The sequence below is a fragment of the Centropristis striata genome, chromosome 6 (assembly GCF_030273125.1).
Source record: "Centropristis striata isolate RG_2023a ecotype Rhode Island chromosome 6, C.striata_1.0, whole genome shotgun sequence".
In the NCBI taxonomy this organism is placed as follows: Eukaryota; Metazoa; Chordata; class Actinopteri; order Perciformes; family Serranidae; genus Centropristis; species Centropristis striata.
Window position 1 is genome coordinate 26,263,311 of NC_081522.1, and position 71,933 is coordinate 26,335,243.

A 71,933-nucleotide genomic window follows, 5' to 3' on the forward strand; every position below is an offset into this window, starting at 1 on the left:
ACTCATTTTCAAAGTTAGTGTTACATGCCAGAGGACTGTTTGACTGTCATTATCTAAAGACTTAATTAGCATCGATGGCATTACCCTGGCCTCCAATACCACCATAAGGAATCTTGGAGTTATCTTTAATCAGGATCTGTCATTTAACTCCCATATAAAACAAACTTCAAGGACTGCATTTTTTCACCTACATAATATTACAAAAATTAGACACATCCTGTCTCAAAAGGATGCAGAAAAATGAGTTCATGCTTTTGTTACTTCAAGGTTAGATTACTGTAATTCCTTACTGTCAGGCTGCTCCAATAAATCCCTTAAAACTCTTCAGTTAGTCCAAAATGCTGCGGCTCGTGTACTAACAAGAACCAAGAAAAGAGATCATATTTCTCCTGTTCTAGCTTCGCTGCACTGGCTCCCTGTAAAATCCAGAATTGAGTTTAAAATCCTTCTTCTTACTTACAAAGCTCTAAATGGTCAGGCGCCATCATATCTTAAAGACCTCATAATGCCATATTACCCTTCTAGAGCACAACGCTCCCAAAATTCTATATTACTTGTGGTTCCTAAAGTCCTTAAAACTAGATTGGGAGCCAGAGCCTTCAGTTATCAAGCTCCTCTCTTGTGGAATCATCTCCCAGTCTCAGTTCGGGAGGCAGACACCCTCTCTTTATTCAAGAGTAAACTTAAAACTTTCCTCTTTGACAAAGCCTATAGTTAGGGCTGGCCGAGGCCTGCCTTGGACCAGCCCCTAGTTATGCTGCTATAGGCCCAATGTGTCGGGGGACACGATACACCGGGGCCCTCTTTCTCTCTCTCTGATGTCCCAATAATACATGACACAAGCTTTTATTTTCCCAGAGTACTCGCACTTGTCTCTGCTCTCTCTTCACAGGGTGTGGAGCTGTGGTCCTGCTCCATCACTCCTGCTGGTCTCACTGCTGTGGATCTGGTTTGGCCCCAGACGAGAATGCTCCTCTCCTGGTCCACTCACCATCACTGCTGCTGTGCCCTCCCAGAACTCCTGCTCCTCTATATATCTCTCTCTCTCCCTCTCTCTCCCTAGACAATTTTTTATTACTTTCTTCAAAGTCAGAAGTTTACATACACTAACATTATTATGCCTTGAAACTATTTGGGAAAGCCCAGATGATGCTGTCATGTCTTTGGAAGCTTCTGATAGGTTTATTGACAACATTTGAGTTAATTCGAGACACACCTGTGGATGTATTTTAAGGCACACCTGAAACACACTGCTTCTTTGTGTAACATCATGGGAAAGTCAAAAGAAATCAACCAAGATATCAGGAAGAGAATTGTGGACTAGCACAAGTCTGATTCATCCTTGGGTGCAATAATCTGGCTTTTTTATGTTTCTTTTAGAGTAATGGCTTCTTCCTGGCAGAGTGGCCTTTCAGCCCATGTCTCAGGACTCATTTCACTTTGGATAATGACACACTCTTACCAGCTTCAGCCAGCATCTTCATAAGGTCTTTTGCTTTTGAGAAAAAAAGCATATGTGTCTTTTTATATAGTGTATGTAAACTTCTGGTTTCAACTGTATGTTTACCATGTTTGGACTTTGTTGAACATCCTTGCAATCTACAAAAATAGCTGGCCATGTGCCAGAGAGGCCATATAAGCCGGATCCCTGCTGGGTAACTTCTCTCTTTCTTCAATTGACCACAAACGCAACTCAGAGTTGCAGGACTAGTAGCAGGACGAAATTGCATCCGGATGAGGAAGAAGAAAAAATCCACAGTATAACAATATTGCTCGGGGTAACAGTTGGCTATGGCCTTGGCAACATTTTCTCAACTGTGTACGTGACACTTGAATATTTACACACTTAACACGCATTTAGCTTACAAACCACATTTTAAAACATTTTTAAACACCTCCCCTGTGGCATGTCATAAGTCTGTTCATGTTGTGAAGTGTATTGAGTATGTGCTTATGTTGCTGAGGTTTTTGTTTTTTCCTCCTTTCCTCTCCTTACGTTGTGCTGTATTTCTTTTCTTTCATCTCTGTCTCCCTGTCCTGTCCACCTCTGTCATATTGTATGTGTGTTTTAAGTATACGTTTGGACGGGTTGATGGCTAATTTCGTTGTCCTAGTACTTGTTACTCTGTGCAATGACAATAAAGGAAAATCTGACTCTGATCCAGCCCAGCTCCCTCAAGGAGACCCAGTGACGCCTAGTACCGCTGGCCGCACGCTGCTGCTCAGTGCTGCCACCCAGTGTCCAATTTACGCAACAGCATACCACTGTGTGCTTCTTTGTAATTTCTTGTTCTTAACCCTCTACTGCACACATTCTGGTGATGCATGATAAAAAATACTCCACATCATTTTTGAGTTAATTTGGGGACATTTTATTGAAAAAAAAAAAAAAATTATATTTGGACACCCCCCTTTCCAAAATATTTTTCTGTTGCCTGAGGGCAACGTTGTGCGTTAACGGTACACAATCGCAGAGAATATAACTCATTTACATATCACGAGGCAATGCTTAGAAAGCAGTAGAACACACTGTTTTTAAAAAAAATAAACATCGATTTCATAAAAAGAACACTTCTGATACACATAACATTGTGTAAATATCATCAATATCATGTACGCCTATAGACTGAAAGAGGCTAAACTGAAAACAGAAACTTCATGAACCGTGAGTATAGTAAGGCAGATGACATTGCACTCTCTTCTCATCAATTTCTTCACCCTTCTACACTTTCTTCACATACCTCTGTTTCTTCACCTTCTCTTCTCCTCATACATGAATGGCCAGTGGGAGGTTTGCCTGAGCAGATTTCATCCAATGTGAAATTTTAAAAGACAGTTACTCTGTGTAGTAAAGCAGAGGTGCACGTCACATTTCTTGCACATGACCTTTGGTGTTCCTGGACACCCAGGGACCCTGCACCTTCCCTTCTTCTCAGACATCACTGGCCAGTGGGATGTTTTGTCTAAGCCTATGTCTTGGTTGGGGATAGGAGCCGTGGGTCCCTGCTTTTTCTTCTTTGCCTCGAGCTGCTGAGAAACTCCACCACTGGGTCGTCCTCTCTTCCTTCCATCTTTTTGGTACTTGCACAGACTATGTGCAACCTGTGACTTGAAGGCATAAAGCCGCATGTGGTCACGTTTTGTCCTTCCATTGTTGGTACAATCCCTCCTGTACATGAGCCAACATGTCACCACCAGCATGTCTATGAAGTGAAAGACAAGACGGTGGTACCACTTTTTTGATCTGATGTTTGTGCGGTACAAGGATATCAGAGAGTCCAACAAATCAACGCCTCCCATGTATTGATTATATGTAGACACAACTGCAGGGCATGGGACCTTGATGACTTGTTTCTGCTTATCCCATCTGTCAACCTCGGATACAGGGTGGGCACCTATGTAGCTGCTCAGGAGGGTGACTGACCTGTTGTCACGCCATTTGACTGCATGCAGCTCAGTACTTCCAACACAAGCAGTTTTTTCTTGGAAGGATCCACGCCCTGATTTTTTCAGGTCATCATCTTTGACCATAGAACTGCCAGGCAAACGATTCAAGCGCACCGTACCCACACAGTGAATGCCTTGCTGGGCCAACACAAGCATCAATGGGACAGATGTAAACCAGTTGTCAAAGAACAATTTGAAATTTCTGTTCTTTGGAATTGGTGCTGCCAGGCATAGTACCACATTTCCACTTTTTCTTATATCTGGAAGCTCAGGTGGATGGACAGCTTTTCCCACATAAACCTCAAGATTGTGTGGAATTCCATCTGATCCAGCAAGGATCAGTATTTTGTACCCCCATTTCTTTGTTTTTTTGGGTAGGTACTGCTTTAGTCCACTTTTGCCTTTAAAGGGAACCATTTGTTCATCCACACACAAGGTCTCCAGCATTGGATTATCTTTCAGCTTAGGTATGATATGATCCAGGAGAGGCCTGATCTTGTAGAGCTCATCATAGTTTTCCATGTCTTGTGTGGGTTGACGGCTATTGTCATTGAAATGCAGACATGTTTTGATGGCCTCCCACCGTGCAAGAGGCATTACATCAGCAACATGTGCAATACGGCTACTGTGGCTCCAAAACATACGGGTGGCTGGGAGACCAAACAGTGACATGTGCAGCACTGTACCAAAGAACTGTTCAAGTTCTTCAACTGTGAGGTTAAGGGGCTTGGTAGGATTGTCCTGGACACTGTACAGGTTTGTCTCATTGACAATGTGCTCAAGGATCTCATCAGAAAAAAAACATTTGAAATAGTGGTAAGGAGAGTTAATATCACCAGGTGGAGGAGTAATGTCTGTCCATTCAGGATGTTCTGGTGGAGTAGCTGAATGAAATGTTCTCCATCAAGGTTTTTGGAAGTAATTTTGATGAGGCTCTTCATCATTCGGGTCTTTCTCTTCTTCTTCCTCTTCCTCTTCATCCTCGCTTACTCCATCTTGAAAGGTTATAGAGATATTAAAGGTAATATTGAATCAATTTCTTAATAATTTAATAACACAATATGAAGACTACAGTTTGATATCTGACTCCTTTTTTGTTTTGTGCCTACTGTATAAACCAATATAAAGCTATTATTTGAACCTCATCTCAACTAACACAGTTCCCTTCCACAATGTAAAAATGAGACCAATAATAAACAGAAACAATATTTTATGCCCTATTTATTCACTTCTGCTCAAACCTTGCTGTGGAGTCCAGTCCTCATGACTGTAACCATATCATTTCTTGTTCTTAATTAGAAAGAATAAAAGTAGTAGTAGTAAGAGTATCACATATTCAAAGTATAATTATCTCTTTTCTGCTATATTTATAATTTATAAATTAATGATTAACAAACAATTTTGTATCGCAAAAACTAAAGATGAAAATAATCATTAACATTTTGAATAATGAGTCATCATTTAAATTTCCATTTATTATCGATAGGTATTTTGAAGTGGGACTGAAACACGGTCAGTTTCTGTGGTTTCTGCATCAAAACTGAGCTTTCCACATTTTCTTTTTGCTTACTCAGCATAACGCATCAATAATGTACAAATGCATTCCCTGTTCCTTTGATCTTTGCTTGTTCCTGGTGGATGACCATCATCATGACCCAAAGCCATGACCCTTTAATTTAGATTTGATATTCCTTTATTAATCCCACAATGGGGAAAATTTTCAGTGTAACAGCAGCAAAAAGTGTACAGCAAAAAATAGAAGTATTAATAAAATAACAAGCAATATTAACAAGAAATATAAAAAGTATTAACACTCTGCACAATATTGACAGGTCTGGTGGTGGCACCGAAGCACTACACTGCCCTACAAAGTCTAACTGCAGTAACTATGCAAAAGGTCAAACTAAGAAAAACTGCTTTAAATTTTTTTAACGTGTTTTAACTGGCCAGCCAAATGTGTTATAGGTAGGTAAGTCATATGACACATATTTCTACATGTATTGATGATGCAATTTTTATGCTCGAAAATAATGATTTTTTTTTTTTAACCTTTGACCCCAAAATCATAGTTACTGCACTCTGGTTTTGCTGTAAAAGGTTCTAATAGTAATGCAAACAGAGTGCAGTAACTATAATGTTGTTGACTTCTTTCAGCTTTTTAAATTTTGTTTTCAGTGAAAAAAACATTTTCAAATTGATTTTGTTATCAGTGTATTTAAAAGTGTTTCACAACTCTATTCAAAGATGTTCGTATTTTAGACTTAATAATATAAATAAATGTTATATTTTAGTCCTAATATCATTTATCTCACTTTTTTACTTCATCACTATCTAGATAATAATTTCCCTTTCAAATAAAATTATAATTTATATCATTTTTATGTTTAAATTAGTACATATATCCAAATCAGACTGTGGTAAATGCATTGGTTTTGAGTTGAATTTTGTGGTTTTTATATAATTCTTTCTCTGAAATAAAGCTAAATTAAAATCTAAAATTTTGTCACAAGATAAAATAGACATCAAGGAGTTCATATTTAGTTATGACCAGGGGTGCACATAACTGGTGCGCAGGTGCGCATGCGCACCCAGAATGCAATGATGCGCACCACATCGAGCGCATTGAAGCGCCTGTGCGCACCAACAGCTGGGGTAGCCGGGTGTACGAAAGGGCTGGAGACTGCCGTGGCTCTGTGCGCGCTGAGTGAGTGACAGGGGGCGGGGCCGAGTGCGTGCGTCGGACGAGTGCGCACACAGACTGTGTGCACGCGTCGGCGGCGTGCATACTCTGTCTAATCAGATGCCGGCAGGCTATCCTCTATCCAATCAGACGATCCGCTATCAGCGCAATCAACAACGGTGTTAGCATCGGTTTTCTGACCGCCACACAGCAAACCCAAAATCATACAGTGCTTTACCACACCCCTCAGTAACACTGGGAGAGGCAAATTTGTTTACTGATATTCCTGTCTTATTCGCAGCTGTCTACTGCTCTTCAAAATGTCAAAGAAGCAAGCCCCGCTAAGCAACTATTTTAGTGTTGCACCACCACCTCCAAAAAGGCGCGGGACGGAACCGCCACCTGAGCCGCACAAAAAGAGATTGTTTTCGGAGAAATGGCTGCAGGAGGTATGGTGGCTCCAAAGTGATGATGAGCGCACCGTGATGTGGTGCAAAATATGCCGCGAACATCCTGATCTGGCTGATAAAAGCAGCGCTTATTATATAGGCACAAAGAATTACAGTCATCCATCATTCGACAAGCATGAGAAAAGCAAGGAGCACGTTAATATTGTGCAAACTATTGATAATAGGAGCAGCCAGCATCAGAGTCGCCCCCTTGACGGGTGGCAGGACAAAATAAATGAAGAACAGCGTAAAGCACTGTCGAATCTATTTTTGTTGGCTTTTCACAAAGCCAAACATGCACGTCCTCTGAGCTCTTATGAAGAGGACATTCCCCTGTTAGAAAGGCTTGGCGTTAATGTCGGGACTGCATATCACTCACGTGAGGGGGGGACCCGAATAATGGAGACGATTGCTACGACAATCAGTTCACAACTTCATGAAAAATTAAAAGCGGCTGAATTTTGGGGTCTGCTCTTTGACGGTTCAGAGGACATAAACAAAACAGAGCAGGAAATCGTGTACATCGTGTCTGTGTCGAGCGACGGAGAGTGCAGCTCTGATTTTCTTGGATTAATTAATCTGGGGGCGCAGCGATCAGCACAGGACATTGTGGATGGACTTGTGCAACTTTTCCATGCGTGTGGATTAACGGATGAGTGGAAGACCAAGTTGGTCTCGGTGTGCACAGACGGAGCAGCTGTCAACGTGGGGAAATACAACGGCGTCATTCCTAAACTACGACAGAGAGTCGTCATCGGAGATGCCCTGGTGCACGTACTGTGCACCGCCCACACGCTGGAGAACTGCGCAAAGGCAGCTGATCGCCTGGTGCCATACTGTGAGTCTTTTAATCGTTCTGTTGTCAGGCTGCTTAGCTTTTATTTACAGAAGGGGGGTGCAAAGAAATCGGAACAACTAAAGAAACTGTGTGATGAGAATGGCATTGCCTTTGTGAAATTGGGAAAGTTTCACAACATTAGATGGTCTGCATGGAGACAGGAGACTCTGTTGAAAATATGGAGACTGTTACCTGCCATCAAAATTCAGCTGTCCACAAGTGATGACAATGACCTGAAACATGTGTGCACAGAGCGATTTCACTGTTTCCTTGCCCACATGCTTGACACTGGGAAAGTCTTGCAGACCCTCTCTCTTAAGTTTCAGCAAGAAAGGCTGACTATTGGTGAATGCAAAGATGAGCTCATGGTAGCAGTTGGACAGCTGACACTTCTAGTTGAGAGTGATGACCAGCAGTACAGGAAAGAGACTGTTGCAAATGTGGATGCTGACAGGGACAGAAATGATGTACTGAGGGGTCTAATTAAGGAATTTGAATCTAGATATGAATCCCTCAAATCATGTGATCAATTTTTAATATTTGATCCTTCTACTTGGCCTCAGGAAATAAAAGACCTCCACAGTTTTGGCAACACCACACTGAGTGGCATCCTCCAGAATTATGAGGGCAGCATGTGTGTTGACAGAGACTCCACTCTGAGGGAGTGGATGAGGTTAAAGCAGTCAGCCAAACGTTTAGCATCCTCCTCTGTGTATGACTTGGTCAAAATAGTGAAGTCAAGCAACCCAGAAACTTACTCCAACATCTGGAAAGTAATTCTGCTGTCCCTTGCACTGCCCTTGAGCAGTGCTGCATGTGAGAGAGGATTTTCTCACCTCAATATGATAAAAAACAAGTACAGATCCTGCCTGTCAGACTCTCGCCTCTCATCCCTGATGCACATCCACATGTCCAAGCTGACATCAGAGACTTTTGACCCAAAGCCTGCTGTGGACCTGTGGATGAAAACAAGTGATCGCAGGCTCAGCCAGGGAGGGAGGAGTAGGCCTACATCCTCTTCTTCTACCAAGACTGCCATGGACATGGTGGTTGAAAGTGACAGTGATGAAAGCAGTGAAAGTAGTGATGAGGACGATGTCCAGCTTGCATAGCTATGTTAATTTCAAGGAAACTGAGCTCAAAGAGCACTGAACAGTTCATTTCAGTGTTTCAATGTTGATTATTAATGAATAAATGTTTTTGCAAAAATGTATTCGACCTTTATCCCTTTTTTATCATTCCTGCGGGGCGGGTCCGCGTCTCGGGTGCTCAATGAGCACCAAGTAACATCTCCAGGTGCTCCCCTGAGTACTAGAGCAAAAAAGTTATGTGCACCCCTGGTTATGACTCAATTTCAGTTAGGCCTTGTAGGGCAGTACAGCTCACCGTGGTTTTCCAACTCTCATCCAGCTGAAGCAGGTCATCACCAACTAATGTGTATGACATTGTGTACCAAACCTAAGCATACCTTGATACCAGATAACATTATGGATATTATTATATGGACATTATTATGTGCTGGAACTGACTGCATGGGGATATGAATGTCCTGGTTTAGCTTTTTCCCTGATTAAAAGGTGTGGGCTCGTCCGGGATTTGAACCCGGGACCTCTCGCACCCTAAGCGAGAATCATACCCCTAGACCAACGAGCCAATGTGAACAACTGCACACAGCAACAGATGTGGTCCTGCACAAGAGACCTGGAAAATTAGTTCTTTAGACTGGTGATGTGGCAACTTGGGATTCCTCAGTTTATCTTGTCCAACAGCGCCCTCTGGTGGTCACAGTTATACATACACTTACTGTGCATGACATTAAGACTGCAGCAGCCAGATCCACTGCAGCTTTCTGAACTGTCTAGTGTAGAAAATGAACAAACGATTGATCTGTTAATTTAAATTGGCTGGACAGGTTAATGGAGCCAGAATGAGAAACACACCAGAATTTAGCACTGACCCTGATCTAATGAACATAGTTGTTACTTGATTGTGTCCATAAGTCCTTACAGAGAGGTGTTCATAAGTCAAAATATTAAAGACACCTCTCAGTAATTAAAGACAATTCCACAACAGCTCATCATATATTTGGAAGATTATTTTTTAAACATTTTATTACATTTCAAGGTATTCTGTTTTGGGGTTTTTAGAAATAGTGTAGAGACTGGGGATGGCAACATCTGGAAGAGATAGAAGTATGTTTATTTTTAAGGCAAATATTTTTGCCAATTAACAATAAAGGTAAGTCAGTCCATCTTTTACAGTCTCCTTGGTCTTGTTCAGTAGTTGAGTGAGAATGTATTTTGCATTTCACTTGGAATTTTAAGACCAAGGTAGGTGATATGATCATTGAAACATCATACCTGGAGGTCAGATAGTAGCGCTGGCATTATGGGGCATGATTATGCTTTTATCTGTATTAACCTTATTAACCTTATTAAGAGCTATGTGTAATGGTCTCTCTGGTTCGTAAGTTGGAAGCCCAGAGAAATCACACCGGAGAAAAAGTCTGGTCTCAATTGTTGGGAAATAGATTGATGAAACCTTTAAAATTAAATTATCTGACTCCAACACAAAATCCTCACCTATTTCTCTGCGCCGATCATTTGATGGGGAATGATGAGCAGGAGACGTCCAAGTTCTCAGTTAACTTCACTTTATTACAATACATCAAGAAATGTGCAGTTACAGAGTCTCTGGGTTCAAACAACACGTCCCTGACATGACATTAGGCTGGTCAGTTCATGAAGTCTGGACCAGTCTACTTTCCCTGAACCCTTTTTACATCCTAACAGAGGTTTAATAAGAATGTAGGTAGAACTCTCCAGAAGTTGTCTCCTTTCAATCCGTTGATTTGTTAGTTTATTGTATACGTGGACACGTCATGTCACCAAGCAGAGAAGACAGTTAACTTTCTGCTCAGTACATCATATCTGTGACCTGAAGTATTAACAAAAGTTTCAAACAAACTCCTGCCTTGATAGGACTTGCAGAGTGTTAGAAATAATCTGTTATTCTGTCTCTGTTTTCTGTCTCTGTGCATGGGGATCACTATCTGATTGACTAGGTCACTATCTATGCGTGTGTAATTCACTAACTGTGTGTGTGCCCTCTCTCTATGCATTTATAGATTAATCATGTAAGATGCTTTGATACAATGATCATGTTCTAAAATTGTTTTAAAACTATGATTACTCTATATACATTTATTTTATCTGCCTAAACTTTCTGTATCCTATTTAGAGTAAGTTTATATAATCACAAAAATATATATATTTTATGTTTTATATTTTATATGGACATTGTAAAATCTCTGTCTCCACTAATATCTCTGCATGTCATAACAAGGCCGGAGGTCATGTTGAATGTTTTGGTAACAGGTCAGGTCACAGATATGGTGTGGTGAGCAGAAGAGATAACTGTCTTCTCTGCTTGGTGACATGACGTGTCCACAATATTGATTAAAACTGACGAATCAACGGTTCGAGAGGGACGCACCTTCTGTAGAGTTCTACCCACATTCTCAGTAAACATTGTTAGGCTATAAAAAAGGGTTCAGGGAAAATAGAGGGGGTCCAGACCTCATGAACTGATCCGCCTGTATTGTAATAAAATTATGTTAAACTGAGAACTCGGACATCTCTTCGTCATCATTCCCCATCAAACAGTCAGTGAAGAGAAATAGGTGAGAGGTTACTGTTGGAGTTGAAGAGTTGCAATACAAATTATATATCAAAACGTTTGATCGGGATCGGTGTGCTATTACTTTTCTCCACAGAATATGAATTTTTCACGACGTAAGTCGCGAAAAACTGCCCAAAATTTTGCATTGAAATGAATGGGCCGACAAAAAATTAATTGGAGATTTTTAAAACGTCTACTTCTCCGGCATAATTTCACCTAGAGAAAAAATTGTAAAAAATAAATAAATTTGAAAACCGTGCTCCAGGCCGCAAATTCCACTCTACAGAAATAATTTATACATAGAAACTTAGGAAAATTTGTCTTCTCACTCACAATCCTCTGGTAAAGCTGTCAGAGTTATAGTTTTGGGCGTAGGACGCACAGGTGCGCCACCAACACGCACCAACAGCCTCTTTGGCTCCCATATTAGAAACGCAGGAAGATTTCTGAAAAAGGGAGATGTAACAGTTTTTTTAGATCGCTCTAACAAAGCTATTTTTTCGTTTTTCTTAAAAAAAACAACAACATGGAGACGTTCAGGAAGAACTCAGGACGATCAAAGCCAAGTCGGATTAATGATAGGTATTATGGTTTTGCCAAAAATGCTTTTTGTTCGAGGCCAGAAATTCCAGTCTGTCCACCTCTGGCTGCTGTCACTGTGCCAGATCATTCAGTTGGCAGTTAATTCTGTTGATTGCTCGGCTCTGATTGCCTTTGATCTTTGCTCTGATTGCCTTTGATCTTTGATGTGATTACAGTTACAGATACACACACACACACATGCACGTAAGCGCGCACACTCCTCACACATTCATACACATATGAATACACACACACACACACACACACACACACAGGTAACTTTATGTGATTTTAATTACACACATGCACGTAAGCGCGCACACTCCTCACACATTCATACACATATGAATACACACACACACACACACACACACACACACACACAGGTAACTTTATGTGATTTTAATTACACACACACGCACACACACATAGGTAACTTTATGCGATTTTTGTTACACACACACACAAATGCGCGCGTAAGCACGCACACTCCTCCAGATACACGTTTCACACACACACACACACACACACACACACACACACACACACACACACACACACATTTTGAGGTTAAAGGGCATAGTTTGAAATCGCTGAAGAATCTCATCATAGTGTACACACACCGGCAGTAGCCCCCTTTCAGAATTTCCCCAGAGGAAATTTTCTAGTTATTACTACCATCCTGCTGTGTTTCTGGGTTTTTTTGTTCATGATTCTTACAAAGAAAAGTACATTTAAAAGAAGGAAAGAAAATGGGAATGCACTTTAAACCTAAACAACATGATGAATCATTTAGTTTGTGTATAAGTAAGGAGCTTGACTGAATGGATTTAACCTTCCTAAATAAAGTAAAATGGGAAAACAAGATTTTTTTGGTTATGTCAATGTTATTCCTTCAGCACAGGGGAAGATCTCAAACCTTTTCTGGTATAATCTCTGTTAATAAAAACGAATGCAACAAAACTCTTTAAAATTGAAGAAGCTTTAATGTCAACGTGTAGAAAGGCCACAGGAGTGGCAGTGAGGCGATCAGAAGTGATCTGAGGGGTCGCTCTCATCACACATCTGGACATGGATATATGAGGTGATTCCTGGGTAAACGCTCTGCATGGGCATCATGACGCCGAGCCGTTCGCCTCTCTTCACAGTTCCAGATACTCGGTCCGGCTGAACGTAGAACAGCTTGAAACACAGATCTGTAGATAGATAGAGAAGATACTTGAAGGCTAATACATACCCACAGGAATGGAGACATTTGTTCTTGTTACTCGAGGTGGCAAGAACAAGAACAAAGTGATTTCTGGCCAGGACATTTCATACTTCACAAGAAACTCAAGTGCAGAACTCCTGGGAAGTCCTCATAAGGCCCTCCCACTGCAGCACACGTCACACTCAAATTCAAATTCTGACCAATCAAACAATGGTTCTCGGACATCACACAAGAAAAAAGTTCTGCCCAGATGACGTGTCAGCAACTGACATTTGTTTTCTCTGTTCTTGTGGAGTATGTATTAGCCTTTACTATGCATCATCGTCTTGCCGTCCCTCCCCGTTGTGTGATTGGATCCCTAAAACAGGGCTAAGAAACGGCTGTAGACACCAGACCCTTTCGCAGTTCGAAATTAAATCGAGCGTGCAAGGCAGTATGGGTAAACCCAAGCTAGGGCCCTGGTGGAAAACCACTGAAATTAGAGTATATGTTGTAGGTATATATATAAAAAGTGAGATTAGCAGGCTACAGCAGCACTGTGTACTGTAATAACTGTTTGATGGACTGACTGTTTCCACTCAGTTGGATGCCGTTGTTGATCGCTTCCTGTTTGGGGTCAGAAAAGACGGAGAGACTTCCGTTGACAGTCACATCAAACGGAGCGTAAACAACCGATCCGTCGTTGCACTCGATGTCCAGACCATTGTGCTCCCTGGTCCCCCTGAAACACAACAGAATTAAACTCTTTACTTTTTCTAATTAGTTGTAATTAGCTGTAATGTTAAGTGTCTGGTGATTAATATGTTGATTTATATATTCCGTTTTGGTTCCAGAGCTTCAGTGTGAGAAGCAGATTAATAACAGAAAAGTCCAAATCTGAGATATCCTGACTTTTAGTCTGTGGTGGAAGAAGTATTCATGTCCTTTATTTCAGTGAAAGTACTAATACCACACTGTGAAATTACCCCACTACAAGTAAAAGTCCTGCATTCAAAAGGTACTTAAGTAAAAGTACAAAAGTAAGTGTACTTGTTATATAGAATGGCCCCACTCAGATTGTTTTATATATTCTAAATATATGATTGTTATTATTGATGCATTTATGTGAGCAGTGTTTTAATTTTGTGAAGATAGGGCTCAGTTTAACTACTTAATATACTGTTATGAAGTATTCTTTAAAAAAAAAAAATGTCTATCACTTTAAATTGATAACCTGAAACCTGAAAAGTAACTAAAGCTCTCAGCTAAATGTAGTGGAGTAGAAGTATAAAGTTTCAGAAAATGAAAATACTCAGGTACAGTAAGAGGATATCAAAATTGTACTTAAGTAGACTACTTGAGTAAATGTACTGAGTTATACTCCACCACTGAGTTGATTAGTCCACTGTTTTTCAAAGTGGGAGTCACCAGGTGGGTTCGTGGAAACTTTGATATAGGTTTTTTTAAATTAATATGTTCAGAAGACAATGAATGTAATAAATTATTAGGCCCAAGAAAAGAGATAGAAATCTAAAAGAATGTTTATAACAGAAGAAAGACTTATGGTTATTATTAACAAAAATATGGAACATATATTAACAAGCTTTATGTTGTGTTATGTTATGTATCAAATAATTTTAAATATAATTGTAACAAGGGGTTCCCCGCCAGAGGCTTATGCTATATGGGGATCCTTGGCATGACAAAGTAGTGTAATGGTGAGGTTGTTGTTACCGTGGCGCTCCGTAGATTCCATCTCCCCAGCTGTCGTTCGTCCTCCTGCTGTTCAAAGGGTTGCCTTCACAAAGCGCACCTACGTACATACACAATTGTTTCTGTCACTTAAGAAGACGTTATGTTGACTTTAGTCCATTTACCAGCAAAGTGAACCCAGAAATGTTGAGTTCGCAGAAGCTTTATGTTATAAATGGCTGGTATGAGTCCCCAGAATGTAAAAACTCACGGATGCTAACATTTTAAGTAAGGTGTGGGGTCGCTATCGTCACACATCTGGATGTGGATATGTGAGATGATTCCTGGATAAACGCTCTGCATGGGCATCATGACTCCGAGCCGCTGGCCCCCCTTCACAGTTCCAGATACCTGGTCCGGCTTAAGAGGGAACAGCTTGAAACACAGATCTGCAGAAGGAAATACTTTACTGCAGCAAAAGTGAAAATGAAAGCACATTTTAAAACACAGTAAGTAATACTGCAATGAGAATGTAAAGTACTTATACCTAGGGATGGGTACCGAATTCGGTACTTTTATAGGTACCGACCGAATTCCGTCAAATCAAACGGTACCATGTTTCGGTACCTAAACGGCGTTAACTTTAAACTGATCATTGATTTCAACCTGTTTTCATTTGACGTCTTTGATTAACAAGCGTGCTGACGATCGCACTATTTTTTTAATTTTTATTTACCTCCTCGTCTGGTCCTGTCTGCTCACCGCGGCCACTAGCTGTTGCCCTCTTCCTATCCCGGCGCAGAGCTCTAGGCCTGCTAGCCGCTAGCCGCTATCTCTCCAATGTCTCTACCCGGGCTTGGCCTTCGTCTGCCTCCAGATTGGATCTTCCTTACTCCGTTTGCTCTCTCCATTCTTTTGTAGACCAGTCATTAACAGCTAGCAGCTAGCTGCTGCATCTCTGGTCCTCCGCTAATACTCCGCTCTTCAACTCAGGAATGTTACCTGCCACTTTACTCCAAACTACCTCGCTAAATCCCTCAGACTCCTGCGTCATCCTCGATATGTGTACAGAGCAGCCCGACTCAACTTTGTTTATTCCAACCATGCCATGCCCACAATACTGTCTGACCGGTGCTCCGCCGCACAGCTATGACGTCATCACAACAAATCACACATGCACTTGAAACCTGTTTTTTTTTTCATTCCTTGCAACCCTAGACCACTCCTCTGTGTTGACAGCATCATCCACCTCCCAACCTCTGTTCCGGCATCCTTTGATAATACTGCAACCTTCATGTTACAAAATGCACGTTCACTCAACAATAAAGCACTGCTCATCCTGGATGTTATATTGTTTTGATATATTTTTTAGTTTAAGTTTATATTTTGAGAAATAAATATGTTGAATTGAAAAATTGAGATTTTATTATTAAACAAATGAACATTTATTACCACATAAACAAACGCAAAAGTACCAAAAATTGGTACCGTTGAGTACCGGTACCAATTCCCAGGCACCGGGTATCGGTACCGTATCGGTTCAAATGTGAAAGGTACCCATCCCTACTTATACCACGGTGTGAAAAATAACGAAGAATAATTGATAATAAATAACTATTCAGTTACAGTCGAATTTTAGTTCTTTCAATGCAACTATTTCTATAGTATCATATTTTTCTATGTTAATGCATTTCCTATGATAACATTACATTTCAAATCAAATCACTCAATCAAGATTACTTTATTTATCCCCGAGGGGAAATTCAGTTAGTGTGGTAACTCTGTTAGCGTTAGACGGCCTGATGGCTGTAGAAGAGAAGGATCTTTTGAATCTCTCGGTCGTGCAACAGAGAGAGAGGAGCCGTCTACTACTTTTTTTTTTGCTCAATAAAGGTTTTGTGTAGTGGATGATCTGGGTATTTCAGGATGGCCTGGAACATCTTGACAGTGCATCTCTCCACCACCTCCTCCAGTGTGTCCAACCTGGCTCCAACCACAGAACCAGCTCTTTAGATCAGTCTGTCCAACCGCCTTGCATCTCTGTGTCTGATGCTGCCTCCCCAGCAGACTGCAGCATAAAACAACACACTACCACCACAGACTGATAAAACATTTGCAGCATCTTACTACAGATGTCCAGAGATCTGAGCTTCTTTAAGAAAAAGAGGCGGCTCTGCCCGTTTTTGTAGAGAGTGTCAGTGTTTAGGGACCAGTCCAAATTATTATCCAGGTATACACCTAGATACTCAGAACTTAGCACCATCTCCATGTCCACCCCACAGGTATTCACTGGCTGAAGGGGGGGCTTGAATCTGCAGAAATCTCTGTTCATTTCCTTAGTCTTTGAGGTGTTCAGTAGGAGATAGTTCTTGTGACTCCAGTCACTGAAGGCTTTTATCAGATCCCTATATTCAGATTCCTTTCTATTCCTGATACACGCCACAATAGCACTGTTGTCCGAGTATTTCAGGATGTGGCAGGACTCAGAGTTGTATTTGAAGTCCCCTGTGTACAGTGTGAACAGGAATGGAGCCAGAGCAGTCCCTTGTGGAGCCCCTGTGCTGCTCATTAATGTCCCAGAAACACAGTTCCCCAAACTGACATACTGTGGTCTACCTGTCAGGTAATCTGTGATCCAGGAGATGAAGGAAAGATCCACTCCCATCTCTGTCAGCTTGTTTTTGAGTATACTTTCAGTTTTCACCAGAATCTCCAGTTCATTAGTCTTGTTGGGCAGAGAGTTGACATTCCCCATGATGACTGATGGCAGAAAAGGCTTATATCTCCATTTCCGAGCCTTAACTTTTGCACCAGCCCAAGAACCACGAAAACACCTCTTCAACTCAGCTGTAATAGGGTGATAGTGTCCTCCAGACTTGCTCCATTTCAATGAAAAAAGCTCCTCTCTTGAATAAACTCTTCTCTCCACAGAAGTATCCATCAAATATGACAAAAAAACACAATAAAAAAAAACTCAGCAAAATTGGGCAAGATTACAGAGCTACCAGACTATGCTGCTACTCTTGAAGCGCATTCCGGAAGTATCACTGTTGGGACTCTACCACAGGTGAATTTTGGGTTCATTTGTGGACTTTAACATTTGTGGACGAAATGAGACATTGTCTTGAGTCAACTCAACAAAATGACAGAACCTCCATTTTGTCCCCTCTCAAGAACTTCAGTTCCCAGAATGCACTGCATTTATGACACCTTCCAGGTGTCATGTCATTGGTCAAGGCACCCTTGACCCCACAGGAGGTCCACTGGCCTGCTATAAAGGAGACAGTCCTCCCTGTCTTCGCTCTCTCGCCATCGCTCTCTCTCTCCACCGTTCCTGCTTGGAAGCTTCTTCAGGAGGGGATCCAGATCCTGGAGCCACCAGCCCCCCTCCTCCCTCACTCCCTGCTGAGATCCTCTGCAGCTGAGGTGAGGCCTCCTACAACCAGAATCTCCTTGTCCACAAGGGATCCTGAACAACTGCAACTCTGACCTTCTCTGCACACCAAAGTTGCATTAAATGAACACAAAGTTCATTGCATCTGTCAGAGAAAGCTCGAATTCAACAACAAGGACAACCAGCAACTTAATTTGCAAGACGGCAAATTATTGAACTCATCTTCCTTCTTCCACTCTTCTGCTGAAAAGGCTCCCCCCCCCCTTTTTCACCAGACTCGTGAGTAATGTAGCTGGGCTTAGAGAAGAAATCAGCAAGGACTTTAGCAACAAGGATTTGACCTGTGATTAATGATTTGGTTTATATGTGTGTTTTAAGTAGATTTATGTGATATTCGTGTTACGATCAAAGTTGTATGTTAATCTTGCTTTATACAGACAGTCAGTCTATATGCAACTAACTATACTAACCTTTGACCTGCTCACACACTGATTAAATCATAGCTGGAGTTTTACGACTCATTGTTTGAGGAGTGGCAACCCCCCTCACACACACACACACACACACACACACGTTCCCTCTCTTTTGTAATGTAGTTCTTATTTTATAGATGTGTGCTTTTATTTGCTTTACTTGTTTAGAATAAATACCTTTTGATTACGAATGCTGTCTATTTAATGTTGTACAATATGAATGATATGCCATCCTCTTCTTTGACAAGAATTCACGATTCCTTCAACCACTATTGAATATTAATATGGTAATTTGATTATAATTATATTTGTAATTAATAATCAGTGTTCCAAATTGATAGTTTAATAACTTTATGAGACTGATTTAGGTGAATTCGCTATATTTTTCTGTTCTTACAGATGGTGCCCATTTTTACGAGCTGACTTAGAGTAAATCAATTCATATCATTTCTTATAATTAATAACTGTTTATGATAATTATTAATAATTCTTATAGCCATCTAACCACACTTTTGAACCGTGAGATCCACACAAGTGTTCATCCTGCAGATTTGGTATCCTTATGAAAGGGATAGCTTTCAGGATAGATTTATGATAACGCCCTTTTATTAATATATTCGACGCCCTGTGCAAGGTCATCATTTATTCACAAAAGAGCCATCCTTAATCCCCAACATTTTTGGTGATCCTTGATGAAGGCAATTGGTATCTTTAAACAGATACCCCAACATAGTTGACGCCCCGGTGCGTAATTACAACAATCACTGTTTTAAGAAAACGCTGCTTTTTCTATGCCGACATTAAGGTGTTCTTAACTAATGTTACTTTTCTTTCTCAATATAACATTTAAAAAATGTTAGTTCCTTTTGTAAACCTAGCCTTTCTTTTTTATGCTGTTTTTTACTTTTTCAATGCTAGCACTTTTTTCTATGTTAATATTTCTTTTTTATGCAAAAACTGCTTTTCATATGTTCATGATACTTTTTATGCTCACATTCTTCAAAACTAATATTACTTTTAAGCTTAACTTACAAATTTTCTTTGCTATTACTTTTTAATGTTAAAATTACTTTTTCTATGCCAACATTCTTTTCTTTAACCTTTTTAACTTTTAAAATGCTAACATTACTTCTTTTTAGTTCATGTATTCTTTTTATGCTTATATTTCTGTTTTATGCAAACACTGCTCTTTCTATGGAAATGTTATTATTTGTATGTTAATATTATTTAAAAAGTGAGATCAGCGGGCTATAGCAGCACTGTTTACTGTAATAACTGTTTGATGGACTGACTGTTTCCACTCAATTGGATGCCGTTGTTGATCGCTGCCTGTTTGGGGTCAGAAAAGACGGAGAGACTTCTGTTGATAGTCACATCAAACGGAGCGTAAACAACCGATCCGTCATTGCACTCAATGTCCAGACCTTTGTGCTCCCTGGTTCCCCTGAAACACAGCAGAATTGCACTCTTTAATTTTTCTAATTAGTTGTAATTAACTCTAATGTTAAGTGTCTGTAATTAATGATTAATTAAGTGATTAATATGTTGATTTGTATGTTCTGTTTTGGTTCCAGAGCTTTAGTGTGAGAAGCAGATTAATAACAAGTCCAAATCTGAGATATCCTATTTTTCAAAGTAGTTGTAATTAGCCTAAATGTTAAGTGGAGTAGTGTTATGGTGAGGTTGTTGTTACCGTGGGGCTCCGTAGTGTCCCTCTCCCCAGACATCGCTCGTCCTAATGCTGTTCGAAGGGTTGCCTTCACAAATCGCACGACAAATTACGCTGTCACACACACTAAACGTGGCTGCGCACACAGCTGCATAAACAACACATACACAATTGTTTTTAGCACTTGGCTTAAGTCCTTTTACCAGCAAAGTGAACCCAGAAATGTGAAAAATGGCTAGTATGAGTCCCTAGAATGTAGAATCTTCTGGATGCTAACATTTATTGGCTAATTATCAGAATTAGCATCAATTAGCATTCATTAGCATAGTCACATATAGCCTATATACAATATTTCATCAACTGCTTGGTCAATTTGGACAAAACTGGAGTTGTTTTGGTGATTTCTGAGGAAGATATTTTTTGACATATTCTCAATTCAAAATTACGGTTTAAACCAGAATTGGACATATTTCAACTCCATTAATTGATTAATAAAATCGATTTAGAGGTTTTTAGAGGACACTGAATTGATTGTATTGGTGAGATTAGTTATGCATTTGAAAACATTTAAATACCTTGTTTAAATTAAAAATGATTGGTATTTAACAAATGTATTTGACATTTTAGACAAAAGGACAAATGTTCAGACAACAAACTGTCAATTAAATGATTAAAATCACAATGAACAATGTTAAAGTTAACTGAATATTAGCAAGAATATTAAAAAAACATGTAGTTTGATTGATCAGGATTAACTGGTTCAGTTTCTCACCCAGCAGAATGACAACACGTCTCATGTTCAGATGTCAGAGTTTGATCTTCAGTAGCTTTAGTCGGTCCTCGTTCAGGTTTTATACAGACTCATGCTCCTCTTTCATCACAGTGAAAGTCCACAGACTGTAAACAGACAGTTATTTGGAAATGTTTATTATTTACTGATGAAGAGTACAAGATGATGAAACCAGCTGAGAGCACATATAAACAGCTGCTGTTTACCCGTCCTTGACTCTCAGCTCCAGACTTTACAAACAGGTTACCACACAATGTCAATCTTTTAAAAGTCCCCCAAAATTTTTTTGAATATATTTTCAATCCAAAGGTTATTATTTTATATATTTGTATGTTGTTTTGGTCATTTTCTGACTTTTAGTGTCTTTTTTTTTTTCGTTCTGTAGGTTTTTTTGTTTTGTATTGGTTGTTATGTGTCACTTTGTGATGAACTTACAGTTTTCTGTGGTCATTTTGTATATTTTCGTCTTTTTTTGGCTCTTTTTGCGTTCATTTTATGTTCTATGTATTATTTATTATGTCGTTTTTTTCATATAAAGTACCAATCAAAATATTTTCTCATTCAATGGTTTTTCTTTATCTTTATTATTTTCTACATTGTAGATAAACACATCAAAACTATGCTGGAACACATATAGAATTATGTAGGAAACCAAAAATGTTAAACAAACCAGAATGTTTTTCATTTTAGAGTCTTCAAAGTAGCCTTTTGTTTTTTTTATGACAGCTTAACACACTCACATTCTGTCGATCAGCTCCATGAGCTGATCACCTGAAATGGTTTTCAACAAACAGGTGCGATTTGTCAAGATTTAATTTGTGGAATTTCTTGTCTTCTTAATATGTTTCAGACCCTCAGTTGTAGTAGGACCAGTACATAGTTATACACAGTGAATGGCTCTATTCCACTACTGCTTTGATCCATAGTATGGCAAGAACCACTCAACTAAATTAAAAAATATTGGACCCTGTTCCCCCACCATAAAGGTAAATAGATTCTATTATTTCCCTTTATGTTTGTGAGGACCCACTTGCCAACCTAGATTTCGCAGACACTAGCAGAGCCCCTACACAGAAACACAGAAATAACACTTTTTAACACTTTAGAAAGAATCAAAAAGAAAATAATTGTTGACAATAAATTAGCCTGCAACTGTTTGTACCATTAAAGCGAAAACACCAGAGTGAGCAAGAGAGCCATTTATTAGGCCGAGCCGCTGTTACCTGTCGGCTACAAAACAGTCTTCATGTAATACTCTAGATGCAACACAATTTAGAAGAAATGGAAACTATAGTTGTATCTATGAATCAAAATGTGTGCTAAGTTTTCTTTTCAGGTCAGGATGGCTGAGCGGTCTAAGGTCTAAGATTACAAAAGATAACCACACAAGTAATATTACAAGAGGCAGAGGTAAAATATAGAAATCAACAAACAGAACATAAAATATAATCCAAAATAAAAATAATCATTTTATCCATCTCTTTAAAATGAGTATGAGTTTATTCATCTATGTTCAGCTAAAGGGGGAAACAAAAGGCTAGAAATTTACCCACCTCTGTATTTATTATTTCCCCTGATATTCTATAAAACATAGACCTATATATATATTATATAATAGGCATATACTATATGCATATAAACAGTTTTATAAAGCCAGGAGTCAGTTACTGCTGTCAATCATGATTTCACCGCCCTGTTTTATAGAATCAACTAACTAATTAAAATCAAACTGATCTACAAAGTATGTTAAATTAAAATAATCATAGATGTGATTTGATGAGTGGGCATTTCTAGTTTAAAAACACAGAAAATAACACAGATGAATCCTGCCTTTGAGTACATTGAAGATGACATTTACACTTCTCTGTGAAACTGATCAATTGATCAGAAGCTGCTGGAAGATGACAGATTACATGACTGTGGTTTGTGTTAGAATGATAACCAGGGCAGGCTGAGACACTCCTATCAGATTAAAGCTGTCAGTTTCAGCTTATCATTTCCTGTGTTCACATCAGCAGAGGTCCAACTAACCATCATATTAATTACCGACAAAAATATGTTTTTATAATTGTTTTTCAAGCAATTAACTTCATACCCACCCTAAGTAAATGTTGTCTGTAATCTGTTTCATGATGACCCTGATGGAGGCAACAAGTCGAAACATGTAGGACAGATAAAATTTTATTTTGCACAGTGGAATGATTATACACCTGACTGAATACTAAAGCTAATGATACTGCACAGTTAATGTACATTATAGTGCAGTTATTCTCAGTTTTGCTGTGTGTGGTCTAATATAGAAAAATTTGAAATTAAATACAGGAGAAACACTTTACTAATCCTACACTGTGCTTCCATACAAGTGTCAAAATGCATCCAAATGCTACTTTTTTCAACTTTCACTCATCTTTGCACCACACTCCTCTCTGGTCTTCAGTCCTCTCTCTCCTCTCTGCGTGTCTCCTCCTCCTGTCACGCCTCAGTGTGTTGCACATGTATGCATGCAGTGATTAATCATTAATTTAAAAATAAGAGAACACAGGATCTGTCCAGGACACTCAGGACGTGAGTGAAGGAGGATCAGATGGAGGCTCAGGGAGCCATGAGGAACTGTCAGCTGCACATCTGTCAGCTGCACATCTGTAAGCAGCTGTGCTCCATGCAGACGTTTCTCAAAATGTATTTTGTAGGCTAAGGAAGATTCGTATCACAACCGTTTTTACGGTTAAAAACAGCAACACATTTGGTGTTTAGCAAACAGAGATTATGTTAATTTCCATAGAGAGCAGGGAAGTGGAATCAGATCACTAGTGGTCACTGAAGACATGTGGAGATGCTGCTACTGCCAGGTGAGAATACCAAGACTGAGAACACACTGAACACACACACACACACACACACACACACACACACACAGTCCAGTATTTCAGCTGGGAATCTATGTTCCCTTCTGCACCTGTCTCATCTTTCTCACCTGTCTTACCTGTCTCATCTGTCCTCATCTGTCTCACCTGTCTCATCTGTCCTCATCTGTCTCATCTGTCTTACCTGTCTCATCTTTCTCACCAGTCTTACCTGTCTCATCTGTCCTCATCTGTCTTACCTGTCTTATCTGTCCTCATCTGTCTCACCTGTCTCAACTTTCTCACCTGTCTCATCTGTCTCATCTTTCTCACCTGTCTCATCTTTCTCACCTGTCTCATCTGTCCTCATCTGTCTCACCTGTCTTACCTGTCTCATCTTTCTCACCTGTCTTACCTGTCTCATCTGTCTTACCTGTCTCACCTGTCTTCCTGTCTCACCTGTCCTCACCTGTCTCACCTGTGTCACCTGACCCTGCAGAGCCAAATCTGCATGTGTACAGAAATACAACTAAATGTTTAATGATCGGGGCTAATTCATACTTAAGAATACTAATAACTATACCTATAGTGATGAATCAAGTCGACATTTGGAGAAAAGAAGAATCACAGTACAGAGCTGCACAAACTGGATTTTATTTAGTTTTTTCTTTACAAAGAATCGTCAAATGGTTCATGATGTTTTTATAGTTTGATACAAAAACTTGTGTTGTTGATAAAGAGCAAACCAGAGTAAAAGAAAATAATTTACCTCAAGGTGTGTGATTTTACTTTTTTTGTCTCTCTACACTGTCCATCTTCTATTTCACAAGTTATTATAGGAGTCATATCATAGTCTTTGCAAGATCAAGACACAATCTATTAATGTTATTTACAGTGGTCATTTATAATATTTGAATGATTTGAGTTAATGGTGTTTTGATATTTTCCCTCTGTGTCTGTGTCCTCGACACTGTCAGGGAAATGTATCCAGCAGGCGCCGGTGAAAAGAGCCAAGTCGTGCCAAGACCTGGTCCAGAGTGGCAGCAGGAGCCAAAACACACAGCCTGAGAAAACAACACACACACCACATACACTATATATATTTTACATATACAGTACATATATATGCTGCCTAGGCTTAAAGCAGGAGTAACCTGACCATTACAACTTTAATCTGTCTGTGTTGAATTTTTATCACCCTGGAAATACTAGTTATTATCTATATAATAGTTATATTAGTCATTATCTCACTGGGCACAAGCCGAGCTTGGATGCACAAAGATTCACACACAACAGGACACAACAACTCATTTACTGCAGGAGAAACACTGACTGTAACAACATAGGAGACTTTTTTCACATGCTTCCAGACACTGTGGCATTAACAATGAGCTGCTCCAGGAGTTGAACGGGCTGAAGAAGTGTCTTACATTTCTCCTGGAGATTTTAAGCTTTTTTTTTATTTTAGGATTTTTTGTTCTTGTTCAGTTATATTGTCTCCGTTAGTTGTTAGTATTAAGGGGATGTTTCAGCTTCGAGGCTGCCTGATTAAATATTAAATGCATACAAACTTTGCCCAATGTCCATCACCAAAAGAACAATTGGCATTTGTAAAAATGACACAACAGCATAAACACACACACACACACACACACACACACACACACACACACACACACACACGCAGAGAGTTTCTTGCCTGATGTGGTAGTTTGGATCTTGTTGTCCGTTCTCAGAGCCAGCTCCCAAACACACACCTTCCTCCTCCAGGAACCTCTGGCAGTAAAGCACATCAGCCTGCACTCCTAACATCTGAAATTATATCATTCATTATATGAGATAATAATTACAACAAAAATGAATCTGTTATCTGTGATACCTGCAGCTTTATGTATCTCTGTTATTTATGAAACATTACAATGCCTGTTTCACTTCTTTTACTTTTAAAATACCTCATTATTCTATGAATAAATGATAGATACATTTACATTTATACTTCCGGACAGATCATTTACATTCTGTGTGTTTCTCAACTGAAAATATTTGCTTTGTACTTTTGGTTTGCAAACATTCTTGGTGTAAACACGTCTAACAGCATGACAACAAGGAGAACAGAGATGGTGTGTGACCTGGGCCTCCTCCACCATCTGAGGTGGTAAATTAAGACGGGGGTAGAGAAAGACTCCTCCCATCCCGGGTCGGCAGTCCATCCCTGGTAGATCATTCAGGAACTCACAAGCACGCTGAGCATTCTGGGAAAGAGTCAGCTGAGAGTGAAGAATCTCCTTCAGATGAGAAAAAAAGAACGAACACAAAAAAACACAGACTCTCTTAAAAAAAAATCCTCTGACAATCATTTAATATATTTTTTTTTATATTTACAACTTAAAAATGACACCAAAGTTACAAGCTGATGAAAAAGTGAAGCAGTTAAAACACCGGATATTTGAATTAATGCAAACTTAAAGCAACTATAAAGAGTTTCTAGGTGGTTATGAAAGTGTCAGTGTAATAATGATGCCTTCATATGGCTGCAAAGGATTCCTACATCATTAGCTAAATGCCTGTCACGTGTTAGGGTTTAGGGTTAGGTCCAGTAGGTTAGGGTTAGGGTCAGGGCTGGACTGGCCATCTGGCAGGACTTTTGGGCCGAACTACTTGAAAAAACAAAATTTTTTTTTTTTTGGTTGACTGATTGCCCAATGGCCATTAAATCAGGTAGAGGGAGGGCCGAAGACCAAGGCCCCCTCCTCCTTTGCCCCTTCTGCTGTCAATCAGTCATGTCATGGCCCAGCAGTCTCATTGGCCAATGGTCAATAAAAGTCAGGTAGAGGGAGGGCTGGGAGCCCTCCTCCTTGGGCCCATCGGCTGTCAATCAATCAATCAGTCACGGCACAGCCAGAAAATAAAAATGTAAAAGAAATGCATAGAAGTAGCTGAGAAATTAAGAGAAAAACTAACGATAAGCCCTTCAGGCAGATGCTGCAAAATGCGCTAAACTGGTGATGATGGAGGAATCAGCCTTTAGGGAATGAGGGGAAAAAGGTGGATAGATAGGCAACATGCAGTAAGAACAACCTGGTCTCACAGAAATCTGTGAAATAGCCACGGATGCGCTTAACTCAAAATCCATGAAATAGCCACAGAATCACTCAAATATCCGTGAAATACACACACAGATTTCGCTACAAATCCAGAGTTTCTATGGGTTTGTGTCCAAGTCACGTGACTTTCAAGATTCCGGAAGTCAGAACAAAAAACATGGCGGACAGTTCTCACATTTTTAGTGAAAAAAACAATATTTTGACTTAGTTTCTGCATAAAATTGGATTTTAATTACATTTCTAGCGAGAAATATATGTTTTATTTTCTAAATATTCACTCAGTGAATGTACATAATCTCGTTGTCGCGAAGATCTCGTCAGAAAAACACGATCCGCTGTGTTTTATTTTAAAATCTCCCAGAGCCTCTGTGTATTTAAAGGATCAAACTTTCGCCCATTACATGCCTTGTGTCTGAGGTTGATTTGCTGATCAACGTATTATTCTGTTGCAGCGGGAGACACTAATGTTGACAAAGTGACGACTTACAATCTACGAGTCACCATCTACGTTTGTACACTGTTTTATTTTGTAATCTACCGGACGTGTGGTGTGATCTCATTGAGGCGCGCTCCACTGTAAATGCTGCGGGCTCAGAGCAGTTGGCGCTGCTTTCCTGTTTTAGTTAAAATATCTTCATTAAACAAACATTGTCTTTTTTTAGCATAGATAATATACATGCAGTATAATTATTTATAAGAAAGTGTGTGATATTCGATATATTGGGTAGAAATATGTTTTCACAACCCTAGCACAACCCTAAAACGGAAGAACTACAACTATGGTGCTGATGTCGACATAAGTACTGAAGAGAGGTCTGGGGAGTTATAGTTTTTTTAATAAAACAGGGTTTCCCCTAAAATTGGAAGTTGGAAATACTTAATTAGTGGCTTTCCAGGGGTTTGAGGGGATGTCAATCACATTTTTGGCATCAAACTTTAAATATTGTCTTGTTCAATGGGGGATTTTTATTTTTTCAGCATATTCTAAAGCCCCCCCACCCCCACCCCTTAGTGACTATGCTCACATTATAGTCCATGTCAAAACCTTTCTATAACAGTAGGTCTCATGTCTGTAACCCTTTTTGTCCCTTAGTTATAAGCCTTCAAATATGCCCCAAGGTTAAGGTTCAAAGGTCAATCTCTCAAAGCAAGAATATTATAGAACCTTCAAATTGATATATGTTACTCTCCAGGCCAAGACCTTTCCTTTGGTAATTGGTTTAGCTCTATGACAAAGTTTTATTGTTTTCAAATTTTGGACATGTGCCGTAACAGGCTAAAGTTCAGACAGCACTTTGAGTGCGAGATTCCGGAATCTGGAAAGTCACGTGACTTGGACACGAACCCATAGGAACTCTGCATTGTATCGAAATCTGTGTGTATTTCACGGAAATTTGAGTGATTCTGTGGCTATTTCACGGATTTTGAGTTAAGCGCGTCCGTGGCTATTTCACGGATTCCTGTGAGACCAGGTTGGGTAAGAAGCAATAAATAATTCTCTGTCTGGCTCAAATATCATCGAGTCAGGTTAATAACTTTATTTTGTTAGCTTGCTAACACAGCATGTGTAGTTCGCTGCTACATCATCATGTATCGTGTATGTATCGACGCTGTCTTGTGCACAACCAGTAACGGGTGGGTGCAGCCAGGGGGCAAAGCACAGGAAGAGACGGAAGTTTCTGCTGCCTGTTGGCTCATCTGAACGTTTAATGGAGTTTAATAGGTATGGACTTAAATTTATAATTATTTACCCAGCTGGTTGAAGTTCATTGACTGGCAGCAATTAGGCTAGCTGTTGCTACCAGTTTAACATTCTTGTCATATTGACATGTTGGTCAGTCCTGTTGGTGTTGAGCAGCTGATTGGCTGTTACCTGTACCAGGTGATCAGTTGTTGATAGGTGTGGAGGTGATAAACAGACTAGCAGTTAGATGTGAAGGTTATGGTATTAATGTGACAGGGTTTAATGTGCTAGGCGGACGTTTCTGTCTCTGCAGGGTCATTTGCCCACCTAAAGGGATCTTTTTCGACATTTGTTTCCTGAGCATTTGTAGAACACAATTTTAAAGTGAGCATGGAGTTTCCACTGTACTGTTACAGTACTGTGTGTTCTTTCATATTTTCCTGCTGGCCTATGGGCGTTGTGCTGCATGTTATTGCATTCATATTCAAGAGTGAAAGTTCCCCATCCTGACTTCCTGTGTTTTGATTGACACTCTGGGATGAGGGCTGTCTTATGTAGGCTACATGTAGTGTAGTGTGGAGTGATATGGTTAACTTATCTACATGGTTAGAAGAGCACTAAGAGGTTGTGGTGGGCTGGTCCGGGCAAAAATGCCAGGGCCGATTTTTTGTCCCAGCCCAGCTGATTAGGGTTAGGGTTAGGTCCAGTAGGTTCAGGGTTAGGGTTAGGTCCAGTAGGTTCAGGGTTAGGGTTAGGTCCAGTAGGTTCAGGGTTAGGGTTAGGTCCAGTAGGTTCAGGGTTAGGGTTAGGTCCAGTAGGTTTAGGGTTAGGGTTAGGTCCAGTAGGTTTAGGGTTAGGGTTAGGTCCAGTAGGGTTAGGGTTAGGTCCAGTAGGTTCAGGGTTAGGTTTTGTGAAGGAAGAGTGGTGGCAAGGGTTAGGGTTAGGGTTGGTTCCAGTAGGTTCCTATCAGGCCACACAACGGATACATTTTACATTCACTTTGATTCATCTTTTTAAATGTTAAAGTTGCCCCTACCTGTGAGTATGTTTGATAGGAAAGATCTCCAGGTGTGGGTGGATTGACCATGACCTCCAGAGCCAGGAGAGATAGAACGGGAGGGCTGGCCTGTAATATTTCTAAATATGGAAACACTGCTGGGTCCATATTAATGACCTCCATGTATTCTCCTCTCAGACCACACCTAAACACAGAGAGACAAGATCTTTTATAATCCTTTTATTAAAATAACCATGTTTATTTGATTCACTGGCAACATTTAATCAGTGTATAAAGCCAGGACTTTGAGCGGAGGCAAAGATTGTGGTTTGGTTAAATATTACCTGTTTTATGTCATGTTGACTTTCTTAATATGTAACCCAGACTGCAATCTTTCCATAACCTGAATCACCCAGGTCATGAGAAAACAGAGCCGATCATAAACCATGAGGGATGTGTATCACATGGAATACAAATGAATATGTCCATATTCTGTTCACAAAAAGGCTAATATCACTCATCTTTTCCTCGTCTCTGCACACAGTCGTGACTTATAATACTTTTTAATATTATTATTATTATTATTATTATTAATTGAATTACTTTTTTGGTCCTGGCATAAAAAAGAAATCTAGTAACTAACCACTTTTCTAGAGATAATACAGTGATGTCTTTTGTGTTTGCCAGTTTTGTAGCTTTTAAAGAGTCAAATTCAAGCATTTTCAATTTACCTGAACCATTAATGTCAAAGCTCCAAAAGCTTGTAGCACACCTGAACTGTTTAGTTTTTTGAACAGTTTATTATACCCAAAGCAATGGATATACTGTATATTTATTAACTTTTATTGTATGTTTCGTCTGTTGTGAGACGCCAGAAAAAAACTAAGATGATTTGATGGTTTTATTTCAATATTTCAATATTTTTGGTTTACGTAAGAGATTATACAACCTGATTGCAAACAGTTCAGACACTGCGTAAAACATTCAGAAATACTTCAATGCATCAAATTTATAACGACTGTATATATTAACAAAAACAACAGAATTTCAGCTATCGAGTCTTTGTGTTCAATTCATTGTTTCATTGTCAACATTTTTATTGTGTCCCAACATTTTTGGAATCTGTGTTGTATATTTAAAAAAATTCCAGATAATGTTGGAAATAAAGCTCAAGCAGTATATCCAGAATATGACAGCAGTAACTCACTCTCCCATGCAGGCGCTGGATGTAGAGTGGAAGGAGACCAGCTCCACGGTCTCAAAGTACTCTCTGCCCATCTCAAACAGGACTCTCTTATAGGAAATAAACTCTTGCTCCAGTCCGTACACACTGTCCTGGTACACCTGGAAGGTTCAACAACATATCAAAGGTATGAGCTTGTGTCAGACTGAAAACTAATGAAAACAACTTTCAGATCCTCATGGAGCTTGTAGTCACTTCGTCAGCCAACAGGACGAGGCCCTCGGCTGCAGCAAAACCAATCACTTCTGCTATTGATTTCCTGTCCTGCACATGACCTAGAGGGACAAATAAAAGAATCAGAGATCAAAGCGAAGAGATCATAAATGTAGCACCTGTATGTTGTTCACCTGTATGTTGTTTACCTGTATGTTGTTCACCTGTATGTTGTTTACCTGTTTGTTGTTCACCTGTATGTTGTGTACCTGTATGTTGTGTACCTGTATGTTGTTTACCTGTATGTTGTTCACCTGTATGTTGTTTACCTGTATGTTGTTCACCTGTATGTTGTTCACCTGTGTGTTGTTTACCTGTGGGGTTTCCTGGGTTGCTAATGTAAATGGCTCTGGGATTACAGCGCCCCCTAGCAGCCCTCAAAGCTCTGTGCAGCTCATCCAGATCTACAGCCCAGCCACGCTCCTCCACCAGCCGGTACGGCACCAGGGTCACCCCGGCCTCATCCAGCAGGGCCGGCAAGGTGTGTGGACAGGGCGCCGGAGTCAACACGCCCGTCTGAGTCTCCCCCTCCCTGCTGGCCAGCAGGTGCAAAACTATCTGAACACAACAGACAACTATGTAATTAATGGAAGTGTATTCTTCCGCGCCACATTAAAGTCCTTTTAATTACTAATAAATAGCTGAGTATGAAGGTAGATATATTAACAACTTTTTAACTGACAATATTCTTCATCGACCGCAGCAACTTTAAGAATGTGTAATTACAGTACTGTAACGCACTAAGGTTGTTAGTGGAAGGATGTTGAAAGTTGTAATCATTGGAGGTCTTTTTGTGCTGTTTTTAAACATATAGGCTTGTTCCAAGTTAATCAATGTAACCCTTCAAATTAAAGCTGTATATTAATCTTGTATTTAAGTAGAAAGACAACTAGTCTAAAAGATGATCTCATAACCAGTGTGTTGTTATTACAGAAAGTAATAAGTAGGGTTGGCGGGACAGAGCCAAGGCTTTGACCCAGGACAGAATATTCGTGTCCCTTTGAGACATCTTGACTCATGTACAACATCACCATTGTGACTGTATCGGGCAGTCATTTCAGTCAACACTGTTCTTTATTTCCTAAACTTAAGCAAGTAGTTCTGCGTTTGATCATCATGTTTTTTTAAAAGAAATCGTGCAAGCCTATATGGGAATATGTTATAGGATTTTCTTATTCTCCTCTTATTGCTTTGTGCAAAAACATATATTAGAGCAAAAAATCCTTTTTCATCATACCGACAAAGCCTTGTAAGAACCGCTGGAGGAGATGATGTGTTCTGGGTTTGAAGTCACTCCATCATCTCGCCTCATGATGAACTCTGCAATGCTTCTGTGGACATATGGTAGACCACAGGCGGTCACAGAGTATGAGCCTGAAATCAGCCATTAGAGCACAGGTGTCAGTCTGGGAATTATATGAACCAGTTTAGATAAAAAATTAATGAATATTATTCATTCTCACCCACACTCCCTCCATTACAGGCCTCCAGAAGCTTCTGTGCCCTTTGCCTGGCATCCAGAGGAAGACTGACATCTTGGAGGAGCTCCGAGTAAAGACTTGCTGCTAAAACCTGAGAAGACAAACAGGTAGAGTAGGTAGACACACACACACACACACTGATAGAATATTAAACACCAACCTGGCGAACAAATGAGATGGGTGCCATCCCCGCCCTGTGGAAATCCCCCAAACTGACATCAATCACCTGCTGGAAGGGTTTCTCCACTCCCTGAGGGGGAAGAAACTGTGGCAGTTATACACCAAAACTTCTAATACATCTCTTTTAATTTACCTAAAGAAAACAAACACTATGACAAGAAACAAAATGAATGAAAATGTCATCAATCTAAGATGCTGGTTTTAATGATCATATAGGGGAGGAAAAAGTCCTCTCTTCAAATGTGTTTGGAAGTCTCAACATAATCGCCAAACTGAGGTGGGCAAAAAGAATGATCTATGAGTCCATTTCCCTGATTGATAAGGTCCAGTCAGGCATGGGGCATCCATACAGGAAACTGTAAAATCCAACTAAGTTTGATAAAGTAACAATATTCTCCAGAGAGAGGAGCCATGACCTGCCCTCATACATGGTCTGCATGATGTCTTATGAAACTTTCTTGTGTATTATCCTACAAATGTCCAGAAAAACAATTGATCGCTGCATGTGGCCATATCCTTGCAGTTCAGAACCTGTTTGGGCAAATGAACTGCTTAGTTAATTTTAGGAAAAGATTATGGATTGTGTTGAAATGACTAGGTTAAATAAAATGTTAAATATCTTTGTTAGTTCAGTATGTAAGTAACGGGAGACAAACACAGTCTCCTGGGGGAGAGTTGTGTTTTACACCTCAAACTTCTCTCTACGCAGACTTTCCCACTTTTTACTCAGTCATCTTCCTGTCTTCTTTGAGGCAGCCCTTGCCTACAGCTCACCATTTTTTGGCTGATAAAAATTATAGTGGCTTTATTTTTTGTGGGTATCAGTTAATGAAAACAGCCTGAGCTCCACAGCTTTGGTCATTCTCTGTTGGATGTGCTTCAAGTTCATAATCCAAACAGTGTCACTTGGAGCATTATGACACACAAACTGATTGCATTATTGGCTGACATCAGTTAAATCTGTGACAACACACTCTTGTCAAACACAATTGAGACAATATAAACACTAAACATTCACTAAAGCCACAAAAAAGTCAAATGGCCTGATAACTGGACTGGAACCACCTGCTTTTTGTTTCTTGTTGACAATAGATACGTTTTTCACTGCACTTCAGACAGGGGAATTGTGTTTTATTCTTTTACTCCCATTACATTTACTCAATTATATTTAAGATTAAGACTCTAAGATTAATATTCCCTTTCATTTCATTCAAATTTAACCTGTGCATTGACCCATCCTTTACACAGCAGTGAGCAGAAACATTAATTATATTCACAAGTTACTTTTTTAATACCAAACATGTGATCAGCTCACTAAATATGATTCACAGCTCTAAACTCAACCATCAGCAGCGACATTAACATGCCGCTTGGTGTGGATGAACCCTTTACCTTCCTGCAGTGTGTGTGTGTGTGTGTGTGTGTGTGTGTGTGGCTGAGGAGACAGTCCTGTTCTCAGTCATCAACCATAACAGCCTGTTCCTCACCCACATTATTATTACATTATTATTATTATCATTATTGTTATATTATTATTCCATGATACTGCAGCTCTCCTGTGCCCTGTTGTTTCCCTTTGTTTCAGACTTCTTCCTGCCCCTCTGCCTTCTCAAAGTAAAGTTTGTTTTTTTTTGGGTAGAAATAAAACATTTTGTACATATTCTTCCGTCTCTGCTCTTGGGTGCAAACAAAACATTTAGCAGCACTCGTATCTGCAGACATGTTGATGAATCAGTAACAACAAGCCATAAAACTTGCAACATGTATAATGAGATAAAATGTATTTTATAGCATTGTAAAGTGTTATTTTCATTTCAGTATTGTAACCTTACTAAAGTAAATTATCTGAATTTGTCTTCCACCAATCTGCAGTTCGATCAGTGTTTCTAATGATAATAATAAAAATAAGATAACAGCTTAGAAAACATTTCAAGGTTCATGTGACTTTTCTTGAAATTCAATAACGTTTAAATCTGTGGTCAGATGGTTTTCTATAACTGAAACAGCGTTTGTGACTCACCTGTGAGATCTCCTGTGTGATGCGTGCAGCCAGACTGTGCAGGCTGGTCGGGGGTCTGATCCCCCTCACCGTGGGGTTCACCTCCAGCAGAGAGGTCATCTCTGACTGATGACAAGCTCAATAAAAATACTGGATGGTAGAAGTGGTTATAGTCTAGCGAGGTCATTGTGACACACCTCATGAATGAAGACTGGTAGATGATACACCTGATCTAGTTTCAAATTGCATTAAACTTTGACAGAATATGATTGTTTATTTAATGATTCGTTTATTTAACAGGGACAGTGCATGGCTCTCAGCCGTACCAGAGTTAGCTACTACATTTAATCTGTAGTCCCTGGGCAGGAACAAATAACATACATCTAACACAAACAAACAAGCCTTTCAAACAGCAACAACAAAGTTTCACACTCTTAAAACACAATACAACACAGGACAATAGCAAGAGTAAAGTCACAGTATTAAGACACAACACAAAACAATGTTAAAGAATGTTTTTAAGACTATATTCTTTAGAGGGTAGTTAAAATGTCTCAGCATACACTGATCATTATGGGCTGTTCTTGGGGGACTGGCATGGAAATGAAGGTGAAGGCAAACTGGGTTCATTACAGGGAAAAGTCTACAGGAAGACTACCTGTAGACAGTGACTTTCACATGGGACAATGAATAGACATGCAATAGTGTGGTGGTTGTCTCCTGTTAAAACAGTTTAACATATGGATTAATTTTACTTTTTTTTTTTTTTTTTTACTTTTTACTTTTATGTTTTATTATCATAAGATTGTGTATCTTAATTCTGCCCCTTTTTCTTTTTTTCTTAATTGGTTGTTAGTTTGGTCTTGTAAAAAATGTAAAAACTCAATAAAAGTTTAATCATAAAAAAAACAATTAAAAAAAAAAAACAATGTTAAAATACAACACTATAGAGATTGCAAAATAGTGAGCTAATGTTTGAGTTTATGGTTGGTAGGTGCATGATTGAGTGGATTTAAGCCATGATTTTATTTTAGATTCAAAACCAACGAATGTGCTGATGTCTCTGATCTCATTTGGTACTGAGTTCCAGTAATTAGCCTGGGTATACCCATACTGCCTTGCACGCTCAAATTTCATTTCGAACCTCCATCCAGTCTGGCAACCAGAGAGGTTTCTTAGCCCTGTTTTAGGGATCCAATCACAGAACGGGGAGGGACGGCAAGACGATGACGGGTACTACTTGGCACTTGGAAGCTTGTAGTTTTCTTACGGATCCAACATGGCTGCTGCAGACGCAAAACTCTCTTTAGCTGTAGATGGCGTTTTAAATAGTTTAGAGCGAAAGTTGAAAGGCGAAAGGTCTCTCGGCGGCTCCGCTGTCCCCCGGCTCATAGCGAGATCACCGGCATTACGGTAGCGGGGCTATTAGCTCCAGTATAATCGGTACGCCTGAAACTCATCCAGTGAGAAACGTTCCGCGGTGCAAAAATAAGTGCGATTAAAATGCGTCATTCTTTTTAACACATTCATTTTTTGTAATTAATTAATCTTAATCAACGCGTGAAAGTCCCGCTCCTAATAAAAATACATACATGCAGTTTTACTGACGTTTAGCGTCAGGCAAGACTCTAAGAGCCAGGTGGCATCTCTTTTGGCCATCTCTGCTGTCAATTTGGCTGCCACTTCACATCTCCTTCCATGTGCCAGGATGACTGTGTCATCCGCGTACATTTGAGTTTCAACTTGTTGCAATGAGGAATCAGTTCAAATAAGTTTAAATACCAAATTTGAAAGTTCTTTGTTTTAATTTACTTTAAGGCAGTTTTTGCTTGGATTATTAATACATCATCATCATCAAGTTGAATATATTTTGTGAACTATTGTTTAGACAATGACCCATCACTTCTAGCCTGGGTATACCCAGACTGCCTTGCGCGCTCGAATTTGATTTCGAACCTCCAGGCAGTCTGGAAACGAGGCGATTATCTTAGCCCTGTTTTAGGGATCCAATCACAGAGCAGGGAGGGACGGTGAGACGATGACGCGTACTACTCGGCACTTGGAAGCTTTCCGGATCCAACATGGCTGCTGCAGACGCGAAACTCTCTTTAGCTGTAGATGGTGTTTTAAATAGTTTACAGCGAAAGTTGAAAGGCGAAAGGTCTCTCGGCAGCTCCGCTGTCCCCCGGCTGGTAGCGAGATCACCGGTAGCGTGGCTATTAGCGCCGCACGGGCGGTTTCTGCGGCTCGTTGCGCCGAGCCGGTGAGACCGCCGGTCACCGCCGGTGATCTCGCTCCGAATCGGGGGACAGCGGAGCCCCCAGAGACCCGCAGCAGCTTGTTTATTGCCCATAAAATCAGTGGATGTGTGTGGCTGAATGACATGAGGGGGAATAAAGCGTGAAAATAAATAATCTTGCAGAAAGCGAGAACTGGAGAAGCAAAGCAGCAGCAACACTCTCTCACAGACACACACACAACAAACATCCATCTCTGTTGCTCTACTACGTCATCTGGTATAACTGATCTGATTGGCTAAGAGCTACCTACAGACGCTTTGATAGACATTCTAAGCGTCCAATAAACGGCTCCGGAGGATCGTAAACCACACCTCCTCTACGGAGAAATGCATTGAAGGTGTCCAGACCTAATCTCCAATGAGATTTGGTCTGGTGTTAGCCAGGCTACATCACTTCAGAGTAATGAAATATACAACAACAGGTCTGACCAATCTGTAAATTATGCCGATAAGAGTTAGTGGGGAAATAAATTAGCAGGCTCTCCTACATCACTGAAGAACAAGCTTTTCCTACCAGTGGTCAAATGTGTTTGTGTTATTAAAAATAAAGACTTTCATCTTTAGGTATTTACTCAATAAGGTCCTTCTTGTGTGTATATATGAGGACATTATTTATTTTTTCACAATTCCGTTCCTTTTATAAATTCCTTTAATTTGCATTTTGCAGAAGAAAACAGTTTTTCCATTTATTTTTAATCTAATAGGAATAAGTCTGTCAAGTGCATTAAAAATCTGGGAGGTAAAAAATCTTTATCAAACTACGAATAAAGAAAGAACATATGTGATCTGCAGACTGAAACCTTAAACTAATAACCTAAAACTCCCCTTTTTAATCTGATTCACTGGGATAAAAAGTCTTCAGACATTCATTCTTTCTACGTGTTTGACAAATCTCTGTCAACACGACAAGACATGTGTCCTTCTTCCTGTTCGGTCACTATATTCCCCTCCGTGTCTCCGTCTTCACATCTCTGTCTGAAGACATTCTCCACCAGGCGAAGGTGAAAGGATCCGAGGCGAGCCAGGACCTCCTCCAGGGTGTCAGCAGGGACAAGGATACATAACCTGAGGAAGAAAAGACACTATGCAGTCACTTTAGAGACAGGATCAGGGACATAACAGACCATGTCAAACTTGATGGATCTCACCTCAGATGGTGGTTTCCAGCTGTTTCACCGTTCTGACATCCTGCTCCTACAAACACTCCTTCCTCCTCCAGTAACTTCTGACAGTACAGAACATCTGCCTCCACCTCCAGTTTCTAAAAATAAATGTTAATGTTTTTATTGTTCTGAGAGTGACGCCATAAAATATCAGATAAGTTAATTAACTTTACATACAGTGCCTTGCAAAAGTATTCATACCCCTTGGATGTTTCACCCTTTTGTTGCTTTTACACATGAAATCATGGTCAATATAATTTAATTTTGTCAGGTCACTCAGATTGTGAGGACAGCCATCTCTAGGCAGATTTAAACAAGTGCCATACTGCTTCCATTTCTTAATGATGGTTTAACTGAACTCTGTGGGATGTCCAGTGAGTTGAAATTTTTTGTAGCCATCTCCTGACTTATACTTTACAATGATCTTTTCTCTGAGTTGCTTGGAGTGTTTTTTTGTCTTCATGTTGCAATTGTTGCAGGAATAATGATGAACCAGAGACTGGACCTCCCAGACGCATGTTTTTTTTTATACTACGATCACTTGACACACGTCAACTGTACTGAGGTGATCTCCATTTCACTAACTGTGACTCTGCTGCATCAACTAGCTGGAACTTTGTTGAATTAGGCCAGTTACTTTAAAGGGTATGAATACTTATGCAATCATTTATTTTACCTTATATATTTTTAATTCATTTATACTATTTTGTAAAAATCTGTTTTCACTTTGATATTAAAGAGGGGGTTTTGCAAATTCTTTTTTTAAAGGCCAAATTATATCGACCATGATTTCATGTGTAAAAGCAACAAAAGGGTGAAAATTCCAAGGGGTATGAATACTTTTGCAAGGCACTGTACGTAACACAAATCAAATGGTTGTGATTGTTTGTCTGACCCACCCACTCAAACTACTCTTGCCACTACAGGGCGACGCTAACTTGATAAAACATCTGAGCATAGTCCTCATCTGCCTCCATGTTTAACTAGATTTAGTCACATGAGGTGTTTGTTATATTTCCCCACCTTTGCCTTGGCTATAAACTCTGATGGTAACTGCAGGCGAGGGTAGTGGTAGATTCCTCCCATCGCCGGCTCACAGCTTACGCCTGGTAGATCATTCAGGATCTCCTGAGCCCGCTGAGCATTCTGGGACATAGTGGACCGAGTGAGGAGGATCTCCTTCAGAAAAAAAAAACAGAAAAAAAGAGAAATAAAAAAAACAGATTTTATTCTTTCTGAAGAAAATGAGTGTTGATGTAGGACTTTCAATAAACTTGAAAATCCAAACGGGCTCTGCAGACATGTCACCTGTGTGTGTGTGACGTAGGAAGGGTCTCCAGGTTTTGGGGGGTTGACCATGAGATCCAGAGCCAGCTGTCCTGTGACTGGAGCACTGATATCAATACACAGCATCATTTCAACAAAATGGGTCACCTCCGGGTCCATGTTGACCAGCTCCATGTATCCACTCCTCAGACCACACCTGGGACACAGCAACCCGTTCTCATTCCCGAAGCGTAAAATACCGACTATTTGTCACGCCCCTGAACGTATCATACTGACGAAAAGGGTACCCTTCCACGTGTGTGGGGAACGCTCTGGGTTATGTATATTAACTATGCTAAAAAAAAAGACAACAATGTTTGTTTAATGAAGATATTTTAACTAAAACAGGAGAGCAGAGTCGGGGCCATTTACAGTGAAGCGCGATTCAATGAGATCGCACAGCACATCCGCGAGGATAGGACCACATCCGCTATGATCGCGGTAGATTACAAAATAAAACAGATTTCAAAATAAAACAAAGCGGATCGTCTTTTTCTGGCGAGATCTTCGCCACAAAGTGATTATGTACATTCACTGAGTGAATATTAAGAACATAAAAGATATATTTCTCGCTAGAAATGTAATCAAAATCCATTTTTATGCAGAAACAAAGTCAAAATATTTATTTTTTTTCACTAAAAATGAGAGAAATGTCCGCCAGTGGAATGCCGTAAAACAAACGAATAAAAGTTTATTTCTCAGAATCGAAGGAGAAAAAAATTATACGGAGAGCCACAACATGAAGCTATTTTATTGTTGAATTATCAGTGAGACTTTGATGTGTTTGTGTTGAGAAATGTTGACGATGTCATTAAAAGAAATCCTTAAAATAGGGAGAAAAATACTTCCGTGCACAGGGTCCTCGGTTCTCCATTCAGATTGTCGCTGGCAGCGTAATGGAGGGCCGTGGTCGGGATATTATTGGAGTGAATAGACGGCTGTAAGCCTCTGCTCTAAGCGTTTCTCAGCAGCGCGAGCGGGTTTATATTGGAGTCAATTGAGAACCCAGAGCGTTCCCCACACACGTGGAAGGGTACCCTTTTCGTCAGTATGATACGTTCAGGGGCGTGACAAATATTCGGTATTTTACGCTTCGGGAATGAGAACGGGTTGGACACAGATACAGAAGTTATGATTTATGTTTTTAAAAAATTCCCATATGGTTTACATTGATTCTTACTATTGTGTTTTTATGTAAACTGTCTTTGAGTACCTTTTAAAGTGCTATACAAATTAAATGTATTCTTCTTATTAAACTCACTCTCCCATGCAGGCGCTGGATGTAGAGTGGAAGGAGACCAGCTCCACGGTCTCCCAGTACTCTCTGCCCATCTCAAACAGGACTCTCTTATAGGAAATAAACCCTTTCTCCAGTCCGTACACACTGTCCTGGTACACCTGGAAGGTTCAACAACATATCAAAGAACTGTGTGTGTAAAAACACTGAAAATGACTAATATAATGAAATCTGAAGAGAGTTTTATCACCTCATCAACCAACAGCAGGAGTCTCTGAGCTGCTGCAAACTGAATCACTTGTTCTATTGACTTTCTGTCCTGCACATGACCTGAAACAAACAGCAGCACAAAGTGATGACAGCCATCAAGTTTAACCAGGGGGGCTTTATGTAGCACCTTTATCTTGTTCACCTGTATGTTGTTTACCTGTATGTTGTTCACCTGTACGTTGTTTATCTGTATGATGTTTACCTGTATCTTGTTCACCTGTATGTTGTTGACCTGTATGTTGTTGACCTGTATGTTGTTGACCTGCATTTTGTGTACCTGTATGTTGTTTACCTGTATGTTGTTCACCTGTATGTTTTGTACCTGTATGTTGTTCACCTGTATGTTTTGTACCTGTATGTTGTTTACCTGTGGGGTTTCCTGGGTTGCTAATGTAAATGGCTCTGGGATTACAGCGCCCCCTAGCAGCACTCAAAGCTCTGTGCAGCTCATCCAGATCTACAGCCCAGCCACGCTCCTCCACCAGCCGGTACGGCACCAGGGTCACCCCGGCCTCATCCAGCAGGGCCGGCAGGGTGTGTGGACAGGGCGCCGGAGTCAACACGCCCGTCTGAGTCTCCCCCTCCCCGCTGGCCAGCAGCTCCACAATCACCTCAACGATTAAAATACAAAGCTCACTGGACATTGGGTAAATACTTCATTCTTCATTTAGGAACTTCTGCCTTATTTTGGGGATTTCTGACCAATATTATTCTAAGTGATGATATTTTACACACAGGAATAATAACTAACATCTGGGAATTTAATACTGAAAAGAAAATCAAATGATCAAACTGTCTGTTGTAAACATCCTGGCTACTTACAGTTCATGCAGCATCCCAACTTTTTTTGGAATCTAGATTTTAAGATAAGAAAATTGCCAGAATTTTGATGAGTGCAATCAATTGGTTTGTATTTGGATCTCAGAAATTGAATAACAAAGATATGCACACCAGCACACTTTCAAATTATGTGCAACACAGACGCCAAAATCCAGCTCTGTGTGCATATGATACGCCGATCCTTCCCCATGTCTCCCTTTAGAGTTAGTGGTGCCCTCTAGTGGCCTTAGTAATTGTGAATGAGTATAAAGCATAGACGTGTCAGATGGGTCAAACAAACCCAGGAGTACGGCGTTGGTGTCCCTCAGGGAAGTGGTTTTGTAGTCTAAATTCAACAGAACTGCAGCCTTTAAAAAGACAACAACGAAAAACTGTGAACTGTGAACTGTAAGTTTATGTCCAATGACATGTCCATCTCCTGCAACCGGCAGGGTCACTGTTTTTGGAAAAGCGTATCATAAGCCTGCAAAACTGGATTTTGGCATATGCACTGCATGGAATTTGCAAGTGTAAAGTTATCTTATTTGTATGCAGATTGAAGAAATTGAGTTGTGCACACATGTACTGTAATATTTCATATGGAAAAGTGTATAAAGTGCATTAATACCATCAGGGCCCTTTGAGAACCAGAAGAAATAAAGATGTCTTTGGCGTACGAAGGCACTCCAGCATCCCGTCTCATGATAAACTCAGCGATGCTTTGCTTGACATGAGGCAAGCCAGAGGACTCTGTGTAGGAACCTGTGAATGGATCAATCATTGGATGTTAGAACTTGATGTTAAAATTCAGACAGATTGTTCACAAAATACTGACCCACACTTCCTCCACAGCAGACCTCCAGGAGCTCCTGAGCTCTCAGACGGACATCCAGAGGAAGAGTTTTGTCTTTCAGCAGCTGAGGGTGCAGACATACAGCCAAGACCTGAGAAAACAGAGTTAGAACCCATTTAGAACGATATAGACAAGAAGCTAGAGAGTATTTACAGAAGTGCGTTGAATTAGTTAAAGAAATTCTGCAAAAAAGAAAAAATAATGCAGAGAAAACAATTATAAAACACAAATGTATAATTACATAAATAACATGATGAGACTTATCAAGCCAAACGTGACCAAAAGAGTAATTTCAATTATTCATGACCCCCCAAAAGAACGAGCACCAACTAACCTGGCGAACAAATGAGATGGGTTTCACTCCTGCTGTTTTTGGATCACCTGAGCAGACATCAATCACCTCCTGAAAGGGTTTCTGCACCCCCTGAAGGAGAACATATTGATGAAGAAAGGGTCAGGACTCTGGATAGAAGACCAATAAAAAAACATGACTTTTACAAGGTTCTCAAATGATCATTTATAATAGGACATGTGCAAGCTCATGTAATCACATTGTTCTTCAATTGAATTGTTTAATTAGGGCCTCGGGGCAATCGTACCGAGCACTGGTCCCATACAGCAATAGCTGTAGGGACCAGTGTGCTATTACTTCTTTCTACAGAATACGAATTTTTTGCGAGAAAAACTGCCCAAAGTTTTGCAGTGAAATGAATGGGACGGCTGAAAAAAAATGAGCGAAAAAGAACAATAATTGGAGATTTTTAAACGTCTACTTCTCTGGCATAATTTCACCTAGAGACTCCATTTAAACTTCAAACAGTAGACACAAGTCTTGTGTATCGGTGTATTAATCCACGTTTCAATAGGTCATATAGTTTTTTTTATCAATCCCTGTTCAATGACCATGATCATTTTTGGAGAAATTCTGAGATTATAATGGGTGTGTATTGCACGGAATGTTCGTGTCACAGTGTGTGACATCATCGCCAGAGTGTCGAGGGAGAGAAAAAAACTGTCAAAAAATAAATTTGAACTGTTTTACTTTACTTTTACTTTTACTGTGATCCAGGCCGCAAATTCCACTCTACAGAAATAATTTATACATAGAAACGTAGGAAACTTTGTTTCCTACGTTTGCCACCAACACGCACCAACAGCCTCATTGGCTCCCATATTAAAAACGCAGGAAGATTTCGGAAAAAAGGGAGATGTAACAGTTTTTTTAGATTGCTCTAACAAAGCTATTTTTTCATTTTTCTGAAAAAACAAAACGCATATGCAGACGTTGAGGAAGAACTCAGGACGCTCAAAGTGAAGTCGGATCAATGATAGGTATTATGGTTTTGCCAAAAATGCTTTCTGCTTTCCAAAAATGCTTTCTGTTCGAGGTCTGTCTACCTCTGCTGTCACTCTTCCGGGACATTGGCAGGTGTCAGTTAATTCTGTTGATTGCTTTGATCTGATTGCCTTTGATCTTTGATGTGATTACAGTTACAGACACACACACACACACACACACACATGCGCGTAATCGCGCACACTCCTCACACATGCATACACATGCTTCAAACACACACGCACGCACACACACATACACAGGTAACTTTATGCGATTTTCGCTACACACACACACATATTTTGAGGTTAAAGGGCATAGTTTGAAATCTCTGAAGAATCTCATCATAGTGTACACACACCGGCAGTAGCCCCCATGGCCCTTTCAGAATTTCCCCAGAGGACATTTTCTAGTTTCTCTTTGTTGCCTTTTTGCAATTGTTATTAATGATAAACTAGAAGTTTATGGTAGTAGACGGGTATTTCATTTGTTAGGATCGTACCACAGGTGAATCTTGGGTTCATTTGTGGACTTTAACATTTGTGGACTAAATGCAACAGCTCTCTGAGTCAACTCACAAAATGGAAGGTCAGCGCCATTTTGTGTTCTCTGTAGTGTATGATTCACTACCCCTCTTGAGTGAAAAAGAATGGATGGACGACCAGGTGAAAGTTCCTTTTAGTCTTCTTTATTATAACTCATCAAAAATACAGGAACAGTGGAGGAGACTACTGTCCAATTTTAAGGCTGTTGAATGAAAGGTCCCACACCAAATGTAGCCCTGTCTCCTCTAAAAATTCCTATGTGTGAGGCGTTTTTAAACCTTCGGTTCTGACCCATGGGCGCGTCTTCCAGGGGCCCAAATACACTCACTAAATTTACTTTTTAACCTTATTTGGCTGACATCCAAAACCCTTCTTCCTTCTGATTTATGTTCACATTCCAATATCTCCACTGTCAAAACAGCTGTCCCCAGAGTATCCCCGAGAACTCCTGATGTCTCTATTTTCCAAAGGGTCAGGATGAGCCCCAAAGGGTCAGAGAGGCCCCTCTTTACTGGCGCCAATATCCTCTGCCCATGTCACGTACAGTATACTATTTATGGCAGAAAATATACTACATCTCTAAAGTACTTCCCTCCCAGAATGCTCGCCGTTTACGACCCACAGACCAACTCATTGGTCAAGGGACCTGTGACTTCACATGGGGTCCCCTGATAAAACAGGTCAGTGTCCCCCTGATCTCCCTCTTTCTCCACTGCCCCTGCTTGCTGAAGCAGCTCCATCCATCCGACCCTGGATACACCAGCCCTTACTCCTAACCGCCTGCAGAGCCCTGCTGAGGTGAGACCTTCTCCCTTCTAAGACTTCATTCAGAATATCCTTTCCATAAGGAATTCTGAAACAACTGCAACTCTGACCTCTGCACACCAAAGTTGCATTCTTGAACACAAAGTTCATTGCGACTGCCAGGGAAAGCTTTACCTCAACAACAAGGACAACCAGCAACTTAATTTGCAAGAAGGCAAATTATTGAAACTCAGCCTGAGATCAAACTTCCTTCTTTCCACGCCCGCCACTGAAAAAGGATTTCCCCCCTTTCCAAACTGGATTTGTGAGTAATGTGTATACTGACCCTTTGATTTGCTAACACACTGATTTACACGTAATATATTTTAAGTTAGCTGTAACAACATACGGTTTGTAACAGCTCACACTGCCACACGGCCACCAGGCCTAGTCACCTGGCTTCACAGCTGGAGTTTTTTACGAGTCATTGTGTGGGGAGCTTCACCCCCCCCACACACACGTTTCCTCTCTTTTGTAAGAGTAGTCTCTTTATACTTTATAGATGTGTACTTTATTTGCTTTACTTGTTTTTAGAATAAATATATTTTGATTACAAATGCTGTCTATTTAATGTTGTACATTCTGAACGATATGCTGGCCTCTGCTGTGTCAAGAATTCACGATTCCTTCAAACACTACTAAATATTAATATGGTAATTTGATTATAATTATATTCATAATTAATAATCAGTGTTCCTAATTGATAGTTTAGTAACTTTATGAGACTGATTTAGGTGAATCGGCTATATTTTTCTGTTTTACAGATGGTCCCACAACGAGCTATGACTTAGAGCAAATCAAGTCATATCATTTCTTATAATTAATAATTATTTATGATAAATATTAATAATTATTTTAGCCATCTAACCACACTTTTGAACTGTGAGATTCACATATGTGTTGCTCAGGTTCATCCCTACATATTTGGTATCCTTATGGGGGGGATAGCATTTATGATAGAGGCCTTTAATTAACATATTTGACGCCCTGTGCAAGGCCAACCAGATACCCCAACATTAATGTTGCCCCATTGCGAGGCATAGAACATTAATAGGTGTTTCAGATTGTTTGATGAAGTTGCTATGACACCTGAACTCTACATCTGAACTTAGATTACCTGAAGGACTGCAATGTAAACATTTCAAATTAATAATACAGCTATTTGTCCAGTATTTACAGACTAAGTGAAAGGTTGGATGAAGACAGATTACCAGCACTTACCTGTGTGATCTCTTGTGTGATGTGTGCAGCCAGACTCTGTAGTCCACTGTGTGAGGACACTCTGATCCTCCTCACTCTGGGATTCACATGTTGCAGGGAACTCATCGTCTTCGCTGGAACCTTTTTATTTGGATTTCCAAACTATTCCCTTAAAACTACCTACAGTAATCTGAGGATCTTGGAGAAATACACTCTTCTGCTAACAACCTTGCCCATAGAGGTGAATGGCTAACCAGTGTCCTGACCTTTCTGAGAGTTGTTGCCCTCAGCTCCCTTGATTGATGAGTAATCCTTTGTGCTCATCTACAGTACAAAAGTATCTTTAAGTTAGACTTTGTACCCTGTTGTATGTCCAGAACTATTGTAGTGTGGTAGGGTTAGGGTAAAAAAGGTTAAAGGGTTAAAAATGCAGATCCATGAAGGAGTGCTACCGAAGATAGAAAAAGTATATAAAGGGATCTTTAATTAACATGAGCACTGGCTGCTGATCATTAAAAAACCCTTATATCTCCATGTTACGGCTGCTGCCGTCATCTCATTTGCACTGCAGGTGCATGTGTGTTTATCTTTTATGCAGAGTGAGTGCTCCTGTCCCCATCCGAAGATTGCGTGGCTCCCGCGCCTCATTGGCTCTGCATCCCTGGCGTGGCAGCGAGTGATTGGCCATTATCGAAGGCGGGGACTACAAAAGCCGGTGACGCCAGAGGACGGGTTGAACTGCTGTCACTTACGCATTGGAGTGTAACACTCCAAACTTGTATAACAGATGAAAATTTAAAAATTAACCAGTGACTAAGGGAGGGCAGAGGAGGTCTAGGTTAGAAAGACTGGATTTGTGTTTTTTAAGTGAAGTGTTCCTTATGTAGAAGTTTACAGAGATTAACGCCTGGATTCCACTGGATGCGTAACGGCTGCAGATCTGTCGTCGGAGCCGTTACGCACCCATTATAATCAATGTGTGAGATTCCACCGACTGCAGATCCGCTGCGTAATGAGTCCGACAACGCAGGGCCATCCGACAGCCCTCGCAACACTTGCGCAGAGCTTCTATTTTTGTCGGACAACGGAGCACTACGCATAAATTCAGCACAGAGCAGATCGTTCGGGACAGGAAGTCTTGCACAGACACAAAATAAAACACCGGTATATTTTCAAAATAAAATACCTTGGGTTCGCTAACGAGGTCGGCCGGCTCGTTAACAAGCCGGCCGACCTCGTTAGCGCTCGTTAAGACGGAGTCGCTGGATTTGTCTCCAGTCATTAACGAGGAGATGTTGATTATCTTCCAGTTATATCAATTGATTAGGCGTGAATTCGCGAGATCTCGTGCGTCCTCGGGACTCTGCTGTCCGCAACAGCTCCGACACAGACGGATCCGGTGGGTGTTGACGGACTGCGTAGATACGCAGCCGTTGCGGACAGACCCCTGTCGGAGTCGTTACGCATCCACTGGAATCCAGGCGTTATTTGCTGGGTCAGGCCGGCTGTGTCCTTCCAAGGAAGGTTCAAAGGTCTTGTTACGTCCTCCAGCTCTTAAAGAAGCTAACATAAACCAGATGTAATGGATTTAACAGAGGTGTTTTTAATAAGAAATAAAAATAGCAGCAAGATAGATTTACAAACCAAGTACCCTCCAGGCGAAAGATTTAACAAAATAAAACTAGAAAATTACCTCTGGGGAAAATTACCTCTATTCATACTAGTGAATTAATACTAGTAATGTTATGATACTATATTATATACAAGGAGCACACGGGAGCACAGTGATCATCTTCCATGTTGTCTGCAAATACACACACAAAAAAACGAAATATCTGTAAGACTCAAGTCAAGTCAAGTCAAACTTTATTTTTAGAGCACATTTAAAACAACCGGGTTTGACCAAAGTGCTGTACAGATATCACAGTTGCAGGAAATACGGTAAAAACTAAGATACTAAAATACATAAACACAGTGCAACAATAGGATAAAATACATTAAAAATATAATAAAAAAAATAAAAAATGTAAATAAAATTTTGTTTTTGCAAGATGTCCACTTAAACTTGATTAAAAGCCAGGGAGAAAAAGTGTGTTTTTAAGGAGGATTTAAAAACTTCAAGAGATCCTGCAGATCGGATGTGCCAGGGCAGGTTATTCCAGAGCCTTGGGGCCGCTGCCACAAAGGCACGGTCCCCTTTGGTTTTGAGTCTGGTTTTAGGGGCGGCCAGTAGCAGCTGACTGGAGGATCTCAGTGTTCTGGCAGGGGAGTGGATTTTTAAGAGCTCGGTCAAATATTGTGGGGCTAGGCCATTAAGAGCTTTAAAAACAAACAATAACATTTTAAAATCTGTTCTAAAAGCAACCGGGAGCCAGTGTAGCGAAGCAAGGACGGGTGTAATGTGGTCACGTTTACGTGTGCCAGTAAGGAGACGGGCAGCTGCATTCTGAACCAGCTGCAGGCGGTGCAACAGTGAGTGGTCCAGGCCAACATACAATGAATTACAGTAATCCAGTCTGGTATTGATAAAAGCATGGATTACTGTCTCCAGATCTCTACGTGGCAGATACCCTTTTACTTTTGTTAAAATCCTTAAATGATAAAAACTGTTTTTTATAACCGAGCTAACCTGATGGTCGAGTTTCAGCCTGTCATCTAATGTCACCCCAAGATTTTTCACTGAAGAGCGAATGTTGGTCGTGAACGGGCAAAGAAAGCCAGCTGGAAAGTCTGCTGGACCACAACCGAACATTATGATTTCTGTCTTGCTTTCGTTTAGGTTAAGAAAGTTTGTTGTCATCCAGGATTTTACATCCTTTAGACAGTGAAGCAATGACTGTACGGGGTTGTTGGGTGTTAAAGGCAGATAAATCTGGACATCATCAGCATAACAATGAAAAGAAAGACTGTACTTTTTAAAATTTGACCCTAGTGGTAACATATACGAACAGAATTGGTCCTAGATTGGAGCCTTCAGGGACTCCAGAAGTGAGAGGGGCTGAGGATGAGGTGAATTCACCTAGCTGCACAGAAAAGCTACGATCAGTTAAATAGGACTGGAACCAAGAGAGAGCAGATCCTGTTATGCCCACACACTGCTCTAGTCGAGCTAAAAAGGATCCCATGGTCCACAGTGTCAAAAGCAGCTGTTAAATCAAGGAGCAGTAACATAGCAGGGTTTCCTGAGTCAACAGTCATCAGCAGATCATTATACACTCTCAGCAGTGCTGTCTCAGTACTATGTGAAGGTTTAAAGCCAGACTGAAACTTTTCGTATATATCATTGGCCACTAAGAATGATTGGATTTGAATAAAAACCACTTTCTCTAAAATTTTGGATAAAAATGGCAGTTTGGAAATAGGCCTGAAGTTGGACAGCACAGAGGGATCCAGATTTTTCTTTTTGATCAGAGGCTGCACAAGAGCATGTTTGAGGGCAGCTGGAACGCAACCAGTGCTGAGACAGGAATTCACAAATAGAAGTAAGACAGAGCCCACCGTAGTGAGTACCTCTTTAAAAAGACGAGAGGGGATGCTGTCTAAGAGACAGTTTGTGGGTCGGAGATGCTGAACCACACTGGCCAGTGAGGGGAGGGACACAGGTTCAAAGTGATCAAAAACAGCATTTAGAGGAGGAACAGTGAGATCAGAGCTGGGGCCTACAGAAGAGAAGGCAGGTGGCCTAAGAGCAGAGATTTTAGCAATAAAAAATTTGAGAAAACTCTCACAAAGGGTGAGCGATAGTACAACTGGAGAGTTAACACAAGGATTTACAAGAGACTTAAAAATGTTAAAAAGGACTTGGGGCTTGTGCCTATTACAAGGGACAATATTGGAGAAATATTTCATTTTAGCAGCTTTAACAGCACTCTGGTAAAGGGACAGGCTTTCACGAAGAGCTTCTTTAGAGACATGGAGCTTATCTTTTTTCCACTTTCTCTCAGTGCGCCGGCATGAGCGCCTGAGAGTTCGTGTGGAGTCGTTAAACCACGGTTCAGAAAGAGCTTTTGTGCGCTTTGTTCTAAAAGGTGCAACAGAGTCAAGGATATCCGTACATGCAGAATTAAAATTGCTTAAAAGAGCTTCAGTGTTAAAAGCATTATAATAATCCAGAGTGCTTAGTATAACACCAGAAGTAACAGCATCATTATACATGGATGAAAACTGTGATGCAGTTCGAGTGTTAATTGTGCGCAAACGGTGCGTAGGAACACAGGTTTTTTCCCTCGAACAAGGGATTGAAACAGTAAAAAGCACAGGCAGATGGTCAGAGATACACGCCGATTCACAAATTTCATTAATGCACACAGATAGATCATATGACAAAACTAAATCTAAGATGTGCCCTTTATCATGAGTCGGGTTTTTAACACATTGAACAAGATTAAAAGACTCAATGAGGTTTAAGAAATCAGTGACCAGAGGTCTTGATCCACAGCAGACATGAATCAAGTCAAATTGAAGTCTTCAAGATACAATACAGATACTGTACTCATGGGTAAATGTCTCTTACTTGTCATCTGTTGGGTTGCTGTCTTTAGCTGTGGTCCTCTGGAGGTCCTCTTCCTGGATCTGAGGTCATCCTCCCTAAAATATTTAAGATATTGTTCAGTAACACTAAGCATTTATTCACAGACACACAGACACACATACTGGTTTTCATAAATCATGGGGATGCCAGTTTTAATCATCACTTGTGGGTACCACCCTTTCTAGAGGTTGTAGAGAGCTGAAAAAAATTGAGTAAACTTAACTCAGTTAGCCTATACACGCCTTCAAACCTCTGAAATGATGAAGTGATGTTTTAATCAGACTTTATGGGGACACCCGGAAAAACCAGTAAACATGCTTTCAGGGTACATCATTTACATTAATTAGCATATTTCACACAAATTATTTAGTGACAAATGGGGACCTATTTTTACATAAACCAATGAAAATTAGATACTTTTCTAAGAAGCCAATTCTATAATTAGGGCATTTGCAAAAATAGTAAATAACATTAAGCAAAAATAATATTGAGTAGACACACACACACACACACACCTATTTTGACCATTGACATTCCTGTCAATGGTCAATCAACCACAATAAAGGGGTAAATGTTTCTTACATGTTGTGTGTTGGGTTGCTGTCTTTAGCTGTGGTCGTCTGAAAAAGTTGAAATCATGGAAAAAAGGTCAAAATGAGAAAAAAAAGTCGAAGTCACGAGAAATTATTTAAAATGAGAAAAAAAGGTCAAAATCATGAGAAAAAAAGTCAAAATAATGAGAAAAAAGTTGAAATCACAAGAAATTGTCAAAAGAAAAAGAAAAAAGTTGAAGTCACATGAAAAAACTAAAAATTACAAAAAAAAAGTTGAAATCATGAAAAAAAGGTCAAAATTACAAAAAAAGAGTCCTTCCTGGAGCTGTGGTCATCCTCACTAGATTAACAAAGCACAAGTTACAGTTTAATCAAATCTTGCTTGAGCATTTGATCACACTACAGTCAGTAAAACACTCTGCAAAGTGTTGCTCACTCATCATCTGTTGGGATATTTTATCCACTTTGGAGTCCTCTAGAAATCTGCTGTGGTCCTCTTGCTGTCTTCTGCCGAGATCGTTTATCACTCAGGACTATAAAAGGCAAAGACACTAATAAGTTACATGTTTCAAAGCATCATGTAAAACATTTGCATTTACATTTACATTTTACATTTAGTCATTTAGCAGACGCTTTTATCGACTTACAGGAAGAAAAAGGCAAACAATCAAGGTATAGTGCAATAAGGCGTTAGTGCAGCAATAAGTGCTAGAGAGGATTGGTTGTGGTTCCACCAACGGGGAACAAGAATTGCAAAGAGTTTGGATTGTCTTGAACAAACAGGTGGCAGAGCCAGGTGCCGTTCATTGGAAGAGCACAATGGTCGTGAGGTAGCATATGTCTGAATCAGGGCGTTCAAGTAGGAGGGTGCAGTACCGGAGACAACTTTGTTGACCAGCATTACACATTTGAATTTGATTTGTGGGCTGCAACAGGTAGCCAGTGGAGCTGGATGAGCAGCGGGGTGACATGTGACCTTTTTGGCTGGTTGTAGATCATCAGGCCCATCAGGCGGGTGTTACAGTAGTCAAGTTTTGAGATGACAACAAAAAAGGGGAATGCAAGCCACACTTGTATATGTCTGTTTGTTTAACCACTCGTCATGATATCGTGTCAGGTATATTCTTAAAGGGGTTTTTGACAATTTTTATCCATTTTCAATATTTTTTAAAAGGGCCTAATTCAGCACCAAATGGTTGTAACAAATGGTATTAACCCAAAACGTGCTGTGACAGCTTATGGGACATAGTTGAGCTGGAAACATTAATGATCTGAACCCTTTTACATCGTAATATGTTTAACTAATTGATTAATTTAGTTGTTTTTATGAGATATTAATGAAAACTCAGATGAATCTTCCGGGGGTGGGGCTTAAGTGTGTTAGATTTGAATAATTATAAAAAGGCAGATAGCCAATGTGTTTTTCTCCACTGTAGCTTTTACAGACAGACCTGAGACATCGTGTTCCCATGTTCAGGCTCTGTAGCTCATAGATTTCTTACGCACCTGTAAGAACAACACACACACATTGTGTATCACAACCTTTGAACGAGACTTGGACAACTGTTGGCCTGTCCATGTCAGAGGTAACTGGCCAATAGAATTCGGTTGCGTGTAAGTCCAACTTCTGTAGAAGATTATATGTGAATTATTACAGAAATCGGCGCTCATTCTGACTGGGATCCTGCGAGAGCTGAGTCAGTCTGAGTCCAGCACTGCATAACTTTACCTGAGACCTTAATAAAAGCCTGCTTGCATTGAGAAGACTTTTTTCTCCAGTGTTTACTCTTGGGCTTCCAATCTACCTGAGACCTTAACAGGTGTGCTCTGTCTCTATTTGACAACTTCATGTGGGGCTGCTTGCCGAACATCAACACATGGTTCAAGACGGATCCTTTCTAGCCATAACTCGCTTCTGTTTTATATCTGGCTCTCGTCTGGCTAAAAATGGACTAGAAAGTTGTTGATGGAGGGGCTGAGGAGATGATGTGAAGATGGGGGTGTTTGTTTTAGTCAGGAGGCTTAGCCAAATAAAGGGGACACGTCGGACTAAAGCACCAAATTTTTTGCACATGCTCTCTATCACCATAAGTTTAAGTTTTTGGTAGGAGCCACTTCATCAAGATTGCGGATCGGAGATGGCACCCATATTAAGTCTATGAGAACCAATATATCTTCCCAGCCACTTAGAAGGTCCATCTTGGTGTCAAAATATAAAACATTTTTGGGTGAAGGAATCATTTAAAGCCATTGAGAATATCACTAGATGATTATTTGATCAAATAGATATCTTCATTTTCAGACTTCATTTTTAGACTGGTAGGCAACTCGTTTCAAGTACTGCAGCATGTAATCCTAACTTGAAAATGTTTGGAGTCTATGTTCACGGGAGAGTGCGGATTAGCTGCGATGTACACTGCTCAAAAAATCAAGGTAATGCTTTCATCTCATGTCAGATCTTTTATATACATTTTTCCCCAACAGAAAAAATGTTTGACACCAAGATTGACCTTCCAAGTGGCTTGGAAGATATATTGGTTCTCATAGACTTTATGTGGCTGCCATCTCCGATCCACAATCTTGATAAAGTGGCTCCTACCAAAAATCGAAACCTATGGTGAAAGAGAGCATTCTTCCAAAATCTGGTGCTAAGCCGCCTGACTATTTGGTTTCCCCTGCTGGTTCTGTTGTCTGATCATTGACAATATAATGTGTTGCCAGCTGTCCTGGAAAGATCATCAGACCCTGAGGTCATATTTTTGTGTATAAATCATCTATTGGTAACGTGACCGATTTAGTCAGATGCAGTGAAGTTGAGAGACAGGAAAATTTGAAGTTGTCAGTTATTTTCTGGTCGTCACTTCCCTCTGTCTTCTCAACAGGAATGATCAACATGGAAATGCCGCAGACCTCCTATCAGGCGAAGGAGAACCAGGAGATCATGCTGTAGTGGACGTTCAAACCCGACCTTCCCCCGATGATCTAATAATTTAGATCACATCCTGTTTCATCTACATAGAGGTGTTGAGGTCCCAGAGTCTCAGGATAAACAGTTTGCAGGACGAGTCCAGTTTGACAAAGACATGCTAAGTAAAGGTCGACTCAGACTTCGCATGACTGGACTCAGGATCAATGACTCGGGTCAGTATGCGTGTCAAGTGCTCACAGGTGACGGCAAAACTCTGGCAAACTTTGTCAAACTGTCGCTCAATGTCAGAGGTCGGTGGATTCAGATTCAGACTAAAGATTCTTGTCACTAAAACCAGATATTTTGCTGACTACCCGTTGTTTATTTTCAGCTCTGCGAGCAGAGAATCTGGACCAGAGAGTCATGTCTCCTAAGGAGAAGGGGCTGAGTCAGGGAAAGGTCGGCCTCTTCCTCGGACTGGCAGTGTTCAGCAGCAGCTGCTGTGTTTCTCATTGTCGATTACTGTATCCACACACACACATCCTTGTGTGTTACTAAATCGACTGAAAACAAACCAAATCCAGTTGTCCACTCGGTTTTCCGTTCGAGAAACACAGACAATGGCTGAGTTGCCGTGGTAACTGACTCTTGAGAACCTAACCTGCTCTCTGCAAGTTTTCTTCAACAAACTCTGGATTTCTCTCTTAAAGAGACATTTCCTCATTGATTCAAAGTGTGCATTGAAACACATTAACCAGTATTAATCATTTCTGTGTGGCAGAATCACAATCCTGTTTGTATTTTAGTTTGTTACACAGTCACTGAGTGAAAGTTTCCGCTTTTACGCACATCTGTCATGTCTGTCATGGAGCAGGCCATATCTGGACTGTGGAGGAGCGAGAGGGATCTGATCACTGACTACAGCCTCTCTACACCTCAACCTGACTGACTCATGTTAGCATTACCTGGAGCATTAACTGATGGTAGTTTTAGCAAAAAACAAAAACATGATGTTTGTTACTGACCTCAGAAAACTGAGCAGCGACTCCTTGGAGTGTCTGTTAGTCCAACCAAACGCTGAACAAGATATTTTTACTGAACAAAACGTTCAAATAAACTCTCATTAAGTGAAAATACAGTGAAAGGGTCAAAGTTATGAGACCAAACCAGTAAACATCCTTTTTTATATCTATATAACGTTATATATACCTTCATTGACACGTTGCAGTGGATACGCATTGTTCTGCTTCTCTCCTGATGACGGCTCGTCTTGTAAGTGACCTGTCAATCAAAGATAGCCACGCCCCAAATCATACGATCCTTTATCTTCTATTTTCTTCTAAATGGGGCCATTATTTACGCTGTTAACATTAGATTGTCTTGAAGAAGATTTTTACTAGTGATTGAGACCATAGTGTTGTCCTAAAAACATTTCTGAGGTAATAAATCTCGTGAGAAGTGTCACACCCTGCTAATTAATATGCATGTTTTCTACAAAAAATCCTCATCTTCTGTTAGGGGCGTCCCTTTCTCCTGTCCTGTTGATAAGGAGCTGAGGTTGTACATACAGCCTTATGTACGGAGAGGACCTGAGACCCTGAATTCAAGTGATTACGTACCCTGATAGTTTCCTTATGGAACGAGAATCCATTATTTATCCCAACATTATTCTCCGGCCTGACATCTGCAACATAACACACCGTGGACGTATTCCACGTGAGAGGTTATTTGTTGCGTTGGAGTTTTCTTCATTATATTGGCAATGCAGAGCAGATCAAAAAAGCTTTAGTTTGCAGAGTGAAAAGGAAAGTGACCCTTTCCTGTAAATCACAACCATACCAAACCAACCCATTGACCTCTAGCAAAATAAATAAATAAAATGATAAAATGAAAATAAATGAGTACCTCAAGAACAAAAAAAGGGACACCAACATCTGCTTTAAGTCTCAGCTTATGATGTGAATTGTATGTTTTAATGCTTAAAAGAAAAGTATAGACTGAACCATACAACTGAATTATGTGACTTGCAGCATATCTTAAAAAAACATATTTATCCTCTTCATGGCATCTCCCGAATTGTACAGTTTATAATGTGTTAATTAATGTGTTTTTCTAAGAAGAAAATAGTTGTTCTGGCCCTTGTGTGTGTACATTTTTCATCTTTAGGTTGATGTAATAACAACAAAAATTGTGACCGCTGATTGATGGATATGTGTAAATATGTGTGTCACACTACATTGTGGTCCATTGCGACTTTTACTGAAGTTACAGATCTGAGCACTTCTTCCACTGCTGAACTCTAGTGTTGAACATCAGTAATGTTTTAGAAGTGGCAGTAAAAAGGTGCTTTAGTGTTTACTTTCCCACAGCTTCCTACTGCCTCGAGCAACTTCACCTTAAAAAAAAAGCGTCTGCGGCCCCTCCCTAACTGTCTCAAGTTCAGCTGAAGAAATGATAAACAGACTGTCTCCCCGTGTCAACCATTCACAGGAAAACTTCCAGCTGATCATTTCATCCACAAACATGTAAGTAACTAAAACATTTATAACCTGTGATCCACCGTTTGCATCATTTTGTTGAAAGTTTTGATTTTCAGTAAAGATAAATAACAGGACAAAACTAGCAGGACAAAATAAAACTTAAACATAAAAGTTTTTATGTTGTTTTAACACTTATTTGTCGCCTATATATTAGTGTGGGTGGTGATGAAATATATTTTCTGCAAAGTTTCTTCCAAGAAAACAAATCTGCACTGGCTGAAAACAACAACAAAGAAATTCAGCTTCAACAGATTTGTTTCTTGTCTTCGAAACAATTATATTTAGGATTATGAGCAATAAAACATCAGTTTTCCTTCTCAGACTCCCCATAACTACAATTAAATTGTTTTTTTTATGACTTTGTTGTCTAAAAACAAACTGGTCTGAAAATATCAGAATCATGAACTGTGCAGCTTTTTGACCATGATACAATTTTGAACACCATCAATATTAACAACAGTTGGTACAGATACTGAGAAGTTTTAATATGCATGTGGTGTTTTTGGTATTAAACCTGTGAAGTCCAGGAGATTTTGGTTAAAATTTGTCAACTTCCTATGCATTCATTTCTGTCTGTTTAACATCTTTCAGTCTGTCCTTACATCACATGCATGGCTCCTTTTTCTCCACACAAACTTGGCTATCAGTCAGATTTTTCATTTTATTTTAATTAATAAAGTATAAAGCTGCCGAAATTTACAAACAAAAGACACAGGTTTCTATGGAAATGTACCATTTTTTAAATTATTATTATTATTATTTATTTATTTATTTTTTTTACCATTTATACACACAAAAACAGCAGAAAAAATAATAATAAATAATAAAACTACAGAACTGTAAATTATAAGAAGTAATAGTTTTCATTGTACAAAGAAAATTCACATTTTAAAAATGGTCTAGAAACATAAATGGCACACTGTGAAAGTTCCTATGATTGCACTTTCAACTGGCTTTCTCAGCTTGTTTACATATCATATATAAATAAAGTTATTACTGTAAATAAAACATGTATTTTCAAGAAATAGATGGACTCCATAGGGTTAATATGGAGTTGACCATAGTTGTCTTTAGAAGAACAACTAAGAAAATGTTAAAACAACTGTTTCCTCTGCAGCTCAGTGTCTGACTGATTCAGTGGAGACAAAGAAGTTGTTCAGCAGGAAAAACCGTCACGCTCGTCCATGCACTCGGGGAGGAGTGAGTGGTTCGTGGGAAAATCTGAGAGACAAACGGCACAAACAACATGTACAGGTGGGAGTTACAATGCTTTCAGAAAAAAAATCCCTGCAGTGGTTGGTTATGTTGCAACCTTAAACCAAAGATACTAACTCTCCTTATCAAAATGCTCGTTTTCTCATCAATTTCAACACAATAATGACGAAGTGAAAACATAGTTTTAGATATTTTTTGCAAGTTAAGACTTGTTAATGTGGCTATTCAAAGCAACAGATTAAAACACCTGAGCATTATGTTAGCACAGCTGGAAACTGTTTTGTGCTGATTTGAGCACCAATAAAATGATCCTTCCTCAGGCTGGAAGTATCTAAAGGTAAAGATGGAGATTTGTACAGATTGAAATGATTATTTCTGCCCTTGTCAATGTCTTTACGATATTTTTGATTCATTCTGTAACTATTTTCATGAATAGTGTATACTAGTGTATAAGTTAATGCATCTATCCATTTTCTTCCACTTATCCGGGGCCGGGTTGTGGGGCAGCAGACTAAAGCAAGGTATTCCAGCTCCTCCTGAGGGTGGACTGCCCATTGGAAGCATCGAGTTCAGAGTTACCCCTAAATTCTACTGCAGATTCGGCTGCAGATCCATCGGCAGAGCTGTTACACACTCATTATAATCACTGTGTGAGATTCCACCGACTCCAGATCCGCTGCGCATGGCCATCCGTCAGCCCTAGCAACACTTGCGCAGAGCTTCTATTTTTGAGGGACGACGGAGCACGGCGCATCAATTCGGCACAGAGCAGATCGTTCGGGGCAGGAAGTCGTGCACAGACACAAAATAATACATCCGGTATATTTTCAAAATAAAATACCTCAGGTTCACGGCGGCGGACACTCTGTGCACACAGTGTCCGGTGCTTGTTGTAAACAAACAGAGATCGCTAAGTGAACACCTCCTGCAGCAGCAGCACATACACACTGTACTTCTACAAAGCTAACTGTAGCTAACTGCCGCTAACGAGGTTGGCCGACCTCGTTACCGATCGTTAAGACGGGGTCGCTGGATTTGTATCCAGTCATTGATGAGGAGATGTTGTTTCTCTTCCGGTTATATCACTTGATTATGCGTGAATTTGCAAGATCACTTGCGTCCTCGGGACACAGCTGTTGTGGACGGACCCGTTTCGGAGTCGTATCGCATCCAGTGTAATTCCGGTGTTACGCTCGTCGCCATCTTGTTTCTGATACGGGGAGCAGACCATATCTGGACTGTGGAGGAGCGAGAGGGATCTGATCACTGACTACAGCCTCTCTACACCTCAACCTGACTGACTCATGTTAGCATTAACTGATGGTAGTTTAAATGTTGGTTACTGACCTCAGAAAACTGAGCAGCGACTCCTTGGGAGTGTCTGTTAGTCCAACCAAACGCTGAACAAGACATTTAATAAACAAAACGTTCAAATAAACGTTTAGTGAAAATACAGCGAAAGGGTCAAAGTAATGAGACAAAACCGCTAAACGTCCTTTTTTTATATCTATATAACGTTATATATAACTATATTGACATGTTGCCGTGGATATGCATTGTTCTGCTTCTCTCCTGATGACGCCTTGCGTTGTTAGTGACCTGTCAATCAAAGGTAGCGACGCCCCAAACCATACGATGCTTTATCTTCTATTTTTCCTAAATCGGACCATTGTTTACACATTTAGATTGTCTTGAAGAAGATTTCTTACTAGAGATTGAGACCATAGTGTTGTCATGAGATTTTTTTTTTTTTAAATCAAGTGAGAAGTTGACTCATTTTGTATTGCGATAAATAGGACCAAAATGCGTCTGCAACTGCTGTCAGCGCCCCCTGCTGGAATTTTAGGTATTTAAAGGCATTTAAAGCTTGGCCTCATTGCTCAGACCCGGAGGTTGCCACCTGGTTCTGGGTCAGTCCCGGGGCCTCCTACCAGCTGGAAGGATCTCTAATGGGAGGCGCCCAGGAGGCATCCAGATCAGATACTTGAACCACCTCATCTGGCTCCTTTCAACGCAAGTCCAATGATAATAATGACTAATGTGTGTGTGTCTCCTCTCACAGGGAGAAGATGATCTGCAGCATCCTGCTGCTCCTCAGCCTGGCCTCCTGTGTCTCTGTTAGTCTGGATCTGAATCAGATTTATTGGCCAGGTATGTGTGAACATACTCGGAATTTGACTCCGGTTTCGACTTTCTCTCTTCTACAGATAATACAGAAATACTAGAAAGAAGAAAAAGACATAAGAAAAAATAGGTACACGGCCATGATGGTGAGCAAAATATTTATTATTGCAACGGAAGAATGAAATAGTTCTATAAATAAATAAGCAGTTTAAACAGTTTGTGTGAGTGGTCTGCAGAGATGTTTCCTACCCCTGGACCAGTATAAGTCCTGGATGCAGCGCAGGTCGGCCCCAATGATTCCTTCTGCAGACCTGATTGCAGTCCTGGTTTCAGTCTGTTCCTGTCCTGTTTGGTGACCGAGAAGAAGAAAGTCCTCACTCTCTCTCTCTCTCTGTCTCCTCAACAGAAAGACTCTTCAAGGGTGAGGCTCAGAGGTCCTACCAGGCAGAGGAGAACCACAACATCACACTGGAGTGGTTCTTCCCGTCTACCTTCCACATTCCCTTCAACTCTTTAATCATTTACTGTGAACTGAAAAACCGTATGAGGTCCAAATGCCTGTATGATCTATATTATGGCGTCGAGCGGCCAGAGACCCTGGATGATCATTTTGCAGGACGAGTCTGGTGTGACAGAGACGCCCTCAAACATGGACTACTCAGACTTCAGGTGTCCAGACTCAGGGCTAATGACTCCGGCGTGTACCGGTGTCATGTGGTCACTTATGCCGTCACAGTTGATGAATGCCGCCTCAGCGTTACCAGTAAGTTGATTCAGCAGAATAAGAACCTGAGAAGAAAGTCACTGTAGACTTCCTCAATCCAAACCTTCTTTTCTTCGCATGGATGACACATATTTGTTTGTTCTCTTCACAGCAGCGAGGGATCGGTCCAACCCGAAGAAGATTGGCCTTTACTGTGGACTAGCGGCAGCCGCAGCAGCTCTGCTGGGTCTTTGTTTCTATTTCTTTATCTACTCTCGGCACAGAGAACAAGGTTTCTGCTCCTGTTTTGGATTTGAGAGACTTCCCAGATCAGCAGGTGGATCAGTGGAAACAGTTATATCAATGACTTTAATGTAACAAAACTGTTAGAATTCAGTTTTAAGCCATGGACCAAAAGTTTCTTATTGGCTGGCCATAATCAAGTGGGGGAGCCATTCATTCCTGATTAGGAGTAGAAACGGCCTTACACCATGGTCACAACAAGAAAAAACATGAAAGAAGGGAGATGGTTTGTTGACTGCTCAGTTTCTGTACCTGTGTCAGGTGGGTTAACCCATGTAGGCCTAAAATGCCTGGAAAAAATGCCTGTTAAACCTATGGGCGATTTTAAAATAACCACCTAAAACCGGAAGTTTTTTTGGAAATTCAACAAAAGTGTCAACACCTACTAAATAGGTAATAAATTATACCCATGGCTGTCATGAGAAGTTGAGTTTATTTGTACAAACCTTCAATAAAGTTTTTTTAAAAATCAACAAACTCAGCAAATAGAGAAGAAAAGGCCTTTTCGCCTTTTATTGAACAGGAGAGTTTAAAGAGACAGGAAAAGCAGTGAGAACTAGAGCCTCAACACATGTGGCAGGTGCTCTGCAAACTGAGCAGCACTATTTTCAATCAAAAATGTAAAAATAAAATGTCAGTGCAGCATTATTTTCAATAAAAATAAACTTAAAGTGCACTAGTATGACTGGATATGGACGGTACGCTATTGTTTACAGTTGTATGTGATGATGCCTGAATAAAAATCCTATGCATAATACTAATACATGCCCATTAGCAAGATGTAAACATGATATGACCATTGGAAGAAATAGACATAGTTCTCATTAGCCTACTGTAATAAAAATAATAATAATAAACTAGAAAATTTCCTCTGGGGAAATTCTGAAAGGGCCACGGGGGCTACTGCCGGTGTGTGTACACTATGATGATATTCTTCAGAGATTTCAAACTATGCCCTTTAACCTCAAAATGTGTGCGTGTGTGTGTGTAGCGAAAATCGCATAAGGTTACCTGTGTGTGTGTGTAATTAAAATGACATAAAGTTACCTGTGTGTGTGTGTGTGTGTGTGTGCACGTGTGTTTGAAGCATGTGTATGCATGTGTGAGGAGTGTGCACGCTTACGTGCATGTGTGTGTGTATCTGCAACTGTAATCACATCAAAGATCAAAGGCAATCAGATCAAAGCAATCAACAGAATTAACTGGCACTTGTTCCGGCATAGTGACAACAGAGGTGGACAGGCTGGAATTTCTGGCCTCGAACAGAAAGCATTTTTGGCAAAACCATAATACCCATTATTGATCCGACTTCACTTTGAGCGTCCTGAGTTCTTCCTGAATGTCTACATGTTTTTTTTAAAGAAAAATGAAAAAATAGCTTTGTTAGAGCGATCTACAAAAACGTAATGTCCCTTTTTCTGAAATCTTCCTGCGTTTTTAATATGGGAGCCAATGAGGCTGTTGGTGCGTGTTGGTGGCGCATCTGTGCGTCCTACGCCCAAACTATAACTCTGACTGCTTTACCAGAGGATTGTGAATGAGAAGACAAATTTTCCTACGTTTCTATATATAAATTATTTCTGTAGCGTGGAATTTGCGGCCTGGAGCGCAGTTTTCAAATTTATTTTTTGACAATTTTTTCTCTCCCTACACTCTGGCGATGATGTCACACACTGACACGAACATTCCGTGCAATACACACCCATTATAATCTCAGAATTTCTCCAAAAATGATCATGGTCATTGAACAGGGATTGATAAAAAACTATATGACCTATCGAAACGTGGATTAATACACCGATACACAAGACTTGTGTCTACTGTTTAAAGTTTAAATGGAGTCTTTAGGTGAAATTATGCCGGAGAAGTAGACATTTAAACATCTCCAATTGTTGTTCTTTTTCGCTCATTTTTTGTCGGCCGTCCCATTCATTTCAATGCAAAATTTTGGGCAGTTACGTCGCGAAAAATTCGTATTCTGTAGAGAAAAGTAATAGCACACCGATCCCGATCAAACCGCACGTTTTCGCTTCGCCCCGAGCACTGGTCCCTACAGCTATTGATGTATGGTGCGATTGCCCCAAGGCCCTAACTAATAGAACTAGCACTTTGACCCAAACACATAACTCAGGAAACAAAGGAGTACTCAGTCAACAAAAGATTACAAACACATTCTCATTTATTTAAAACACAAAAACAACCAACTTGCAGAATAACACATTAAAAGAAACAAGGGACAATTATGAAAAAAACAAAATAGGACTTATATTATAACTATAAAAAAACATATCTCCCTCTAGGTCAGGGATGGGCAACTTAACATATTTCATGCTCAAATACATGTACACTGCAAAAAAGGTGTGTCTAAAAACAAGATAAAAACACTAAATCTGAGGGAAATGATCTTGCTGCATGGACAGATCATTTCACTTGACAAGATTTCTTAAAATTAGATTATAAAAATCTAGAAATAAGCATGTTGAACACTTAAAATAAGAAATTAACTCTTAAAACAAGATAAATGATCTAGCACTTCTAAATCTAATTTTGTTTTATCTTAAGAGCCAAATAATTTGCAGTGTATAACAGTATAAATAGGAATACAAAAGGTTTGAAGCAAATAAAAAATTACCACTCACTGTGATTTCAGTGCAAGAACAGCAGACCAACATTAATTTCAAGAACTTATAATAAAACTATAAAAAAACATTTAACTAGTCCCTAATTGTGTCTTTGACACAATTAGGTCATTAGATCACCGTCAGGACAAACATTTTTGCCCCAAATTCCACATCACGGCACTTGGGGCAGCTGGGCTCATGGTTTACCCACTGCTCAATGCATACCTGGCAACCTATCAGGCTACGGCAGCATGAGCTGGCCACGGGGTGCTTCATGGGATCTGCAAGATTCATGAAGATTGTCAGCAAAATCAGAAATGTGTTCATCAGTATTTTCATGTCAATATTCACTCAAATCTTGTTACAGCATAACAGAATGTATTACATATTCCATATAGAAAATACATGGATTCATGCAGGGATGTGAGCTGCTCAGTGAACACAACAGACAAATTAAAGGAACTTAACCTACTACAATCTCTGTACTCATGAGTAGGTTAAGTTCCTTTAATTTGTCTGTTGTGTTCACTGAGCAGCTCACATCCCTGCATGAATCCATGTATTTTCTATATGGAATATGTAATACATTCATGTTTTATCTTACACACCTCTACAAATGACGCACTTAAATGTGGCCTTCACAGAGGCCACCTCCTCATCCGTCAAGGCTATGGTTTTGACCTTGTTGGCCCTGGCGAATTGTCCCAGGTCCTGGAGGGCTCTGGAAATTGCTGGCAGCTCCTCTGCTGCCAGGACCAGCTCCTCCATGTTGGCCAAAGCGCCCCCATCTGTGACACTTGTGGAAGAAGGTAAGATATAACAAATTAGCTAATGAGACAAGATAGCTGTGATTCTCAAATTTTTAACTTAGCAACACTGAAGTTAGTCCTGAGTAGATAACCAACCAGCTACTGTATTTAGATTACTTGCTTGGACTTGCAATATAATTGAAGGTAGTCTAGTTGTGAGCTATAAGGTTAACATCTTTAAATGTATATATTTAATGAAGACAAATCTAAAAAGAACATCGTAACACTGCCATCCATATACCATATGCTCCCTAATTGCACAATGTGCATGAAAAGTCAAATTTAAAATCAAGCTCAGGTGGACACATTACATTACATTACAACCTGGTGATAACGCCACACCCAATCAGGCAGATGTTTACTGCTGTATTTAGAATACCTGAGCGACTTGTTTGTTTTGGATAAATGAAACACTTCCTACCCACTCCTCCTCTTCTTCCTCCTTTGCAGCTCTTGGTAGTCGGTTTCGGGGACTGCAACAATTTTCCTGGCATTCTGTTTCCAGAATGCCAGACTTACAGAAAAGATACAGTTGATTATTTGATTGCATGAAGAGAATCAGTACTTTGTTTCTTTAGCAGTATAATAAGCTTGTTACATGTTTCAACCTGCAGAAGGGAGCAAGTTAGATTTACTCTCATGTTAAAATGTCCGATTTCACAGTAGAAATAAACATGTTTACAGCCTGGTTCAAACGATGCCTCTACTCTCAAAAGCTGATTTCCCCTTCCATGTCAACTCTGAGAGGGGGGGAATTATTTTATATCTCACTAGTTTAAGTTTCGAAAATTCTGCATAATGAAGCGGTCCCCGCTCTGAGTGACAGGTGACGTAGCTGACGGCACTAGCCACTAGCTGTGTGTAGCTGCTAGCACCGTGGCTAATTTCCCTGTCGGCTGTCGGAGAGTTTTACAGGCAAACATCGGACTAATAACACCACCTGCTGTGTGGTGAGCTGTACCTCTGCTCCACAAGAAGCCCAGGCTCCAGTTGTTGGTGAGTGTTATTCTCATTTTATTTATTTATAAATTATCATTTATTAGCGTTCACAGTAGTTTGTTAGCCAGCTAATGTTGCCTTCGATGCTAACGGGAGTGAAGTAAAGAAGATATTATTAAACCGGTATGGTTATTGAAGTCATAAGTAATACAGAGGTGTTATAATTTATTTTGTAATACTTGGAATCAAAAGGCGTGTGTGTTTGGAAAATAAAGCTTCATCGTGTTAGTATGGTAACATTATGCAATGTTACGATGACTAAACTAACCATTACATCAAGTTAACGCTACACTCGGCCCAATTTAAAGTGTTGAACTGTTATTACAATAATGTCTGTGTAATTCATGAAATATTCGGTAACGTAAACTTTGACGGTGCATGACCTCAGACTATCTTTTTTTTTAAATTTAATATCATTATCAAAGTGGGCATTTGAATATTAAAACACTCCAGAAACCAACTGATTGTGATTAGACTTAGTTGACATATGACATTAAGCTGCTTTTCAGGAGGAACTGTGCAAAGCAGTATATATTTTACTTACATCTCTATTTGTCTGTGTAAAGTTTTCCTCTGCAGGTGATGCAGGTAGGGTGGACCTCTGATTCTCCACCAGGCGGCAATCTCCGTGCCTGAGCATGGAGGCCACCAGGAAGTGCTTTAAGCCTGCAATTCACCGAAAATTCCAGTAGGGGGTGCTAAGTTTGGCTGCAAAAGAAATGCCCATTCATTTTAGTGCTAAATTTGAAAACTTCTCACTTGATTTATTACCTCAGAAAAAATTTACAGGGACAACATTATGGTCTCAATCGCTAGTAAAAAATCTTCTTCAAGACAATTTGATGTCAATAGTTCTAATAATGGCCCCATTTAGAAGAAAATAGAAGATAAAGAATCGTATGATTTGGGGCGTTTCTAGCTTTGATTGACAGGTCACTGACAAGGCAAGCCGTCACCAGGAGAGAAGCAGAACAATGCGTATCCACAGCAACGTGTCAATAAAGTTATATATAACGTTATATAGATAGAAAAGAGGATGTTTACCGATTTGGTCTCATAATTTTGACCCTTTCACTGTATTTTCACTTAATGACAGTTTATTTGAACGTTTTGTTCAGTAAAATATCTTGTTCAGCGTTTGGTTGGACTAACAGACACTCCAAGGAGTCGCTGCTCAGATTTCTGAGGTAAGAAAGATACATTTTGTTTTTGTTTTTTGCTAGCCAAAACTAACATCCGAGTTAATGCTCCAATTAATGCTAACATGAATTAGCAGCAGCTTCTCTCAGTCGGGTTGCCGGTGTAGAGAGGCATGTAGTCAGTGTCGTCAGATCCCTCGCGTTCCGCCACAGTCCAATTATGGTCTGCTCCGCGTATCGGAAAAAAGATGGCGACGCAAGATGACGACGAGTATAACGCTGAACTCGAGGCTTCCAACAGGCAGTCCACAAACCAATGGGTGACGTCACGGTGACTACGTCCATTATTTATATACAGTCTATGTGCTCCACATGAGGAGACAGAACTGAACTCAAAACATCAACAACTTATGAATATCTGAGGTTTCGTATTGATGTTTTCATGAATGTCTAATTTGACTTAACTCTGTTTTTGCATTGAATCATATTATTAAAAGCACCCATTCATCAGCTTCCTGATTGTTTTCTCACATTTTTTAAATTAGACATCCATCCCCTGGGAAAAGAGTTGAGCATAAATGCTAATTTTTTTATCTGTGTTGTATTATTATATCAGATATTTTAAATCACTCAGCAATAAAGACAGCATTAGCTCAAATGTAAATATAATTTATTGAAATGCATAAAACACAAAAAGGTGGGCAATATTTAAGACTAGAAAAGTTCTCCATGTTAGTGAGCAGCTTGACCTCTGACCTCCCCCATGATGCTGCTGCTGCTGCTGCTGCCGTCACAGTGGAAGAAGAAGACATCTGGACAGCTCTTCCTCAAAGAAGAGGAGCAGTCTTTCCACCCAGCCACACCAGCACACACTGATGTCCAGCAGCTCACTGGACACAGAGCTGTCACCAATGATTCACATTGTGACTATGGGAGGAAAATAAATGAGAGTATTAAATGCTTCAGGTAAAGAAATATAGTGAACCACAAAAAACACTTCCAAATGAGTGAAAGCCACTTTTGCTGATACAACCAAAAACAGTTGCTGGTCCCCCATAGAATGCCTTTAAAGCCCAGAGGCATCATAAGGCATCATAATTCATGTCCTGATGACACCTCCAAAAGTTACTAAAATAGAAATTAATGAACCAGATTCATCCTTTAACATTGTGATTTTAGTCATAGTCAGAAATAGATTTCCTAGAAGTATAAAATTTGTGTTCAAGGTACAAAAGTTTAAATATGCAACACTCATAATGACATTTTAATCTTTGGTTGGGTATTTAGTTATTTTACACAATGTCATTGCAAGTTTGCAGAATATACAGTCACATCTGAGAATAATCGTTAGTGTGGGTATTCTCTTCAAATATTCTCCATTCTTAACGAATACACTGAAACTGAATAAGCTCCTGACATCGCTGGGAACATTCTCTGATGTAGTCTAGTGTTAACACATCTATTTGTTTTTGTTGTTGTTTCTGTTGTATTTCATTGTATCTCTACTTTGAAGCTTTTAGTGGATTATGCCATTTGTAAATTACAAAAACTGCACTTGTTTTTGTATCAAATTAATATTTCTTCTCCTCACACATTATCAAATATTTAAAACTCATACATCTTGAACAGTAATAGAGGTCTCATAATTTTATTCATGTTTATCCTGTGGCTTTTTCGAAACTTTCCCTCCTCACTAGTGGCTGCCATGTTACTGCTGAACTGTGAATTAAAGAATTACTTCACCTATGTTGCAAAACAACAAATAAACAGTATGCATCAAATCCGGCATAAAGAGCAACACTGCATAGTCTTAATTTAAGTTTTTATTGACATATTTTGTTGAAAATATTATCTATCTTTGAAGTAATAAGTATGCACATCTTTGCCTTGGCAGGGACAACTCAGTGGGAAAGTGAGCCTCTCCACTGACAGCAAAGATTGTACACGAGGATCGGTCTGATAGTCTGGTCTCTGATTCCATAGATGAGAGAACTTAGACATCTTGGTAAAATGATAATAAACACATAAAGAAATACTTGTATTTGCAGAAATGTTAGCCTGTCTAAGACTTTATGGATAGCCATAAGCAGTGGTTTGTATATGGTTAAAGACTGACTGAGGCCCAGCTGCACCAGATGTAACAGCAGTGTGTTACGAGCCTTTTGGGTTGAAGCTTTGTCCGTGGAGGCTGACCTGGCTGCTATTATCACACCGATATAGGAGCAAGTCACAACCACACCAGCTGAAACAAACAGAAAAAAAGTGAAGGCTTCATCATAAACACCAGACATTGGGCCAAGCAACATAGTTTGTATGCCACAAAAATCTTTCATCTGCAGGCTCTCTAAGTCTTCAAATGGAAACTCTGAAAATAAAATAACTGTTGTAAGAACATTTAGTGAACTGATGGTCCAAACCACAAAGATAGCTAATTCTGTGTTTCTGATGGTGACGATGGTAGAGTGCCTCAGTGGGTAGCACACAGCCACAAATCTCTCCAGAGACATCACCACCAGTGTGAGAGGAGAGATTTCACTTGAAAGATCAGTCAGCATAAAGAAAACACCACATACAGGATATGTCAACCATATTCTACAAGCAGACAGTATGTATAATAATTGACTCAGAGCCATCTGTACAGTGTCTGCAAAAAGGAGGTTAAACAGAAGAACATACCGTGAGGTCTCACGAAACACAGTTTTACTTCTCAGGGTGAATAACATGGTCCCATTAATGAAGAGAAACACACAGCATGGCACTGTAGTTACAATGGACATCAACACTAAAGCAAGTAGCCCCTGATACTGCATTCCAACAGTGTTGTTGGTCTGACTCTGATTTTCATATGACATCTGAAGCATCTAACACATCAAAAGTATTTGCCATTGAAGCATGAAAGCACAGTTAATTTTGTTCAATTTCTGTTCCTATAACAGTTAATATCCATCATCCTCCCATCCATCTGAAGGGTGTCTGTTAAATTCAAAGGCAAAATGCAAATAGTTATTGTAGTAGAGGCAGTGTCTGTTTCAATGCAGGCATCACCTTTCTGCAGGGTTATGAGCTCAGTCATAACACCCGGTTCATGTGACAACATCAAATTTAAACATGAGTAACATATCAGTAATTGGTGATGCAATGTAGCTCCTCCTCTACCATTATTGTTTTAATTCCATGGTGGTTGCAGTAGTGAACGGCTGGTGAAGCCGTGGTATTGAGTTCCCTTCAAAAAACCTGCTTGACCAATCAGAGGTCAACAACAGCTGTCAAACGTGATGTTACACCCCTGTGTTATAGCATCATAAAAGTCTTTAACAACCATCAGTATTATGAAAAAAAAACACATACATGTCAGAAATCCTCACTGGTAAGAATTTATTTAACATTAACCTATTTTTTTAAAGTTTGGTCCATATCCCATCTACTAACAGACTGCAGTCAGCCACTAGGAGGTGCTGAAGAGACTTTGGCTTCAGCTTTAGGAAGCAATCATATTGTCACTGAATATGAAGTCTGTAGGCCCTTTCATAGTGCGTTCTCGCAGAAGTCTCGCTATATTGCTGTAAAGATCAATGTGTGCTTTTCGCCATAGAGCATTCATAGTGATCCCACGACGGTGTGATATTCGTGCCCATTCATACTACACAGTCTAATCTAAGATTATTCACTGTGCTTGCAAAAGTGAAAAAGTGTGTGTGTGTGTGTGTGTGTGTGTGTGTGTGTGTGTGCATGTGTGTGTGAAGCTGCATGTTTTCACACAAAGGCTCATAAAATACCATGCTGTGAAGGTTGGCCTTGGCCATTTATGGCTATATTAGTTACTACAAAACTGTGTGATGGCTACAAGCCAATTGAAACTATATTTTATGTGAATCAGTGTGTGAGTAAGTGAAAGTCCTGGGAATCGTTGGCGACCCGCGGGGGGTGGGGGTGGGGGAGTACTCTATTAATATTTGACTATTCGGTGGCTCCGTCGAATCCGCAGCTTTCAAAAGAGGTATTTGGTATCATTGTACGCCTTCCAGAGGTTTTATAATCCGACATGGGACAACAGTGTTTTTGGGGAGTTTGTCCAAATCATTAAATCCCATATGATACGTTTCTTAGCATAATAATCCATAATTCCGTCAATGAATGTTCTCTTGACCAATGAGGTGATCTGTAGGTTTCATAAACTCAAGGCATCCTGGGAGAGAGACATCTCTCTGTTCCTTGCCACATGCACAAACTGGAGGGGAATGCCATATTGAAAGTTGAGTGATAATGCTGTTGCATTTAAATCCACAAACTGTAAATATTGTGGCTTGAAACAGAAGTTTGAAAGGGCCTTATGACCCAACATGAAAGAATTTTTAAACTTGAGGCAATGTTTAGTCTTGCAGTTGTTTTTTGTAGATTATATTAACCATGGATACAAAAGTGCATGGCTTTAAGTATTTTACCTGAAGGAAAAATGCCCTGCAGTCATGAAAGAAGGCCTGTAGTTGGATGACCTGTGAAGTCAACAAAGGCCTTATCGTCTTGCATTAAAATGCTTATCCGATTACAAAATATGAGAATCTGTTTTCTTTACAATTACAGCTAAAGTTTTTTTCTGAATAGAGCTACTGTCTTTAAATATTGATTACTATCAATAAATACTGTATGACCACAACCAATGAGGTTGTGTTTTCAGTTTGTTTATCTATTTGTCAGCAGGATTACAGAAAAATCACTGGCTTAATTTTTATGAAACCCTCTGGAAACATGCACTTTTGTTAACACTGTACAATTGGCCAATTGTGCTGCATTCATGAGGTTTTGACATGATCAGAAACATTGGATTGTGATCATATTTAATGGTTTACTTGACCCGTTTCCTTTACTCTTTGGAGTCAACTTCAAAGAGTAAAGGATTGTACTGGAAATGGCTTTTAATGTGATATTGAAACTGTCTGAGCAATAAAATACAACATATCTTTGTTGAATGTAGTCTGTGAATGTTCCTGTGTTGGTAAATGTTGTGCT

General features: G+C 40.0%; 4 protein-coding genes and 1 non-coding gene across 8 annotated transcripts; all 5 read right to left on the minus strand.

The window, feature by feature from the left end:
* Window positions 1-8,995: 8,995 nt before the first annotated feature.
* Window positions 8,996-9,067, minus strand: trnap-agg (transfer RNA proline (anticodon AGG)). Its single transcript has one exon. It is a non-coding gene; the product is annotated as a tRNA-Pro (tRNA).
* Window positions 9,068-12,608: 3,541 nt separating this feature from the next.
* On the minus strand, window positions 12,609-20,991 carry LOC131973798 (myeloid protein 1-like). Of its 3 annotated transcripts, none has more exons than XM_059335886.1 (7): window positions 20,867-20,991; window positions 20,119-20,242; window positions 19,850-19,869; window positions 14,840-15,007; window positions 14,601-14,679; window positions 13,457-13,608; window positions 12,609-12,873 (listed from the first exon to the last, which is right to left on the minus strand). In XM_059335886.1, exons 1-7 carry the CDS (start codon window positions 20,889-20,891, stop codon window positions 12,707-12,709), a joined length of 735 nt encoding a protein of 244 aa, XP_059191869.1. In that variant the 5' UTR covers window positions 20,892-20,991; the 3' UTR covers window positions 12,609-12,706. The 3 variants fall into 3 exon arrangements, with proteins under 3 accessions (XP_059191869.1, XP_059191867.1, XP_059191868.1); XM_059335884.1 differs by having other exon boundaries at window positions 12,615-12,873; window positions 19,718-19,869; XM_059335885.1 differs by having other exon boundaries at window positions 12,615-12,873; window positions 19,718-19,869; window positions 20,119-20,182; window positions 20,867-20,934.
* A 3,377-nt stretch (window positions 20,992-24,368) lies between these two features.
* LOC131973953 (alanine aminotransferase 2-like) lies at window positions 24,369-34,748 on the minus strand. The gene is made up of 11 exons (XM_059336092.1): window positions 34,650-34,748; window positions 32,610-32,699; window positions 32,432-32,540; window positions 32,206-32,342; window positions 31,283-31,526; window positions 30,951-31,030; window positions 30,720-30,856; window positions 29,552-29,717; window positions 25,857-26,012; window positions 25,427-25,539; window positions 24,369-24,791 (listed from the first exon to the last, which is right to left on the minus strand). The coding sequence occupies exons 1-11, from the start codon at window positions 34,746-34,748 to the stop codon at window positions 24,701-24,703; spliced, it is 1,422 nt and encodes a 473-aa protein (XP_059192075.1). The 3' UTR covers window positions 24,369-24,700.
* A 1,897-nt stretch (window positions 34,749-36,645) lies between these two features.
* On the minus strand, window positions 36,646-52,314 carry LOC131973951 (alanine aminotransferase 1-like). 2 transcript variants are annotated; one of them, XM_059336091.1, is made up of 13 exons: window positions 52,002-52,314; window positions 51,594-51,905; window positions 50,994-51,067; window positions 42,930-43,019; window positions 42,600-42,686; window positions 42,371-42,504; window positions 41,291-41,534; window positions 40,904-40,983; window positions 40,678-40,814; window positions 39,399-39,573; window positions 39,114-39,269; window positions 38,076-38,188; window positions 36,646-37,992 (listed from the first exon to the last, which is right to left on the minus strand). In XM_059336091.1, exons 5-13 carry the CDS (start codon window positions 42,673-42,675, stop codon window positions 37,803-37,805), a joined length of 1,305 nt encoding a protein of 434 aa, XP_059192074.1. In that variant the 5' UTR covers window positions 42,676-42,686; window positions 42,930-43,019; window positions 50,994-51,067; window positions 51,594-51,905; window positions 52,002-52,314; the 3' UTR covers window positions 36,646-37,802. The 2 variants fall into 2 exon arrangements, with proteins under 2 accessions (XP_059192074.1, XP_059192073.1); XM_059336090.1 differs by lacking the exons at window positions 50,994-51,067; window positions 51,594-51,905; window positions 52,002-52,314 and adding an exon at window positions 46,502-46,941 and having other exon boundaries at window positions 42,578-42,686.
* Window positions 52,315-68,827: 16,513 nt separating this feature from the next.
* Window positions 68,828-69,778, minus strand: LOC131973819 (odorant receptor 131-2-like). Its single transcript, XM_059335912.1, has one exon. It carries the CDS (start codon window positions 69,776-69,778, stop codon window positions 68,828-68,830), a length of 951 nt encoding a protein of 316 aa, XP_059191895.1.
* Between the last annotated feature and the right edge of the window lie 2,155 nt (window positions 69,779-71,933).

Coding starts and splice junctions, on each gene's coding strand:
- LOC131973819 (XM_059335912.1), bottom strand. CDS start 69,778: ATGTCATATGAAAATCAGAGTCAGACCAACAACACTGTTGGAATGCAG.
- LOC131973798 (XM_059335884.1), bottom strand. CDS start 20,891: ATGAGACGTGTTGTCATTCTGCTGG. Junction 15,008..19,717: donor CATCCAATTGAGTGGAAACA/GTCAGTCCATCA, acceptor TTCCTTCTGCAG/ATCTGTGTTTCAAGCTGTTC. Junction 14,680..14,839: donor CCCCACACCTTACTTAAAAT/GTTAGCATCCGT, acceptor GTATGTACGTAG/GTGCGCTTTGTGAAGGCAAC.
- LOC131973951 (XM_059336090.1), bottom strand. CDS start 46,606: ATGAGTTCCCTGCAACATGTGAATCCCAGAGTGAGGAGGATCAGAGTG. Junction 43,020..46,501: donor TCACACAAGAGATCACACAG/GTAAGTGCTGGT, acceptor GTTCTCCTTCAG/GGGGTGCAGAAACCCTTTCA. Junction 40,984..41,290: donor CAACCCAGGAAACCCCACAG/GTAAACAACATA, acceptor TGTTTGTTTCAG/GTCATGTGCAGGACAGAAAG.
- LOC131973953 (XM_059336092.1), bottom strand. CDS start 34,748: ATGACCTCTCTGCTGGAGGTGAACCCCACGGTGAGGGGGATCAGACCC. Junction 30,857..30,950: donor TCGTCCTGTTGGCTGACGAA/GTGACTACAAGC, acceptor TGAACCTTCCAG/GTGTACCAGGACAGTGTGTA. Junction 25,540..25,856: donor AGATGGTGGAGGAGGCCCAG/GTCACACACCAT, acceptor ATATAATTTCAG/ATGTTAGGAGTGCAGGCTGA.